General features: G+C 41.4%; 3 protein-coding genes across 3 annotated transcripts; 2 read left to right on the plus strand and 1 right to left on the minus strand.

The window, feature by feature from the left end:
* Positions 1 to 3455: 3455 nt before the first annotated feature.
* Positions 3456 to 14637, minus strand: LOC139442231 (T-complex protein 1 subunit delta-like). Its single transcript, XM_071223011.1, has 14 exons — positions 14436 to 14637; positions 13364 to 13416; positions 12203 to 12292; positions 11556 to 11664; positions 10214 to 10356; positions 9356 to 9477; positions 8042 to 8174; positions 7709 to 7848; positions 7184 to 7280; positions 6913 to 7020; positions 6351 to 6481; positions 5541 to 5775; positions 4225 to 4338; positions 3456 to 3750 (listed from the first exon to the last, which is right to left on the minus strand). The coding sequence occupies exons 1-14, from the start codon at positions 14536 to 14538 to the stop codon at positions 3733 to 3735; spliced, it is 1596 nt and encodes a 531-aa protein (XP_071079112.1). The 5' UTR covers positions 14539 to 14637; the 3' UTR covers positions 3456 to 3732.
* Positions 14638 to 14847: 210 nt separating this feature from the next.
* Positions 14848 to 30378, plus strand: LOC139444075 (denticleless protein homolog). The gene is made up of 15 exons (XM_071224984.1): positions 14848 to 14929; positions 15244 to 15344; positions 16010 to 16046; positions 16756 to 16851; positions 17426 to 17608; positions 18103 to 18168; positions 18900 to 18991; positions 20075 to 20148; positions 21527 to 21630; positions 22365 to 22469; positions 24492 to 24604; positions 25396 to 25485; positions 28044 to 28158; positions 29020 to 29843; positions 30245 to 30378. The coding sequence occupies exons 1-15, from the start codon at positions 14896 to 14898 to the stop codon at positions 30314 to 30316; spliced, it is 2106 nt and encodes a 701-aa protein (XP_071081085.1). The 5' UTR covers positions 14848 to 14895; the 3' UTR covers positions 30317 to 30378.
* Positions 30379 to 44772: 14394 nt separating this feature from the next.
* Positions 44773 to 50900, plus strand: LOC139443769 (BPTI/Kunitz domain-containing protein-like). The gene is made up of 4 exons (XM_071224687.1): positions 44773 to 44859; positions 46375 to 46538; positions 47515 to 47689; positions 50682 to 50900. The coding sequence occupies exons 1-4, from the start codon at positions 44799 to 44801 to the stop codon at positions 50849 to 50851; spliced, it is 570 nt and encodes a 189-aa protein (XP_071080788.1). The 5' UTR covers positions 44773 to 44798; the 3' UTR covers positions 50852 to 50900.
* The last annotated feature ends 2374 nt before the right edge of the window (positions 50901 to 53274 follow it).

A 53274-nucleotide genomic window follows, 5' to 3' on the forward strand; every position in this document is an offset into this window, starting at 1 on the left:
TGTCGACGTGTCAGCTTAACGTGGGGGGAAAGCCCGATGTTATTCAGGTCTCGGACGTTTGCGACTTTGGTGAAACCCAAGAGCACGGTGCTGACAAACCTAGAAAATAATTTTGGCGAAAGGGGATTCGAACACAGTCCTAGGTTTCTCGTGTCCCCCAATGGACGCGACTCTGTACAGTGAATTGCGGCGCTCAAGACGGCTGGGCTACCAGTGTCCCACTTCGCGTTTCAGTATATATACTCAACAACAAAAGTTCTTGTGACACCAACATTTAAGTGTATTTTTCAAACAAGTAAAATTTGGTTTTCAGTATTGTAGTACATGTATGGAAACAAGTCACAAAGACGCAACTGCTACAGAAAAGCATGCATTCCATGCAAAAGTTTACTTTTATGCAAGCCCCATGCATTTCACTACCCAAGAATGGGTATAAAACACGTGCGTTAACGGGATTCCATATGCATTGTTTAGCATCGTGCTGACAACAACCACTCAGAAAAACAACAAAATTACGCAATTATTCAACATTACGAAATGCCACGCCTTTCCTAAAATGAGCGTCTGCGAGCCATTGGTTTGCTAGAAGCAGGATCGAGTCAACGTGATGTTGGAAGACAATTAAACATTTTAGCAGGAAACCACCGTCAAGCACGTCTACAGTGGTGCAGACAGTGTCTACGCTGGACGGCCATGCAGTGGGGACAAGTTCTATTCACTGACGAGTCTCGTTTTCACCTCAGCCACAGCGATGGACGGATTCGAGTGTACCGACGTCGAGGTGAACGTTACGTCAATCATTGTGTAATGGAGGAAGATCGTTTCGGGGGCGGCAGCTTTATGGTATGGGATGGGATTACAGCAAGACAGACGACCCGTTTGATAGTGGTTGAGGGAAATCTCAATGGACAGCGCTACAGCGGCGAGATAATCGGCCCTGTTGTTATACCGTTTTTGCCGTCATGGCCCTGCATTACCTTTCAACATGACAACGCCCGGCCTCATATTGCTCGACTTATTCAGGATTCTCTTCAACAAAACAACGTGAATGTTATCCCCTGGCCGGCCCGCTCCCCTGATCTCACACCAATCGAGCACATGTGGGATGAGATGGATCGGCGCCTTCGACGTCAACCACGTGTTCCACAGTCACTCCAGGAACTTCGAAACATGCTCCAGCAGATATGGACAGATATCCCACTGGACTTTGTGCGACGCCTGGTCCAGTCCATGAGACGAATATGTGTTGCCTGCATCGCAACCAGAGGTGGACACACACGCTATTGATTTGTAAATTGACATTTTTGCATGTTCATGTTTTTTTTTATGAAATCACGCATTTTCTGAAGTCAGTATGACAAATTAAATCATTTGAACACTTACAGGAGACTGTTACGGAGTTTATAAATATATCTTCTTGATGCATTCATTCTCATTTTTCGGTTATTTTATATATTATGTCTGCTGAACAAAGGGGCACGGATGTCCCAGTCGTCTCGGGCGCCGTGATTCTGCCTGTCGATTCTTTCCCGTATTGTAACCACGTGATCCAAACTCAATGATGTTTACCGCTTGGAAATTGACATTTTTTTGAAAGCGCACTTTGCAATATTATCATTGCTTTAAGCAATACTCCTTATAGGCGGAAAAGAATATACTTTATAAGTATTAGCACGCATGCATCCTCATTTAATAATCATCACGGTATTTCGTAATTCTATTTCAAGTGGCGAAGGCTATAACTGTGAACCCACATTTATGACCGTCATATACAAACACATATTTGTGGTTGGAGACCTCGTCTCATGTGGCAATTCATACTATATTGACTGCATTTCTTAGCACTGGCGTTAAACAACAATCAAATCAATGAAACTCGTTGTGAAACAGACACATGCGCATCATCTTTCTACTTCGTTGCGATAGAATTAGCCCTTGTCGTCTCACACATATACAGGGGCTTCAGTGTAGCCTCGTGGTTGGTGCGAACTCATCAAATTGCAGTCCAGCGCTGAACAACAAACAGGTTGAGTATTTAAAAGATCGGTCTTGATGACCCCTAGCTAATATTGCATTGCAGGGAGACACCTCATTCAAACAGTCGCAGTACTCCACTGGTGTTCACCTTATTGCCCATTACAGTGTTCGATTCCTTTATTTGTTGTTTAACATTGCAGTCAGCGATATCCCAACATTATGACGAGTGTGTGGAACAGACAAACCAGCCACTTATATAATGAGCAACGTCCCATGACCTCTGGTACAATGACAGGCAATGAAACAAGTCTCCGAACCTTACCATCTCATCCATTCCGACCACTTACAAGCATAGGCTATAACATTTTCCCAAAGGCAAGAGAGTTAACTATGGAAACGGGATTTTTATGGTCAGTTAACTCTTTTGCTCCGGGAAGATGAGTGAGTATGGTTTTACGCCGCTTTTAGCAATATCCCAGCAATATCAGTGGGGGACACCAGAAATGGGCTTCACACATTGAACCCATGTCGGGAATCGAACCCGGGTCTTCGGTGTGACGAGCTAACGCTTTAACCACTAGGCTACCAGACCGCCCTCAGGAAGATGACGCTATTAGGACCGTTTCTAACTGAGAATCACCATAGATTCCCATTGGATAATGATGTACACAGATGTGTATTTGATTCATAGAGGAATTTCATTCAGGAATCATCACAGTTCCAAGAGGCCAGTGGGGACAATGGAGTGAGTGAATACTTTTTTCTCCTGCAGACCACTTTGTAAACTGGCCGTGGAGAATTTAACCAGTGTTGTCCACTCACCTAAACACTTACCATTGAAATATGTTTATCCCATTTGTTAATGTCAGTTAGCTTTCATCACGCCCTTGAAGCTAATACAGAGAGTAGCAGAGTGTGTGACCTTAAGGTAAATATTATACCAGGAATAAAACATGTATTGTGCTCCCATAACTATCTCTTTATATGCTGTCAATAAGTTTTAGACACATTATCATTCAGAGGAACACCCCATGAAAAAAATTGCCCGATTTATTAAATTATTGAGTTGAAGCCACAGTTCTTAACAGAATCACATCTCGCAAAACATATTGGGAACACTATGCAAGAGTTTTATTCAACAAGTAGGCATAATGAGCTTGTAGTTCCTGAGAGGCAACTTTCTTTGCTTTATTTTCGATGACCTACCAAAGTTCAGTATTAATCTGCGTACTAAAGAATTTCTGTAACCTCATATTTCAAGGAATAAGCTCCAGTAATCGTTATGTTCCAATGCGACCAAGTTTTATGTTTCATTCAGGCCAAGATGTTACTATTCACATAGATGTATGCAACATATAAGGGATACCAAATACACAAGTCCAGCTGACAAAATCCAATCATCTGTACCACACAGTAACTTGATACACCTGAAAACAAGCAGGATGACAATGGGAGAAACCAAAAACAAATCAACAGAATTGCTTATACTGAAACATTTATTCCAGCATGTGCTCTGCACACAATACAAAAAGAAATGAAAGGATATCACATTAAATAATGTTAATGTCGCCCCGTCCTCTTGCAAGGTTTGAGCCATGGTAGATTGTTCTTTCTGGGCTGAATAAGGTGAGCCATGACCAAAGCACCCAAATAGATAGTGTCCATCGTGACCAAGTCACAGAAGTTGGGCAACACATGCACACATGTGAGATAAAGCAGCACTAGATGATGACAGGAAGTCCACAGAAAGGAGTCTCACTTCTGACAGTTCACCTGAAGTATGGAAGAGAAATAATGAATTACTGGTACCAATCAACAGTGGTAACATTAACAGGAAAAACTGTAAGTGCTTATAAATAATCTTAACATATTAATAAATAATATTAATACAGTACAGTAAACTACTTTTATAACGAACACGCTTATAACGAACTGACAGATATAACGAACTTACTTTTTTGGTCCCGACTATTTGCTGTAGTTATGCTGTATATATGCTTATAACGAACTACGTTTATAACGAACTAAAGTTAGCAGTCCCTTTGAGTTCGTTATAACCGTACTTTACTGTATCTTGCTTTGTACATCACACAGCATGGATGAAGGGAGATAACTCATCTTATTTGACACTTCCAGATGGTGCTATCTTTCATGTATACTACCATCTGTTTTACATTACATCATCCTTCTTTGCCAATCAGTAATTCAGAAATCGTTACAATATTGAGAAAGTGATAGTTTACTTACAATATCGTCTATTTTCAATATACTTCTGACTGTTTCTGCTGCCAGGGAAATAGCACTGGTTGACACAAGAAGGGGCTGCACCACGTTTTCCTCCAGGATGTTGGTTATAGCTCCCTGAAGAACAAGCAATGGTGATGTCATGCATATGCTATCTTCATTCTTTAATAAGCTCACATAAAAAACAAATACCACCCTGAATGCAAGCAAAACATAATATATAACGTTCTGAGCCACTTTACCCCAACTCAAGGCCTTTTTTCAGTCATTCACCTAAAACATTCATGACGTGTTGAGTCATCTTACACCAATTTATGACTCTGACGTCAGAAGTCAAAATGTCCAAGTGTAACAAAGAAAAAAGGCCAGTTTGGACATACCTGATACTTTTTAAACCAATAAGTCAAAGTTTTCTGCAACATTAAAGTTTAACATTTCCAGTGGGCCAAAAATGGCCCTTATCCTACCTACTTCTTTTAATGTTACAGTAGAACACGGATACAACGAACTGTTAAAAAATCCCCAATTTATCTCCTACGTAATATCATATAAAGTTTAACGAATTCTCTACAGCGAACTAATGGATACAACAAACTGATATTAGATCACCGACAAGCCAATCTACTACTAATTAGTGATAGTGTCAGTGTCAAGTGTCACTGACAATTGGCTGTACGTAATCAGCGGTGAATCAACACAATCAGCGGTAAAGGATAAACCTTGTTAAACTTAAATAAATGTTATGAAATGTTATCAATTGAATGCTTTGAGGTGATCCCTGCGACTACAAGTCAATGCTGCAGTTATATTGTGATTTGTTTTATACAAGATGGCGGAAGTATCCGAGCGTAAATGTGTATAACGAACAACGGATATAACGAACTGAATTCTCTGGTCCCTTGTAGTTCGTTATACCCATGTTCTACTGTAATTGGATTTCATAACACTCATAAAAAGCTGATAAGCAAACCACCAAGGCTCACTTACACCAGTTATGTAAGTCCTCTCTTGTGTATTATTAAACATCAGTACTCCCTTTCCACACACAAAACATGAACAATAAGCAAGCAAAAATCACAAGACATATCGGGTGGCATATCAGAGTGTTTTTTCTCAGTCAAGATTCTTGATGGGGAATCCAACACAAAGTAACTCATCATTTTTGCCATACTTGCTCACAATGGGGAATGGGGGAAAAGAAATAACTGAAAATCTTTCCAAATATTGGCAGTAAAAGGCATGTGGTCTTTTGTAATGGTCAACAGGATTGTACTGCCTCTCAGGGCAACTACATGAATCACAAATGATTGCTTATGTACCTTTCTGACATTGATTCCCGCCGTCATCTCTCCCTGTGCATGTTTGTTTCGGAGTTCTGTCACTGTGGCGATGGGGTTGAGCCCGGCATTCTCTGCTAGTGTGAAGGGGACAATCTCTAGTGACTCAGCAAATGCTCGGTAACAGTACTGCTCCATGCCTGACAGAGTGTTGGCGTACTCCATCAGACGAAGAGCCAACTCTGTCTCGGGGGCACCACCGCCAGCAATCAGAGCCCTGGTACAACAGATCAGAGAATGTTACGGTACTTTTCTGTGACATTGTTTTTCTGTACGTGTCAGCAAAATGGTCACCATTTAGTCTGCACTGAGAACCAGTAATGTGTTGATGATTCTTGTTGTTGCTTAACACCTCACTCAATAGGACGGCAGCCTGAGAATGATCAGTCCTGGACCAAACAAACCAATGACTGATATTATGAACAACAAACCATGCTGTTGGGATCGTGTTTGTTTTTGTTTGTTTGTTGTTTAACATCGCACTCAGCAATATTCCAGCTATATGACGTGGTCTGTAAATAACTGAGTCTGGACCAGACAATCCAGTGATTGATAACATAAGCATCGATCCACGCAATTGAGATATGATGACATGCATCAACCAAGTCAGCGAGCCTGACCACCCAATCCTGTTAGTTGCCTCTTAAGACTGTTGAAATCTGATAACACAATCAACCAAATCACCAAGCCTTACCACCTGACCCATTACATTGCCTTTAGACCAGGATAAGTTGGTTTGAACACAGAATCCCTACAGAAATGTAGCAAGAAGAAGGTGATTAAGATACCTACCTCTTCTTGACAAGACACCTGATGACACATAGGGCGTCATGGAGGGACCGGTCAGCCTCCTCCAGCACCAATTTGTTGGATCCCCTCAGTAGGACACTGATGGTCTTGCCCTGGTTCACTATACCAGTGATCTGTGAACAGCAAGAAATTTCAGTAAGTAAACATTAACCATATCACCAGAACATAACATAACTTCATAACATCACCTGAACATAACATTCAGAGAAGTACTGAACCAGGGCTTGGTTTCACAAACATTGTAACTCCTATTAACTAACAGACTGTTGGCAGTCCTAGCTCTAAGATCGCTGTAACAGGGAACAGCCGCCTGACCCTACTTGACTAATGCTAAGATATACTGCATGTAAGTATATTCTTAAGCCTGGAAAACCTCTTCTCCCTACGCAGACTTGTACCCTATCGAGGCTTCTGTCTCTACTGCAAAACCCAGTGAAATGATTACAGACTGACTGAAACCTAATAGTGAAACAATGTTCCATTTGAAGAGAGACAAAAGACACTATTTCCCAGTTTTGTTTTGTCTGATGATGAAATGGCCCACCTTGACAACTTTATCGCTGCCTGTTGAGACCTCCTCCGCCAACTCGGCACTACCGAGGTTCTCTGCAGTGAAGTGGTCCAGGCTGGCTATGGGTCGGCAGTTGAGTGTCTGGAAGTACAACCACATGATCACTATTCATTGACCGTGGACAATATAACACACAGGTTAGTTATTAAAACAATAAAAATATCTCTTCATTTTACACTAATTGGTATGGACAGGTTTTTTTCTGCCAAGGGCATGTGGAGACAACGTTTTGCAGAAAACAAACCTTGCTGACAAACTCTACTTCCTCTCTCTCAATGTCCTTGACCACCATGATTTTCATTTTTGCCAGGAAATGAAGGGCAAGGTCACTCACAGCATCCCTGTGGGAAAAACATTTTGTGTCATCATTACCCAGTAAGATGTACCTGCAATATTTGGTGAAGCCTTACTTTGGTTACACTAACATTTGTCGTGTTGGTACAAGCAAGTAACCTGCATTACTTGGAAAGCTAATGCAGGAAGCCATGAGCTACGAGCAATACAAATTTAAAGAATTTAAAGAGTTAGGTCTAACAACAGCTAAATGTTTTTGGGGAAAGCCAAAAGTGGTGCAGGTCTCGGATGTTTACCACTTTGATAAAACCCATGAGAATGCACATGGTACCGACAAACCTAAAACAAAATCACATATGGCAAAACATTGATGCTTTAACCCAAACACCTGATGCCGTAACCCCAAACGCCTGACGCATGAACCCCAAATGCCTGACGCATGAACCCCAAACACCTGGCTACCCCTAATACATACCTGAGAATAGACTTCTGTATAAGCAGGAGGTTACAGCCGGCTTTCTTGACCTGCTTGACAATGTTGAGGATGTAGTTCCTCTCCTCCTTCAACACTCGGTCCATCTGGCTGTAGTCTGACACAATCACCTGGTTCTCCATCTGATAACAACACCAGTGTCATAATACAGGGCTGTAAGCATCTGAAAATGTCCCTGAAGCTTATTATTCTCAAATTGAAACTCTTAGTGAAATATAACACAAATTTAGAATTACAAATATATATATAATTGAGAAGGACTAGAGATAAGTCATGGCTCACAGAATCTTACATCTGTTTTACATTACTACTTACATCTGTTTTAGGTGGGGAAATGCAGAACTGGATCAGACCAATCTTGGCTTTCTCTATTTTGGTAGGTCCACCACCAGAGGCCTTCTGTGTGAATACAAGGCCGTTGATGAGCTCAGCGTCTTCCACTGTGCCCCTGTCAGGAAGAACAAGACATATACACAGGCCCAACAACTACAGAAACTCCATGTAGCATGGCTAGACAATGCATAACATCACTTCACTGGTAAAAGAATCTGGATGTCTGGATGACCAGTCTGAAATACATTATAACATCATGATTAATGTCACTTGTCATGCCATGATATGAAAATTAGTGATGTGATGACACTTGCTTGTCATGTCATAGGACATCACAGCTCACACTTATACTGAGTGTCTGGAGGCAGACTGCAAGCTAGGCTTAAAGTACAGTGAGTGAGTGAGTGAGTGAGTGAGTGAGTGAGTGAGTGAGAGTGTATGGTTTTACGCCGCTTTTAGCAATATTCCAGCAATATCACGGCGGGGGCATGATGAGCGAATTAACCAGTAGGCTACCTGACCGCCCCTCTTAAAGTACAGACAAAGTGTATTTCACACAAGAAAAAGTAAAACTGACCCATGTAAATCATGTAAAAAGAGCGGCATTCATAGTGAGGAAGGTTTTGTTTGTTGTTCATGCTGCACTCCAACCATATGACAGCAAATGATAAACAACCAGACAACCCAGTTGTTATTATGAACAACGAACCATGCCATTGGGGTAGAGTCATCTTCCTGAGGCTAGCGTCAACTGCCTATAAAAAGTCCAGTTTCCACCTTTGCCAAAAATAGTCTGGAATTTCTGACCTCGATCATAGTTATGTCCCTTCTATGTCCCTCTTATTCCCCAATCAGATTCCACCTATCATATAACATGCATTTGCTTCAAACAAATGATGGCGCCCAGTCAAGCTGATCTGCTCGATAATCAATGTCTATAGTGTAATAAAACGGATCTTACTTCACATCATGTGAGCTCCTTGATTAAAAACATGAAAATCCTGCAATCGACAGAAATATGCATGGCAGTTTGGGAACCAGATAATTCCATAATTCCAGCCTAGTTCGGAAAGGGCGGAAACGGGACTTTCATAGTTAACTCCCTTTAAAGGGGAGGTGGTGTACGACGCAAATAAGCAAGTGACCAACTGGACCAACTGGACCATTATGTTGCACAGATTGCTGGGGGCCAAATCTAACCCGGTATCCGCACAGGGTTTGAGGAAGGCAACTAAAGGTTAAAGTTATTTATATAGAATATTTATGAGATCATCTAAACACTTTGTAGTAACTAACCCGAGTTTCTTGATGATCCTGATGTCCTTCAGATCAACATTATCTGCTGTGGCGGGGTCAATGACATTTAGAACAGTATCAACAGCGATTGGTGACAGGATGTTGGAATATTGCGATACAACCTGAAAAGTTTTGATCACATTTTGATCAACACATCTCAAACAATTTGTTTCAATATTCATATTCATTAGTTAGCCTCACTGCAGTACTATGGAAGGGGTGTCAAACATTAATTTCAATGTAGGTATATAAACCTGGTCTGCACCATGACAAGGCAGCAATTATTAAATGAGCTGGCCATCGTTGCATATCTCAAAGATCTAGAATAATATATTTCACAGTTCATAAATCTTTTTGCTGAACCTTATAACACGATTACCAATCGCCAAAGGCACAAACAAAACTCAAGTAAGGTGTTTGTTTTTCTCCACCTATATCATAGCAGCCTGCAATTAGGGAAGACTTGGCCAGCCAAACCAGTGGTAGATAGAAGGAGCAACATACCACACCTTTGCGAGGACAAGACATGCCAGCTACTGAGTCAGAAGTACACCAGTGGCCCTAAGGGGTTTCAGTGAGTGAGTACTGTTTTACGCCGCTTTTAGCAATATTCCAGCAATATCACGGCAGGGGACACCAGAAATGGGCTTCACACATTGTACCCATGTCGGGAATCGAACCCGGGTTTTCGGCGTGATGAGCTAACGCTTTAACCACTAGGCTTCCCGACCGCCCCCCAAGGGGTTTCAAGTAAAGGTCAATGAAAAGGTCAAGTTATAGCAACTATTAATAGGTGATTTGTGTCAGGCTAGGCCTAATGGAACTATTCCTAAGGCTGTGACATGTGTTGTTGGTTACCTTGGAGTTGAGCGCGGTAGAGGCACTCTTGAGAAGTGACTCCCTGTCTGACAGCTCAAGGGGCGTCACCATGCCCTCAAGGATTTCTACAGCTTTTCCTGCAGCTCCTTGAAACGCTTCAGAGATTGTTGTCGGGTGAATACCTGAATAAATAATATTAAATATAACACTGGACATTGAACATTGTACATTGTACCATAGTTTGTATGCATTGTACCATAGTTTGTATGCAATGTAACATGCTGTCCTACAGTTTGTATGCATTGTACAATGCTGTGCCAGTTTGTATGTATAGTCGCATGCTGTATCAGTTTGTATGCATTGTACAATGCTGTACCAGTTTGTATGCACTGTACCATGCTGTACCAGTTTGTATGCACTGTACAATGCTGTGCCACAGATTGCATGCATTGTACCATGCTGTACCAGTCTGTATGCATTGTCGCATGCTGTACCAGTTTGTATGCATTGTACCATGCTGTACCAGTTTGTATGCATTGTACCATGCTGTACCAGTTTGTATGCACTGTACAATGCTGTGCCACAGATTGCATGCATTGTACCATGCTGTACCAGTCTGTATGCATTGTCGCATGCTGTACCAGTTTGTATGCATTGTACCATGCTGTACCAGTTTGTATGCATTGTACCATGCTGTACCAGTTTGTATGCACTGTACAATGCTGTGCCACAGATTGCATGCATTCTACCATGCTGTACCAGTCTGTATGCATTGTCGCATGCTGTACCAGTTTGTATGCTCTGTACAATGCTGTACCAGTTTCTATGGATTGTACCATGCTGTACCAGTTTGTATGGATTGTACCATGCTGTACCAATTTGTATGCACTGTACCATGCTGTACCAGTTTATATGCATTGCACCATGCTGTACCAGTTTGTATGCACTGTACCATGCTGTACCAGTTTGTATGCACTGTACAATGCTGTACTAGTCTGTATGTACTTTTGCCAGGATGTTTACAATAAATGGCCTCTGTTGAATTAGCAATGAACAATTCTTGTTGGGCATGTTTAAGATGATGTGAGGTCAATGAGTTCAAATTTGCATTTCCAGACAATTTTCTTCATGGCATACTGATTTATCTCTCCAAAAATGAACTAATTGGTTTGTTAAATTTAAATGCCATTGAGCGATAACAATATTGCTGCACTAGACATATGTAGTGGTGAGTCAAATATGTCCGGGAAAAATTAATACGATCTAAAGCAAACTGTGCACTCAAAATTTCTTTATGAGGTAACAAACTAGTAATAGTTCATATCAATGGTCTTAATACTTCCAGCTACAAATTTGAGGTTATATATTCACTTATACCGACCTTTCTCAAGCAGCTTTGAGCAGGCATCCAACATGCTCCCTGCCAAGACGACAACCGAGGTAGTACCATCTCCAGCCTCAATATCCTGGGCCTTGGACAGATCAACCAGCTGCAACAGAAGTAGAGTGTCATTGTCTACATTAACGTCACCTCAACTGCCTTTTCATACTATTACAATGTTAGTAATTGGCACTAGTCCTATAGTCCTTGCCAAACCGCCCAATAGTTAAAATATCATAAGGACTAGTAGAAATTTGCTATGTTTAAGGGCTTTGCTATATGTTTGCTATTTGTTATCATCATAAGGAGTAGTGGCCTAAAACTGTTAGTTTCTATCGCTGCTAGTACTGTCATATCAGCTTCTCTTGAAAAATACTACCCAACTAGTATGTGTTTTAGTACACTTCAATAATGGTACAGCTTTTTACTTTTGAAACTGATAAAAAACTGACCATATTGTTACATTTCAATCAACATTAAACTGCATGACAATTGCCTTTGACACCAGGATTTCAGAACCTTTGCACATGACAAAATGTTATGAAACAGACTAGGTTTTGCTTTTCTTGAGCAGTAGTCGGCTGTATTGTATACTTTGGACTGATTCTGACCTGCAATCCCCACTGAGTTGGACAAAATGTACTCACCATCTTAGCTGCTGGGTGAAGGACTTGCATCTCCTTCAGAATAGTAGCCCCATCGTTGGTAATGGTCACATCCCCATTGGAAGCCTGGATCTGTAACGGAAACTTCACACTCATTGCGTCCTCACAATGGCAAGTATCAAGATACCATAGTTAGCACCCTGCTTTAATAAACACTCCTTAAGTAACTTCTAGACCAATCTGTGAGCAGTCTTTATAAGCGCCCCCTACTAAGACAGTTCACATTTGCTTGTGTGTATATTGCAAGTACAGCAGCGCAGAAGGGGCATAAAATTGTCTTGTAACTATTATCAAAAAAAATATGTTGGTATGATAATTCCATCAATATTTGAACAAAGTTTGTTCAACTGGTGTATGGTTTTCAAAAGCGTCCCCGTTTGTCAATTTTCGAAGAACCTGTGGTGCTTATTACAGCAAATACGGTATGTATAAAATAACAAGTTAATCTTTCCTGCAATTGAAATAACGGCTGTCAAGGTGACATGATTAAATAAAAACAATTGTGGTGTTTTTATTGCTTAATCAATGTTGAAAACTGTGGATTAATTGTCAAATAAGTAAACTGATGTACTATTTTGAATTGGAACCAGTGCTCCAGGTAGATGGTGTATTAGCATATTGTACAGATGAAAACTGGTCAAATACGTATGGACGGCAAATTACAACCTCATTAAATATGTGGGCAAACATTAATTATTACTGTTACTGTTCTCAAAAATGTTCTTCAAAACATTGTAAAAATTCTGTTTACCATATCAGGCATTGCCTTCTTGTTTAGCATGTTACACATCATTTCATGCCAGCAGCAAATGGATTTCACCTCAACCTGCATTACTCACGGCTAAAAACGCACTCAAATTCTCTTGTCTTGATTATGTTTATGTCAGTTAAGCACCAAAATGCGTATGAACAACACAAAGTCTTTGAATGGTGGCAGCACAATATAATACCAGTACCTGTCTATTCTAGAAACGAGTAGTTTGGTACTTATTGGTTTGAAAAAGTATGTCTGGTAAAAAAAGGTACTTGTCAGGTCTGATAATGCTAAGTACTGTACACACATGTCTGAAAAATTATCTGTAGCACTCTCAAACTGACTGTACAAAAAACAATATCCTTCAAAATCAATAGAGAATAAATCACCATTTTGTCCATGCCCCTGGGGCCCAAACTCGTTCTGATGGCATCTGCTACAGCTGAAACAAGAGATTGGCTAACTTTACAAAAAATATATCACAAGTACATAGTCACTAACACAACAGCATTATGATTTGGGCCAATGATATACAAAAGCTGATCCTGGTACAACTTACTGGTTGAGTTAAATTCTGTTGAGTAAGATGCAGCACCTTACCCTATTGGGCCACCTGTGCCCACATGATTACAATAAATATGAAGCATAACAGTAATGAATGCATGATATGTATTATAACTGCAACGGAAAACTAAAAATTATCTTGAACTAAGGTTTTCATGTTATATTAATTATGGTGTGGACAATGAAAGGAGGGTGGGGTGTATAAAACTATACGGATATTGAAGAATTATATCATTATTGAGATAATTGATATAAAGATTGCAATACATCATGATGAACATTGCAAAATACAAATATGATGTCTCTGAAAAGATACCGAAAGACTGTACTGTAGCAAATCGATGTGTGAAAGCCAGATATAGTAGCTATTTTGTGCCACGAGCACACTATTACCTCATATTGGTTCGAACATAGTAATACAAAGCGATAAGTTAAATAGTTTTGATTATTCCAGGCCTCACTGAAGGTCAGATATGGTGTAACTCCAATAAAACTTGCAATATTATAAGCTGTGTGCATGGTGAATTATTGCTAAATATCAATCCTAATCGAGTCCACTAAATCCTTATTTGTGCACAGATATAGCAAGAAAACGGTAGATATTGGATAACATGGTGACAATGATGCCAGGAATGCACTTGCAGTAAACTTGTTCCTACTTGATCTAGAATATTCTTAGAAGAAATTGGACATGTAGGAGTGATTGTTTACCATGGTTACCATTGTGAGAATGGGCGAGTTTGTACACACGTGTACTAATGGACAAAAGATAGGTGAAGACGGGGTTCAGTTAATATGTCATTCTGTCTTAGTAGCGTACATCCAACAAATGTTTCATAAACACATCGTGTCCAAAATGTCATGTTTACATTTTGTTTTCAGGTCGGTAGATATTACCTTTAGCCGCTATAAAGTTGCTTAGTCTGATTTGTGTCGGCTTATCTTTGTCCTTGTATTCAGATCGGCTTGGCCCCTGAGCTTTGTGTCCTTTTGCTGGCATTTTGGAAGAAGACTGAGTGGTGGATGGTAGCGGATTATACAGGCATGAGTTTCTCACGCCGGCAGACACTTCTAGAAAGATCCAATATGGCGGCGCCCATGGACTCAATTCTCGAAGAAACGCAATCGACTAACTCACAACCATTTATATAATGTGATCAATTTTACATCATATATTTTCATATCTTTAAGATTAATTATGAAAAGATCTTGAATTTAAAAACTTTATTGCTATTTGCGTATGAAAACGAGGCTTGACGTCAGAGTGCGCGGATCTTGAGTTGTCGCGGGAGTTAGTGTAGAGCATTTTAGCAAACTTTTATACTCTAATATTAAGAGTGATTAAACCCTTGCAAAAATGTTGTTCAGAAGTATATATGATAGATGCGAAGGTACGTATGGGTAAATAAATGCAATTCTCAAATCATTCATGTTTTCTTAAGACATTGTTTCAATGATGATGAGGTAACCAAAAGAAGCCCTTTCCAATCAAAACATTATGTTTCAGGGCAAAATATGTAACTGAAAAAAGTATATCAAAGTATTGACAAGGTCACCGGTTTGCAAGATGGAATTAAAGTACAGCATGCTTGACTATTTGGGACATAATATTTAATGTATATAATAATGGATAAAGATTGTTACTACTAATATCTTCTACTAGTCCTAGGCCTAGATGCTGAATGAATTTTCTTTTCTATCCCAGGACGCCGGAAAGTACGAACCCAAAGTGTGATATCTCCATTGCTTGATCAGTTCGAGTCTCTCACCAGTGATGATTATTTATTGGCTTCAGAAGATGATGGGGTATTAAGTGTTAACAAATATTAACATGTTGACAATGATATACTTGATAATAACATCTCAAATGCATTTTATGAATACCTTTGATCCGTTGTTTGGCATTTGCTTCGTATTGTAAAGTAGTTGTTTTAAATTATTGTTGTGAGCAAGAGTAATTCAGTGCTAAGGGATTGGAGCAATTATGGTGGTGACACCACTTCTCAAATGAAGCTATGGTGGCACACACAAATTATATTTGCAGACTTTGTCCTTCAGAATATGTAATAATGTTTGTCAATATGATATTGGAAACATTTAATCCAAATCATGTGTGGCATTCAAATATCAATCATAACAAAGTCAAAGACGTATACTGGATTTGACTTAGATATTAACAATTTGCTCTCAGGCCCGAGTTGTATGGAAATATAAGTCTGCCAGAGAATAACCACCCTTGATAATCTGTTGAAACATATACCTTTGGGCGTAAAAGGCAAAATAGTGTTTAAAACTATATGAATTTATGAATGATCATCCTTGAAACATACAATCATGACAGCATTTCATTCTGCATTTGACCACACCTCAAATGATATTGAGACATGGCAATGAAATTTCTTCAGAATAGAGTTTAACAATTCTATAAACATATAGTGAACTTCGCTAACTGGAAACCTACTACCTTGCAGGTGTCTGTTCCACCTCTTGCTTGCAGCTTCTGTCCAGGTGAGGAACTATAAACGCTGTCACCCATTTGTTTATTCAATTTTTGGTTACTTCAGACTCCTTGTACTTTTCATGTCAATGAAGTTTAACATTATTACCATTTTCAAATTGACTAAGATTAATAAAAAAAAGTTAAATGAAGTAATATTAAGAAATAAGATCAAGATATGAATTTTCTAAAACCTGCAAAAATGTTCCAGCTAATAATTCTTATTGGGACTGATATGGTTTCTTAAACACTTTGGGGCGGTCGGGTAGCCTAGTGGTTAAAGCGTTCGCTCGTCACGCTGAAGACCCGGGTTCGATTCCCGACATGGGTACAATATGTGAAGCCCATTTCTGGTGTCCCCCGCCGTGATATTGCTGGAATATTGCTAATATTGCCATACTCACTCACTCACTCTTAACCACATGATGTTGCTCATGATGACAGTCACTAGTTTGTCTGGTCCAGACTTGATTATTTATATGCTGCCTACGTATTGTTGGAAATTGGTGTTATGGAACAGCCCAAAATCTAGACTATACTACATAAAAGAAGTTAAACATTTTAGAGAACACCCAATTTTTTCAAATGACTATGGTTAATCTGTCATTCCATGACAAGTGAACTCGGATTATTTGAAAAAAATGCCGTTCTTTATTATATATACCATGTATATGAAACAAAATAAATGAATAAATGGAAATCTGAAATATTGTTTTCCAGTTGCATCCTCCAGTCATATCCTGAGCCTGGTAGATGAGAATGGTTACCTGGTGCTGTACAATACTTTGCGTACTGGGACAGAGGCCATTCTAACAGGTGAGGAAACCGGGTCTGGAAAACCTACTGCATCTCACCAGGAGCACACCAGTATGTGGTCAGTGGGTGTAGTGAGGGCTAGAACTAAGATACATTGCTCTAGAGTTCATATGTAGTATTTACTTGATTTAATTGTTAAGGTTGAAAGGTGTGGATTATTCAGTGTAACTTAAATGCAGTGTATGAAATTTAGTAGGGTCTGGGGCTCCTTGAAGTTTGAATATATATTTATGTCTGAATTGCGTTTTGAGAAAAATTTCCTCAAAGCATAAATATACATCCAGTTCACACAAATTCATGGTTTGGATGCAAAGAATATACGTCATCCCAAGGGATGTACAAAAGGAGTAGAACATGAACTGTATTCACTACTTTTATCAGCAATTTGACAAGTTCCAGTCCAATTATTGCTACCATTTACTTAATAATGTCAAGCTGTAAATTCTTAGCTGTGACATCTCATTATGTACTGGGACCTTTAACCTAAAAATTGGGTCCTCTGGACCTGAAGTTTTCCACGAAAATGTTAAAACCATGAAGCATTGTGATCAGTAGTTATTGTGCATCCTCCCAGAGTGGCAGGCCCACAACAACGCCATCTTTGATCTGGCCTGGATGGAGTCGGAAGAGAAGATTGTGACGGCGTCTGGTGACCAGACAGCCGTGTTGTGGGACCCGCACACCAGTACCAAGATGGAGGTGTTCAAAGGCCACACCAGCAGCATCCGATCTGTCGCCTTTAGGAAGTTTGACGATGGTATAAATGCAGCCTTCTGCTTGTTACAAACAGCACTTGATGTAATCCTTGGAAATCTAATGTTTATGGACTACTGGCATTTATGTTTTAAATTATTCATTCTGATTTTTCTGTCCATTCTTTATTAGGCTTAAAAAAATGAAGGGCACATGCCCATGATAATTCTTTATTTGTACACTCCTATTTCATGAAACGTCAGATGTTCAGGGAGATCATTAAGTCTTTCGGGGCGGTCGGATAGCCTAGTGGTTAAATCGTTCGCTCATCATGCCGAAGACTCGGGTTCGATTCTCGACATGGGTGCATTGTGTGAAGCCCGTTTCTGGTGTCCCCTGCTATGATGTATTGCTGGAATATTGATAAAAGCTGTGTAAAACCATACTCACTCACTCATTAGTTCTTTCATTACTTCCTGCCCATCACTGCTATCTTTTTATCTATGGTTATGTTTCCTTTGTCTAAATTTTAATAGTCTTTTTTCCTTTTTTTTCTAGCTGTTTTAGCAACTGGGTCTCGAGATGGCCATGTCATGCTCTATGACAAGCGCTGTGCACACAAAGGTAACACATCTGTCTGCAGCTGTCATCACAGTTGTTCGTGCATTAACTGTTTTGTCACTGATGCATTAAGTGTGTATAAAACTGTATGATTAAATATAATTATCTTCCCGTTCTACTTGGTAAATATTTTTGCATTTTAGAAAAACTAATGGATAGTGCCAGTGTGACTGATTGAATAATCCGAGAATGGATTGGAACATTTAAATGGATTATCAACATTCACTGATGTCTTAATGATCAAGAAGAACATGTTCATAAAATTGGATGTAAAGATATTATAGGTATATATTCTATCACCCGAACTAGCGTTCACAGGATATATCTTTTATTACTGTTTACAAACTGAAAAGGTCAGTAATTTTGGATGATAAATAGAATCTCACCTGAGTCTCATTTGATATCACATATACCAACACTCTTCAATAAACTAACAGGACAGGTGTGGAGGTTTTATGTATTGTGTCATGTCACAACATTATTGGGTGGTGGGGTAGCCTAGTGGTTAAAGCTCTCGCTCGTCACGCTGAAGACCCGGGTTCAATTCCCCACATGGGTATAATGTATGAAGCCCATATCTGGTATCCCCAGCTGTGATATTGCTGGAATATTGCTAAAAGCGTCATAAAACCATACTTACTCACCCACTCACAACCTATAATCAGGATGTCTATTCTCGCGACAAATTGTATCATTACAGCCATAGTTGTATGTGTATTATGTGTTGTCTGCAGAAGGCTTCATCCCTCCGATGAATGTGATCCGCAACGCCCACTCAGTCCAGGGTCTGAAGAGTAAGAAGCGCACCAAGCTAGGGCTGGTCATGGTGAGTGGACTGACTCCAGGCTACACAACAGTCATGTCTTTGACTTGGAAGTATTCTTTTAGTATTTTGCTAGTTAACATTTATTAGTATCTTTTGGTACTTTCAGTTTTCTCTAACTAAGAAGATGATATCTGTTGTTATCCTTCTTTAATTTAATTGTCAGTTTTCCACAACTGGTCTGGCAGTAGACATGATCAATGCCAATCAATACCAATATCAGGTTATTATCCCCGGCCACCAAGTTCGTTTGTCTGTCCGTCCATCTGTTTCTAAAAGGGGACAAGTTTTCTCAAAAATTGTCTAAGTTAGAGAAATGAAATTGATATTACTGGTCATGATCTTAAATGAGTTAAAAAAATAGTATCGTAAATTAATTTTAGAATTATGGCCCTTGCTCCATGCTTTTTCATACTGCATGAAGTGTGGGGACAAGTTGTCTCAGAAAATTCTGAAATTAGCTCATCCGAGAGATACTTATCAAGAAGGAGTTCGAGAATTGGTGCCGTAAATTATTTTTTCTTGGGAGGGGGCCTTTTGTGTGTATTAATTTCAGATGTAATCATTTTTTCTGATGAAATAAAGCAACCCTAGTGCCTATCTCTTCTTAAGGTTTTATAAGCCTTCTTTTTTATAGTTTATATTCACTGCTATATGAATAAACAAATATTCTAATGTGCTCCGTGACCGGGGATAGTGATAATGCTGTTTTCTTGTTGTCTTGCAATATATTCTTTACAGACTTATTGACTACTGGTATGTGTCATTGCTTATAGAGCTGAGGTAGGCTGGATTCTTAGTTTTCTACCCAGTGGGGAACCAGGTGAGATTAGTTTCCACATTTACTTGTCACAAGAGGACTAATTTGGTTTTAGTGGTCAGGCTCAGTGACTTGATTGATTGAACACTAGTGGCATGGGATGTTGCTCTCAATATCAACCACTGGTTTGTCAGGCCCTGAATTACCTACAGGCAGATATAGCTGGCATGTGGACTGTGGTGTAAGGCAACAAACAGCAAATGTTATGTTCTAAACTAGCAGCTACTTCCACCCAAATCAATAATATTTGGACATATTTTTTCCAGGACAGCCAACAGAGTGTCACAGTTGTAGCATTCCAGTCTGACATGTTGCTCATCTCCTCTGGCGCTGTGGATGGGTATGTACTGCTACACTATAGGGCGCAGGAGCGCTTGGTAGGCAGTAGGGAGCATGCGGTAGGGAGCACTGGGTAGGCGGTAGGGAGCGTGGGGTAGGCAGAAGGGAGCAAGGTGTAGGCAGAAGGGAGCAAGGTGTAGGCAGAAGGGAGCATGGGGTAGGCGATAGGGAGCATGGGGTAGGTGGGAGGGAGCAAGGTGTAGGCAGAAGGGAGCACGGGGTAGGCAGAAGGGAGCAAGGTGTAGGCAGAAGGGAGCAGGGGATAGGCGGTAGGGAGCATGGGGTAGGTGGGAGGGAGCACAGGGTAAGCGGTAGGGAGCAAGATGTAGGCAGAAGGGAGCATGGGGTAGGCAGAAGGGAGCATGGGGTGAGCGGTAGGGAGCATGGGGTAGGCAGAAGGGAGCATGGGGTAGGTGGAAGGGAGCATGGGGTAGGTGGTAGGGAGCATGGGGTGAGCAGAAGGGAGCATGGGGTAGGTGGTAGGGAGCATGGGGTAGGCAGAAGGGAGCACGGGGTGGGTTGTAGGGAGCATGAGGTGGGTGGTAGGGAGCATGGGGGAGGCAGAAGGGAGCATGGGGTAGGCAGAAGGGAGCATGGGGTAGGCAGAAGGGAGCACGGGGTGGGTTGTAGGGAGCATGGGGTAGGCAGAAGGGAGCATGGGGTAGGTGGTAGGGAGCATGGGGTAGGCAGAAGGGAGCATGGGGTGGGTGGTAGGGACCATTGGGTGGGTGGTAGGGAGCATGGGGTGGGCAGAAGGGAGCACGGGGTGGGTTGTAGGGAGCACGGGGTAGGCAGAAGGGAGCATGGGGTAGGTGGTAGGGAGCATGGGGTAGGCAGAAGGGAGCATGGGGTGGGTGGTAGGGACCATTGGGTGGGTGGTAGGGAGCATGAGGTGGGCAGAAGGGAGCATGGGGTGGGTGGTAGGGAGCATGGGGTAGGCAGAAGGGAGCATGGGGTGGGTGGTAGGGAGCATGGGGTAGGCAGAAGGGAGCATGGGGTAGGCAGAAGGGAGCACGGGTTAGGCAGAAGGGAGCATGGGTGGGCAGAAGGGAGCATGGGGTAGGCAGAAGGGAGCATGGGGTAGGCAGAAGGGAGCATGGGGTGGGTGGTAGGGAGCATGGGGTGGGTGGTAGGGAGCATGGGGTAGGTGGTAGGGAGCATGGGGTAGGCAGAAGGGAGCACAGGGTACATATTCACATTCACATATTTTTAAACTTCTCCCATCTCACGCTGTGCATTTCTCTTTCTTCTTTTGATCTTGGTGTGGAAATGTCCTAATGTTTTTTTGAAGCTGGAAACTTTGTTTATTATTATTATTGAGTCATCATTCTACAGACCAGTATTTGAATGTTGTCATTATAGTTTGATTTACCTTTCAGATGTATAAAGATTTGGGATTTACGAAAGAACTACTCTTCACTCAACTCGGACCCTGTGGCTCGCTACAGCTTCCCTTATGGAGGACCTCGGGCAAGTAAACATGGTATGCCCATTAGTGCGTCATATGCTGTTATTATGTTTTTCGGATATGGGATTTCAATTTTTATCCATAGACATATTTAGCTCCTGATCTGAAGGTTCATGTGTCATCTCGAACTCAATTATTCACAGGCTGATGTTGTATACTTTGACCATTGATGACTCTTACTTAAAGATTCACTCACTCATTTAGAAATGTTGACAGTATTGTGGTCAGCCATACATAAAAAATGTTAAAGTAACTGCCTCAGCCTATATGACATTATGCCAATTTGTACTCTATGAACACTGAGTTATTAATAAAGTTATCAATCTCTAATGTCTATAGGATCCATGTGATTGTTTACTAAATACACAGTTGCATAATTGTCAATGTGTCTTGGGGATTCAAGGTTGGTAATGATACCCCAGCAACCTTTTCTTGTCATATGAGGTGACTTTGGATTGGGTGGTCTTCTTCGGTGGTATAGCATGGAATGTTGCTCATTCTATCAATCACTGGTTTGTCTGGTCCAGACTCTACAGTCCCTCTTATAGCTTGAATATTACTGATGCAATGTTTATCAACAAACAAATAAGTTTGATGGTAGCATTGTATGATTTAGCTGATTGTGTCTGGTCCTCCCTTCGTGACATCAATCAGTGCTGAACCTGTGACTGTTCAAACAAGTTGTGGCTTGACACAACATTCATTGATTCACTGTTGTATAAATACTGTATGACATGTTCATTTGACAGGTTATTCCAGCCTGACAGTCGACTCGTACGGTGCTAATTTGTTTGCCAGCTGTACCGACGACATCATCTACCAGTACGACCTTGTCACATACAACAAACAGCCAGGTAAGTGGGCGCTTGTGTTAGGTAGTAATACTCAGAGATGTGGTTCCAATACGCCTCTGCGGCTTGGGTGAATTTTGGTGAGTTGTTTTTCTGTACTCTAGGAACACAATTCAGGATGTTTCCACTACCTTTTGGAAATGAGATGACATATGCAATAAGTATGAGTCTAAGAATATGTGATATTTTTACTATAAAACAATACATTTTTGAACAAAATAATGATTTTTTTCCCCAATTTGCCTGCCAAGGGCACTTACTTTGGTATCCAAAGATAAATCCCTGGTACTTTGTGCCATGATACAAGTATCATACAGAGGACATGTATCAGTACAAAATGATACAACACGCAGGGCATACAGTATATGTTTATAAGTTTAAGATGGACATGTGAAACGGTATGAAAAGAATTGTAAAGGACTAATTTCTAACAGTGTGTTAGAAGACAGTGTTGTTTCTGTTGACTCTCTGGGCCATAAATCTAACATATCACAATAAAGTGTATTACTACAACCGTATTCTTGTCCAGGGGAGCCAATAGTGCTATCAAGGGCCGTACAGGCTTGAAAAGGCCTTGAATTTTAAGGTCTCTTGAAAAGCCTTGATTATTAATGTCTACCTTGAAAAGCTTTGAATTTGTACAAAATGACATAAACTTGTCAAAAGTATTACACACCAAACTAATAGTTATGTACCAAGGATGTTTTAGTGTGATTCATCACAGTGATAGAATTGACACTTTGCCACACACCCTGATGAGTTGATAACAGACTTAATTTATCTTATTTGTTGGTTGTGAAAATCAATCTTGTTTGAATATTTGTGATGTTCATAGTGCTTTTTAGGTCTTACAACTAATATATAGTATGGTCATATGACTAATATACAGTATGCTGGATGTAATCTTTTTTGACAAACTAAGGCTGATAACCCACCTGAATTATAGCAGAATGAACCATGGCTGTGTAAGGTCTTGTGAATGCAGGATGCTTGTCATTGATTCATTGATGCTGCTTACTGCTTATTTCTGGTGTCCCCCGCCGTGATATTGCTGGAATATTGCTAAAAGCGGAGTAAAATCAAACTCACTCACTATTAAATAAGACTTGATGCAGGATTCTTCAAGTTGAGAAAGTTTTGTTCTGTACTATTTCTTGAATAGCCAGTAAGGCCTAGGAAAATGATGTAGTTGAATCTACACCTGAGACACGAGTTCAATTCTGATGCTGTTCGACCGCCTCCGTGGTCTAATGGTAGAGCGTCCGCCCTGAGAGCGGAAGGTCCGGGGTTTGATCCCCGACTGCGTCATGCCAAAAGACGTTAAAAGGTACTTGTTGTTACCCTGTCTGGCGCTCAGTATTAAGGGGCTAAAACAAGGACTGGTCGGCTCGAAGTCAGTATACTGTGTCTGAGTGGGGTATTCATGTTAAACTGAGGCATGGTATCTCATTGTGCTAGCACTATAAATCGACATCAGTCCGGACCAGTACAAGCAGCCACACTCACACACATACACATGCATTCATGTCGCTATATAAGTGCGATAATCTTGGACGCGACGTTAAACCCCATTTCACCTCACCCCTGATGTTGTTCCCTGTTCTGATATGTGGCCTAATGCAACCGAAAGCAGCGTGGCCCGAACTCAATCACTCGTTCCAGTTAGGTCAAGAAATGGATTCTTTTCATTGTATGTTTTGTGTAGGTGTTGAAGAAAGAAGGGAATTTTTCTCAAGCAGTATTTTCTAAATGTAGATTCACTGGATATAAAAGAAATAACATCTTTAAGTGTGGCTAGAGTTACCTGCCCTTGCTGTTGACTAAATTCTCCCGAAGTCATGGAATGTTGATGACAAAATGTATTTGGAAACAAGGACTGATCTGGCAAAATTCTCTTTTCCTGGATTGATTGACATTGATAGCCTGAGGGCTTGTTTACAGGACCGATATGTATTTGTTATTGTGAAAATTAATTTTGTTATGTATTGAATCTTGAAGCCTGTTTCATCAATTGACTGTCTTCAGTGAACACCTTCCGAGGCCATCAGAACCACACGTTCTACGTCAAGTCTTCCATCAGTCCCGACAACGACTTCCTCCTGAGTGGTTCCAGTGACTCCATGGCCTATGTGTGGGAGGTGAGCTATCCTCCGTATTGATTACTAATTAGGACTCTAATGAATACTAATCATTTGTGGAAGGTCAGGGCATCTTGATACATGTTGGACTCACGATATGAGTATCTCATCATAAGGTCAGGTTTTGTTGCAAGATGAAAACTAACCATGTCCTACTTGTCTTGCTACAGTTTACTTTTCTCATTTTAGAGACTTAGAACACTTTTTTATGTCTCTCTTCATAGGGTTCATTTCCGGGCCATAACTTGAAGGCCAATGCATTGCTGCATTTGCTATTTTAAAACTTTTCTATATTTTATTTTGTTCTGTTTCCATGGAAACAATTTGGACTTAACCTTGAACAAATCTAGGCTTTGTCTCCGAGCGATAACTCTCAAACTAATAAATGTTTTTGCATGCAACTATACATGTGCAATGAACTCATGCTAAACTATTGCCTTTTCCTATTTTCAAATTTTTACATTTTGTGTGTGTTTTCATTGAAACAATTTGGTATAAGTCTCAAACAAGTTGCATTTGTTTCACACCGCTAATGAATATTTCTGCATGAAACCAGTATCTTTCCAGGCTATTATTTGCAATCACATTTTCAGTAACAACTTGAACTAATGTATCGAGTTCGGAGAGCAGAAGGTCGGTGGTTTTATTCCCAGGCGCATCATAACTAAAGATGTAAAAAGAGTATACTTGTTGTTAACCTGCCCGGGGATGAAACAAGGACTTTTTGGCTCAGAGTTTTTTGTGTTTTATGAACTTGACCATTCTCTACATGTGTCTGTGTGTTTCTGTAGATTGACAAGCCCAACAAGTCGCCAGTTGTGTTAAAGGGCCATCGGGCGGAGGTCACGAGTGTCTCATGGAGCAAGCATGACTTCACAAAGGTAAACAAAGGGATTGGGAGGTAGCACTCTGGTTAGTAGGGCGGGGACGGGTAACGAGTAGGACCCGGGTACCCACAGGACGACCCGGACCTGTGGTTAGTCAAGTAAAATATATTGTTTAATGACAAAATTTATTTAGAACTTTATGTTTAAACTACAAGTCACGAATGCTCGCAGTTCTTTCTGAAATAACTTTTATATGTTTGAATTAAAATAAAACTTCAGTCAACTTCAGTGCATGCATGACCAGATTGTTTTATACGTGTATCTAAATACATTTTGCCAGGGCTACGGTCAAACGTTTCCAAATTGGATGGTTTGTACCTATCTCTTGAGATCTACAGCGGTAACCTGGGTAGGTTTGGGTAATAGGGGAGTGGGTACCCGGGTAGTAAATTTGGACTCGTCCCTGTCCTACTGGTTAGTGTGTAATGCAGACAATCAGGGTTTGATTCCGAACAATACATTTGACACACATTCATCCTGGTTTTACCCATTGTATGATGGCTGATCACATTATCATTAGTTACATATTGAATAAATGATTTGTACTGATAGGGAGCATGGGTGTTTGAGGAAGCTGCAGTACCTGTTGCTCACAGCAATTTCACAGCTATACAGTTTATCATGACATGGCAGCTTGTGTGTAACTAACCTTGACTAGGTACACTAGTGATAGTAGCATCTGTTTGAAACTCAGTCTCGACAGAATCATATCTTCGTGCTCTTGAACATTACACAAAGATCTGAGGACATTGAATTACAGATCATGTCAGCACGACCTTTCATCCAGCCAATCAGAGTGTTTCTTCATTATCGTGAAAGGGAAAGTCACAATGTGTTTTCCAATCATTAGTGATGTCGTGATTCTCCAGTACACAGTTGCATTGTTGGCAGAAACCCGATACACTTGAATTGGTATCGATTCACATTTACCCTATATCGATTGTCCATGTTGATCTCGCATCAATATCAATAACCAAGAACACACTTTTTTTTATTCGTCAACTTTCTTGGTCTTTCGGGCACAAAATTTTCTCATACAGAATTGTTGACTTGACTCATGTGCCATGTCCGTAGGTATTTGTCAGTTGGTCTTCTTTACCTTCATAAGTGAGTCAATGGACTCTATTCTCAGTCTAATGACTGGGTTTAACTCACAAAATGTTGTATATGTAGTATTGAGATCGTTTATCCTTTATCGTTTATCGTTTCATGACTTACGTGTCAGATATGTATTGTACTGTGTGACACCTGTATTGTATCGTGTGACACCTGTTTTGTACTGTGTGACACCTGTTTTGTGACATCCCTACTACTCATGCAACCTCAAAAAGGTAAATACGTTTACGGGCTGTATGATTGAACCTGAAAGCTGTCTTTCTCCCACTGCAGTGGCTAAACATTTGCCATGGAAGAGACTTTCATAGCTGTGGGAAGTACTGCCATACAGTCTCAGCCATCTGTTAGCAGGGCTTTATCTAAACCTGCTCAGTGGCCAATATTCTGTCTGCGGCAAATGTCAGTAAAAAGTCCAAAATTGGAATTACAAATTTCCCAATTCTTGTAATAGAGCAATAACTAATCTTGTGACTTTGTAGAAGTGACTGGTATTGTGCACTGAACAACTTGAGCAAAATAATAATTATTTTTCCCAAACTGTCTACCATGCAAGAAAAATGCTTTTTGCCTGTTAAATAAAGGATAGAATATTTATCATAACGTCCGGGAACCAGACACTGTCAAGCCAATCCCGAGTAGTCTGAAGGCGACCATGCAGGAGTATCTGACATCTTGCAATGTCGACTTCAGACCATATGAGACGAAAGTTCAGCTCATGGCATATTGAGCTTATCTGGGCTGACTGTAAAGGGTTCATGGGAATACGTAATGCAACATTCAAACTCACACGTCAAAAGGTTGAACAACGCAGCCTTTGTTAGGATTACACCAGAGCTATGTCAAAAGGCTGAAGATCACATTTTGAAATAGAATGTCAGTTCCGCCAACCTGCATGACAGTGTAGATATCAACCTTGTTGCACTAGTTAACAAACCTTGGGATATTGTTACCAATTCAGAAACATCATCAGCTGCGTCAGATGCCGGCTAAAGAAATTATCTGTAGAACAACACATCCTTCTTGATTTAAAAAAGCAAACCTTCCAGTATTCATCCCGTTTCATAGCTTTTAACTATTCTCACAGTTTTCCAAGCAAATATTATGTAGTAATCTTAATTGCTACCCCGCCAACACATATCTCAATAAAGTACAAAAACAGCAATATTTTGAGACCTGTGAGAATGCACAGGCGGGTGTGAGGTCATCACCCGGGACAAAGTGTTGGGTCATTACCTCTGGCTATAGGCTTTTTCAGACATGCATGACGACACACGAATATTTTAAAATAGTTTTTTCTTGCATTTCCGACAGTACTTTAGTTTGGAACAAGTGGCTGTCCTTGTTGATATTGTAAACTGTTCACAATGCTGTGGTTTCTTTTTCAATATCTGAACTTCTGCGTTTATCTAACACCTTGCTGTGTTGTTGTGTTGAAGCTGGCCACCTTGTCTGACGACAACTCCATGAAGTTGTGGAGGGTGTTGCGGAGAGTCAAGCCGCCATTGTTTGGGGAGGTGGCCGGAACGGCGGAGAGGACCCACAGAGAAATCGGTGATTATATTGGCATTCCATGTCTTCTTGTTATATGGTTGTTCCTCAAGTTAGGATTAAACAGAGTAGCCCAGTGAATAGTAGTAAGAATACATCAATATAGCAACCACCGTACATATGATTTGCGAGCCTGTTCTTGGTGTCATGTGCAGCAGAAATATTCAATATATCTTCAATACTCAATATGTCACAGGGGCGGTCGGGTAGCCTAGTGGTTAAAGCGTTCGCTCGACACGCCGAAGACCCGGGTTCGATTCCCGACATGGGTACAATGTGTGAAACCCATTTCTGGTGTCCCCCGCCGTGATATTGCTGGAATATTGCTAAAAGCGGCGTAAAATCAAACTCACTCACTCAGTATGTCACATGGGCTCGGATTTGTCTCATTAAAGTCATGAATTAACTTCACTAACATGCCTCTCGTGAAGATCCGGGGTAGAATAGGTTTTCAGCATCCCATGCTTCCTGTAACAGGCGACTTTGCTTGTTGTAAGAGGCTATTAACGGGATTGGGTGGTCAGACTCGCTGACTTGGGTGATGCATGTCATTGTATCCCAATTGCATAGATTGATGCTCATGATTTCAGTCACTGGATTGTCTGGTCCAGACTCGATTTCCAGACTGCCATCATATAGCTGGAATAATGCTGAGTGTGGCGTTAACAAACAAACAAACACTAACATGCCATAATTGTCTTGATCAATACTCATGTGGTGTCAATGTATATATACACATGGTGAACATTGGTAAAATATAACAGATATAAGATACTGTTTTAGGACAGCCTGAAGTTGAAATAAATATCATAAATAACTCATTATAATTTAACAGTCTCTCAGTATTTACAGTTTCCATTACAGGGACTTCAACTGTACCCACAGCTAAAGAGACTCCAAAGAAGCCAACTTGTCCTGTCAAGGAGTACTCTCCCCTTAGTCAGCCTCGTTCGTCACCAGGGGGAAAGTCTCCCAGTTTAGGAAAGTCGCCATCCATAAAAGACTGGTTTAAAAAACAATCTTTTAAAGAAAATAAGCCTGAAGGTCCCGTGTTCAGCCAGCAAGTACATTTACAATCTCCGCAGAAACAAACCTTTCACCCATCTCCTCGGAAAGCATCCAGGTTGAAATTGGATGAGGATGAGGAGGATACAGGCTACTTCAATGGCAGCAGTACTGTCCCGTTCAAGGCATATGTGGAGAAAGAGAACAGTTGTTCAGCTAAGAAAACATCGAAAAGGAAACTAGACATAGGTGAGACAAATGAACAGTGTAAACGGCGCCATATTGAACAAAGCAGTCCTGCCAAGAGTGATATGGTTCTGCGTGATTTGGAGGCAGAATTAAACAATTCTGAAAAAGCAAGTTCATGTGATATAAGATCTGAAGGACTTAAAAATTCTATTATTGACAAGTGTGCAAATAGTGAGAAAGGAGAAGTGTTTTCACCAACGCGTAATCTCCCCAACCTTGTAGTGGATGAAGCTGAGAACCGCCAAGAACGATTGTCAGTGGTAATGGCAAGTCCAAGTCAGGACAAGAAGTGCATTGACTGGCTTACTCAGATCCGACTTGGTAAACACGGACATGGAAGGGGTATATTTCCGAGTCCGGCCAAGTCTGTTACATCAGAGGATGATATGTGTGGACGAAGTGACTGCTCTTCTCCTGGCAGATCTATAATAAGGGTAGGTAACCCTCTATGGGGCATGTGATTGTCTCCATTTGTTGCTCAGCCCTTACTAGGGTAGGTAACCCACTTTGTGGGCACATGATTGTCTCCCTTTGTTGCTCGGCCCTTACAAGGGTAGGTAAGCCACATTTGAGGGCACATTGATAAATCAGTATTTGAAATGTTAGTAATGTAAAATTTAGGGAATTTAGATCAAAACACTATTAAAATAAATTTCAGGACATATTTTTGAACACAGTACATCAATATTCTAAATTATAGCAATATTTGATCAGGCCAAAACAATGCGAGGCAAGTGTGACCTGACACCACTAGTCTTACTCCCTTCGGTGTATTTGTATTTGCTGGTATGATGGCAATTTATGTAAGTTGACTGTGTTCTCTCCTTGTTTGTAGACACCAGTGAAGGGGATGAAGTCTATTTTGAACTACTTCCAGAAGTCGGCAGAGAAGAAGCCAAGGAAATAATGTCCTATCCTTTAAAAATGAAACTGAAACTTAATATTGTTCTAAATACTAACACTTAATCTTGTCCCAAATACTATCTTATTTCATGGTGCTGCTTGTTGGATCAGTGGTCCATTGTCCATTTACAGTCTTGTGAAGATAGTTTTTATATATGGTATACGATTCTGCTATAGGGCAAGTTTGAATTTCTACAGATTGAATACCTCAGTGGAATGGTTTTACAAATACCCTGGTCCACTAGAAGCATTAACCAGTTGTTTATGAACTGAGTGGACCGACTGGGAAAACTGTCAATGCAGTCTCCTAACTGTTTGTCTTATGAGAATGAAAGGAAACATTTTGTAATAATTTAAGACTGATGATTTGGAATTGGGAAGCAAATCTGGTATTTGTCTAGACCTGCTGAGAGGCTGAAATTTAGCCCCAAATCCTCACCAAATGTCAAAAATCCTCAAATTGGAATTATGTTCTCATATTATAACAAATGTTATGGCTTGCAGAGGTAACAAATTTCACTAGAAGTGGTAAATACATCACTTCGGGCTTTCCTCCCACATTGACCTGACATGCTGTGATATAACCGGAATACTGTTCAAAGCAGCGTTTCACTAAACTCTCTCACCCACCCACTGATAACAAAACTAACAAAGAGAAATAGGCCTTTACAAATGTTTATTGTCTTGTGTTACATTATTGCAATGAATGCAATGTGTACATACCGTATTCAACTTAATAAGCACCCAGGGTGCTCTCAAAATTAGAAATAGGTATTATTATTATTAGGTTATAATTTTTGTGAGAAAAAAAACCAGTTCAAAGATCGTAAATATTCTGGTTTATGCTGACAGCTTGAAATGATACAAAAGAAAAGTCTGTGCGTATTATACACGACAGATATATTTTCCAGAATTTAATTGCCCATAATTAAGGGTGCATATAACACACGAGTGTGTATTATACATGAATAAAAAAGTCTTGTGTACATTGATCAATCAGAAGGGGTGCTAAATGGGGATTGTTCACTAGCCAATATATTAGCAAATATTGCTGTGGGCGCTTTTTAGAGCGGGGCGCTTATTACGTCGAATACGGTACATCTGAACACAACTCCATATGGTCCATTTGATATGTGATAGATCATTTTGAACCCTGAATTGATACTCGTAATTATGTTGATATAGAACATTGATAGAATGATGTGATTGAAACAAATCAATTTTTTTTTATTAACTTGAGGGGAATATCATGATTTTGAAGTGATACTTAATTAGCCTATGTTATTGGCTTCAGTTAATCATAGTTCAAGACTATACCGTTTTGTTGTTTGATAAGATGAATGCTAATTAACGAGGTTATAAAGATTATGATCAGAAATATGTAGCATGATTCAAACCGAGCTTTATTTGCCATGTTGAGTGGTAAGTGTTTGAGGTAGCAAAATATTCCTTGATTTATTTTCATATTTGATCTCCAATAATTTGTGATATATATGTTTCTTGATCATGTTGATAATGGTGTAGTGTAATGTAAGGCTTGTGGAAGTGGGTGAAGCTGGACTAGGAGTATGTGTAGAGAATTGTATGAGCTCCTTACTCCTATCAGTATCAAGCGAGCTTGTTGAACGTCGTCCTCATTGTGAAGCATCATAAAATTATGAAATTGATGTTGATGGGAGGTAAAATGCTCTTCAGATGTTTTTATAGGTAATGAAGTACGGACATTTGTCTTAGTTTGATTTGATTATTTTGGGGAAAACGGTGGAATGGTATGGGCATTTTTGTGTTGTGCACCAGTGTGACGGGTAATGCACACATCGTCAGTGATTGTTCTTATTTTGTTATTTGTTGTCTTTCATACAGTCATCATGAGTGAGATTTGTAAATAAAACCCTGTTGAAGTAAGATGGTGTTTTGTCCTGTTTACAACATGTACGAGATATTGCATGTTTAACACCAGGGTAATGATTGATAGTGACTACCAATTGTTCAGTGCTGTAGCCTGGTTAAGAATTGGGGGACCGCCTCCGTGGTCTGTGGTAGAGCGTCCGCCCGGAGAGTGGAAGGTCCGGGGTTCGATCCCTGGCCACGTCATACCAAAAGACGTTAAAAGATGGTACTTGTTGTTACCCTGTCTGGCGCTCAGCATTAAAGGTCTAAAACAAGGACTGGTTCGGCTCGGAGTCTGTATACTCTGTCTGAGTGGGATATTCATGTTTATCTGCGGCATGTGTCTCAGTGTGCTAGCACTATAAATCGGCATCAGTCTGGACTAGTACAATCAGCCACACAAACGCACGTACATGCACGTCGCTATATAAGTGCAATAATCTTGGAAGCGACGTTAAACCCCACTTCACCTCACCTTAAGTCTTTGTTTTATTCACACACATTGGACATTGGCACTCAAAATAAACACAAGTGCATAAACATTGGCACATATCCCTCAGTAATGTTGGACTAAAAACAGTATTTTATACAACACTAATGTCAGACAATCTTGACTATGTTTTTTATATCCGGTCTTTTAAAATGAATGTGGCTTCATAAGTTTCATATCACTTCTTGGTTTCTTAGAACAAAAATGTCATCGGCTATGGCTATTATTCCAAAGTATGTGTACAATAATGGAAAAAATTTAGCATCAATTGCTTCTATCACATGTGTTTATTGGTTAGCAGGGGAAGGAGTGGCAACCGTGAAATATGAGCCACTTGCATCATTGTGTCATTCCGTTGGCACACTTTCCGAAAAAGTAATGTCTCAGTTACCACTGGCTGAAGCACAATGTTTTCTTACTATGCACGAGTTGATCTGACTCCACAACTGATCATAAATAGATCTGAAGCCATCTATACATTGATGCTCTCAGGGCGATATTGGATGTCTAGTGGTTGAAGTGTTTGCTCATCACGCCAAGGCCTTTGGATCAACTCCTGATAGGAGTACAATGTACATTCCATAGAGTTAGAGCTGATGCCAAGGCCTTTGGATCAACTCCTGATAGGAGTACAATGTACATTCCATGGAGTTATAGCTGATGCCAAGGCCTTTGGATCAACTCCTGATAGGAGTACAATGTACATTCCACAGTTATAGCTGATGCCAAGGCCTTTGGATCAACTCCTGATAGGAGTACAATGTACATTCCACAGTTATAGCTGATGCCAAGGCCTTTGGATCAACTCCTGATAGGAGTACAATGTACATTCCATGGAGTTAGAGCTGATGCCAAGGCCTTTGGATCAACTCCAAATGTGAGAAAACAACACCATACATTCCGTGGAGTTATAGCCGGAATATTGCAAAGAACAATTTAACCCAATGCCCGTTACTGCTCGCTTACACAGATCTGATGAGATTACTATAGACAATAGGGCTGATGTTCCTCTCTTGTAAAGGGGCCAGGTGTGTTGTACAAGGACTCCGTGGACAAAACTTGTGTGTGGGATGCCAGGTCGGACCAGTTCAAACCAGTCAAGTCACACACCAGTACAGATCAGTGTTACAACCATGTACAGATATTCACGCGGATGACTTGATATATATGCATCGCCATGCTCAAGGCATCGATCGTTACCCATGCTTTTGTAGTCGCTGATTTGCCTAGCCGTGACTGTTTACAGGCTGATGTTATCAGTTAACATACATTGTTACATGCAAACATGATATATTGTTCCTTTGGAGGAAGAGTGGTCGGGTAGCCTAGTGGTTAAAGCGTTCGCTCGTCACGCCGAAGACCGGAGCTCGATTCCCATATGGGTACAATGTGTGAAGCCCATTTCTGGTGTCCCCTGCCGTGATATTGATGGAATATTTCTAAAAGCGATGTAAAACCACTCACTCACTCAATCCTTTGGAGGACTTTGACAGTTTGATCACACAAGTCAATGTTTACATGTCAGGGAGAGAAAAGTACCGTAATACTATTTTTGACATGTACAATGATTATCCGGTGCGCTTTTGAGATTTTACGAGCGCTTCCAATGGATGTTGCTTACATGCTTTTGTATGACAAAGCAATGCAAATTCAAATTACAAATAGGACTACGATTGATGGGGATGTTTAACTGGCGGGAGTTCGTGTTGTTGATGCGGGTTGGAATCAGAAGCATTTAATTAATCAGAAGCTCCCACTTTGTGCTCATAAGAGCGCTGAAATAACATGTTGCCTGCTTAAACCTGTATATTATTTACTATACGCCTGGAAATTAATTAAGCACCCCCTGACGGACAGTGATATACCCGTTAATAAACATTCAAGTTTCATGATACCCATTCACAGAATGACTGTCGATCTCGACAATAACTGACTGCCGTCCAAACACGCAGACATATGACACCCTCTACTTTCCGGAAAAGTACTTTGATATTGATATAAGTATAAAGGATACATAAAGTGACAATTATCCGACTGTTTAGTCAACACATGTAACCATGGCACGCAGGAGGCTGTCAGAGGCACTGCGTTATTGGCATGCATGACACAGGTATGTCATACAGAGCCATTAGACGTCGACTTGGCTATGGCCATACTGTCATCAGCAAACTCGAAAGAAAACGCCGACAGACACTTGACGTAATGGACCGTCCACAACCAGGGTCACCCTGGATGACAACTGTACGGGAGGACAGGGTTCCAGCAAGTATTGGGACCCTTTGCTACCAGTAAAGCTCTGAAAGAACAATGACTTCCCAACACCTGTCCCAAACCGGCTAAAATCATTTATGTTGAAGTAACGAAGAGACATCAGACGTCCCTTGTTAACTGCTCTTCATCAGAGACTTCGATTGTCTTGGTGAATGGCGCGACGTCATTGGATTCTGAGGACGTACCGATGGATCCATTAATGAAAACAGATTCTTTCTGCACGTCACAGATGGTTGAATGCGGGCTTGAAGACACAGAAACATATATATACCCCTAGGACCACCGTAAAAACAATGGTGGAGGCTCCGTCATGGTGTGGGGAGCATTATCTCATGACTGTAAACTGGGCATGGTAACAGTACGAAGCAATCTCAACAGCGATCGTTACATCCGGGACATCCTAAATCCTGTTGTTGTGTCACATTTTGACGTTCATGCCACTCGACCCGTGTTATGGACCACAACGCAAGGCACAACCGTTTTTGTTCTGTGACTGCATTTCTTCAAGAATACGCTATTGACGCTTTGCCTTGGCCCGCTAGGAGTCCAGATTTGAATCCATTGGGACATTCTTGGACGTCAGTTGCAGGCAGTGGATCCACGCGTGACGAATGTGGCAGCTTAAGAGGCTGAATTGCATCGGGAGTGACAGCAGTTACCTCTTGATCGTATGAGAGGAGGAGAGGGTAGAATCTGTCATCCAGGCAAAAGGTGGGCTTCACTAGCTACAGATTTTCAGGATTGTGATTATCTGTTAGATAACAATGAACGTTTTTTGACAGTCATGGTTGTTTATACCTGATCATGGGACTTCCCAGATCCATAGGTCCCGTGGTTATCAATTTGGCTCAATTACAGTCCTATCGCAACCGTGTTATTAAGGCAATTAAAATATTGTACATTTGCATGATTCTCTGTGTTTTCATTAGTCAAGAGTTTCATTTTACACAAGACATTTATTTCTCCACCACCGTTCGGGCTTGACGTAAATGATACCTTGTTGGACAGGTATGTTCGCAAAACCAGGGGGTGCTTACTTAATTTCTAGGTGTATATTTACCCTCGAGGGTAACCTTACCCCATGGGGCTAATATACTCACGAGGGTAAATTTTGTCACGTAAGGCATTTACTCCACGGTATAAACCCACCACCTGGTTTGCAGTTTGCCCCATGCCATGAGGTGAAGCAATTCTGTTACCCCTAGTGTAAAACATCCCCTTTCATAGTCAATGGACTATCTCCATTATATGGCCTGGGTTACATTATTTCATTAATAGCATCTCACCCTGAGATACTGAATCGTGTGCCGATCCGCTGTCGTTAGCCCGTCCTTGTAATTCACTTACCGCCACCGTGGCCTAGTGGTAGAGCGTCCGCCCGGAGAGCCGAGGGTCTGTGTTCGGTTCCCGGCCGCGTCATACCAAAAGACATTAAAAGATTGTATTTGTTGTAACCCTGTCGGGTGCTCGGCATTAAGGGGCTAAAATAAGGACTGGCCGGCTCGCCAAAAGACGTAAAAAACTTATGCTTGTCGTTAACCTTCCTGGCTCCCGGCATTAAGGGGATGAAACAAGAACTGGTCGGCTCGGAGTCAGTATACTGTGTCTGAGTGGGGTATTCATGTTTAAACTGCAGCATGGTATCTCATGGGCTTGTACCATAAAATCGGCATTAGTCAGGACTAGTACAAGCAGCCACACACGCACACGTGCATGCACGTCGCTGTATAAGTGCAATAATCAGTACAATAACCTTGGACGCGACGTTAAACCCCATTTCACCTCACCTCACCTTGTAATTCACATGCTTGATCGACAAGAACATCAGCTTCCTTCAACATGCTCAACTCGTTTTCATCTTGTTAGATGTCCACAGCTATTTTGTCCGTACATCTGTATGTATACATTTGTATATCTTCTCCTTCCCTTGAGGGGGCACGCGTGGCCCAGTCGTCTAAGGCGCCGCGATTCGCTGTGCAGAGTTGCGTCCCTTGGGCACGCCAGAAACCTATGATTGTGGGTTCGAATCCCGGTTCGCCCCGATTATGTTTCTAGGTTTGTCAGCACCATACCCGTGCCCGTGGGTTTCACCGAAGTGGTAAACGTCTGAGACCTGTATCACTTCGGGCTTCCCACATCAAGCTGACTCGCCGTGATATAGCTGGAAAACTGTTAAAATCGGCGATAAGCCCAACTCACTCACTCACTCCTTCCCTTGAAACAACCAAACCTGCTGTCAGTCACCAATAGCATACCACTGAGCGTGTAACTAACCTGTCTTCTCATGAGTGTTCACTCTGAACGTGTTGATTTCACCAAATTGGTAACCTACAGCACTTTCAGTTTTCCGCCAACCTCTAGCTGACATTCCATGATCGAACTGAAATACTGCTCAAAGTACCGTTAAACCCATCATACCCGTGAAGACCCGGGTAAAATAGGTCTTAAGAAACCCATGATTGCCGTAATAGGCGACTACGTGTCGTAAGATTGGCTGACTTGGTTCATGCATGTCATCGTATCCCAACTGCGTAGATCGATGCCTACTATGTCAATCACTGGATTATTTACAGACTGCCGTCATGTAACTGGAATATTATTGAGTGCGGCGTTAAACAATTTACAAACAAATCAATCGAACCCATCTTAAACTCACTCAGTAATGTAGGCATATCAAAACCCTAGCATCATGTGCACGACTGGAGTATGAATGAGTATTCCGAATGTTAAGCAAGCATTGTAATGTGTGTCGCATGTATCACCAAAGCAGATTTTGGCAACTTCCATTTGTTTGAGTTTACTTCTTTGATACCTTTAACGGTACGGGGGCACCCAATCGTCAAAGGGTTGCGTCCCTTGGGCACGCCGGAAACCTATAATTGTTCGAATCCCGGTTCGTCCGGATTATGTTTCTAGGTTTGTCAGCACCTTACCCGTGTCCGTGGGTTTCACAAAAATAGTTGTAAACGTCTGAGACCTGCATCACTTAGCCCTTTCCTCCCACATTAATCTGACATGCTGTGATGTAACTGGAATACTGTTTAAAGCAGTGTTAAACCCAACTCACACCCATTTTAACAGTACGATGCCAGTTGTATACAAGCAGTATACTGGGACTCTGTTCAATGCTGCCTAAATCCCGTGATTCTTTATGTGGCTGTGGGTCAAGTTCCTGACACTCTCGAGTTCTCTCCTTTGAAGTTATCTCCTTCATCACACATGTGTTAGACGCTCACATCCCAGCAGCATCTAGTCTGGTCTCTTCTTCCCTATCAGCTGCGCTCTCAAAGTAGTGACATCGCACTCGAATAACAGTTTCCAGTAACGTGTGTCTTGGTTATATTCTGAAACGACATTCATCTGTGCCCATGGTGAAATAGAATAGGCCTGGATTAAATACACCACCAACTTCATAAATCGTGTAAACGCAATATCACGTGTGCCCTTTGCCTCTGGGAAATACCGCAGGTGCAAACACGGCGCATGTTAGTTAGTTTGGTTGGTTGGTTTATTGTTTAATGCTGCACTCATCATTATTCCAGCTGTATGACGGCGGTCTGTAAATAATCGAGTCTGGACCAGACAATCCAATGATTGACATCACGAGCATCGATTCATGCAATTGGGATACGATGACATGCATCAACCAAGTCAGCGAGCCTGACCACCCGATCCCGTTAGTCGCCTCTTACGACAAACATAGTCGCCTTTTACGGCAAGCATGGGTTCGTGAAGGCCTGTTCTACCCCGGATCTTCACGGGTCTCACCGTGCATGTGCACGCAGCTTTAGATCCAACTGTATGGAGGATAGGACTCTTGGATGAGGCAGACCCTTGTATTGGTGTGAGTGAGATGGGTTCTATTTTGGTATAACTAGACACGATGAATTTCCAACTGTGGCCTGGCCTGGTAATCTAGAACAAGTTACTCGGGTTGCCATTTCTCGCCGTCGGTATAAACAGGTAACAACTGGCTGTTGAGCACGTCCTTCTAAGGGAAATAAGGCTTAAACGGGACACGAGAATACTTCAATACGTTTATTATAATTGCAGCATTGTTTACTAAAAAGGCCACAAAACAATTTTTTCCACGTCAGTTGACTTTGTTTTTTGTCAAGGACTTTTGTCAAGATTACATTATGCAGATGTATATAGTCGTATTTATTTGACTATCGTATCACGAGTAGAAGTAAAGACGCTTCCTTTTCTTGAGACTGCAATCGAACGTTTGGTGCATGGCGGATTTCGCGTTTATGTCCAAAATATTCACCAAAGAATTGTATATATAACACCAAAGGAGCCACTTGGCCTCTGAAAATCAGATATATGGATTCCGTAGTCGTAGAGTTCAACAGCAGATGGAAAAACTGTTCATATTCATTTGAATATTGTATTGAACCGGGAATGGCAGTAGACTGCATTTAGACTTGAAAACTTTGAAAGCGACACTTGTTTTGCTCAAAATGTAGCCAAGGCTTGTTCAGGTTTCATTACAAACGGCACTCGAATCATATCCATCACAGTCAGTCAACAAACTGTTGACGTTTCATTCCATTTAATGGTATACGGTAACTACAACCAAGCCTAAACATCAAATCGAGGCTCATTCCCAGTAACCTATGCTTGTAATAGTTGACTAAAATAGGTCGGGTGGTCAAACTCGGTGACTTACTTGACTACGAGCCCCGATGGCGCGTGGCGTTCAGAATATCACCGACTAGTTTGTCAGTCCAGCACTCGATCATGTACCAGCCGCCGTGATACACCTGGAATATTGCTGACTGTGGCGTTAAACAACAATAAACATGTGTGCGCTGCAGAATCTGCTGCAGAATCTGAAACTGCTATCTGCTATCACCTATCGTAAAATATAAATGCTGTTATTCATTTTTGGATATTCTTGTTACCAATTTATTATGACATTTGCTTCCAGAAGACCGCTTCTGTTGTCTAGTGGATAGAGCGTCTGTCTGTCATACCAAAAGACGTTAAAAGATTGTCCTGGTTCTTACCCCCCAGCGTGCACGTAACTATATACGTGTCATGATCTTGAACGCGACGTTAAAATTTCCGAGCTTCGTGGCTCTGTATAATATTTTTTTAACAGTTTTATTTTTTCTAGTTTGCCATTTGCCAATGGATTATGGTCCCTGCGATGGGTCGTTTCCCCGTACCTCTATGACGTCAGTTCCGGCAAGTGCTCCAAGTTTTATTATGGGGGTTGTGCCGGAAATGCCAACAACTTTAAAATATTGCAAGATTGTGTAGCAACCTGCAGTCAAGTTAAAACAGTGTAACATGTCTCATTCATTGGAATGTCGTCATTGTTACAAAGTAAATATTGTTCAAATAAACAAGTTTATGGATATGTGTCTTTTGTGTTTAATAATAAGGTACTAAATACCTTCTAATAATACACTTCGACACCAAAGGGGCACCAGGCCCTCGCTAAATGACAGTCATAGCGAGTTTCAATCAAAACACTCTTTGTTAATTTAACTGAATTCTTATGGTGTGGAACGATCTTAGAGTTAATAAACTTGGTTCAAGCTTATCCTATACAGAGACAGTGCTATAGTTTCACACGTTGCACTTAAGGTCAGAGAAAGTCACACTACCATCTCGTCTCCGAGTAATTAAGGTTACAAGTGAGCAGGACCAATAGTTCAGTTGTCAACAACAATGACGGCACCTGGGCTGTGGCTCTCAACATCAGACTGTTGACATCTAACGGGACTGCTACGGGAATTGCATCTGCGCAAGTTTGCTCTCTCCGAAATTTCTACCTTCTGGATCAGTTCGATAAATCTGAAGATGTTTGGATGCTTGTGCTGGAGGGACTTGCCGATCCTGGAGTGGAAACCTTCTAGGTTGTTGTTTGTACGGGGCCCTTGTGTCGCATGGTGATTCCACAGTCGAGGTGGGAACCGGGCATCGTCATCTACCCATGTCGTAACTATGTAGTCGTTCATGGCATCATATTGTCCTGTTCTTAGCATACGTGTAGCCGTCTGGGAGAACTTGTGGGGCACCTTTCTGGGACAGGACATACTCAACTTTCCGGCCATAGCTTAATTGGACGAGGTTGAAGCTCATGTTCAAATATTTGTATATGTTATACCATACACAAGAGAACGAAGTATTAGTGATTGAGAACATTTGGTATATTCTTACACATATCCCCCAACTTGTTTAAAGGTACTGTTTGAGTAAGATTTGTGATGTACTGGGAGCAGATTAAAGAAAGGAGGAGTTTTTTAAAGACAATGTTGTTGTTGTCCACTACTACTCATTGTCTCAACATATTGATAATCCCTCATAGCAGGGGAGTGGACCAGTCCATTCATTAATTAGGTGTGACCAGCATGGCTCAATTAATTAGTGAGCTAATTTTAACTGCTTTTTGGGAGGTCTGCATTTTGGAGGTCTACGTTATGGGAGGGAACCCTAGACTTGAACAGTCTCCAGCTATTGTTATTAATGTAATTAATGTCTGAAATTGTTCTCAGAATGTTATAAATCTTTCTAGAGGATTTTCACTAGTTTGTATTTATTTATTTATTTATTTATTTATTTATTTATTTATTTATTTTGGAAACGGGTATTGTCTTCGATCTACGGGAGTGCCTGTCGACGGTTGCGTGAGGGCAGGGGCATAGCATAGCTATTCATTGTTACGGATGGCTGATCCCGAGGTTAAACAGAACAATTTAGAAAGCCTTCGGAAATATCAACATTTCCAGGATTTCTGTTTAACTATTTAAAAGAATTTTACCAGACGAATCTTTGATCCAAGCAACAAAAATATGCCTGTCAATGCTAGCAGTGTGGTCTCGATGTATGCTTTTTTCAGATATTGATGTATTTTAACGGCTATAATAGTTGTGTTTCTAACCCTGCGTTTGCAGTGTTTCGGCGACTCTTTCAGCCTAGTAACGTTTTAATTAAATTTGTTAGGTCAAATGCAATTTTCAACAGTATACTTCTTTGCCCCGAAGTTTAGTCTAAATGACATTATCATTAGTAGAAAGTGCAGTAATACTTATTTCGAAACACGTGTTAAAACAGAGAAACATGGAATATAACTTTGTGTATTAAACTTGAGACTATTAATTTCCTCAGATGGGATTGCAAGAACCAACTAATAGAAGCAGATACTTGACTTTACTCTGCTATCAGCTACCAGGAGTTGTGTTCTCAGACCTTCCACCCACCTACTCGTTATCTAGGCTTAATTACTTCAACTGTTTCTATACAGGTAGGTAAGTTAAGCATTAGGTGCAAATGAGGATTTGATTTGTTTTCGTTAATTTCGTTGTGTCATTTGACAATACATTCATAACTGTAACACAATGCTTTAGTTAGCTAGATTGTTTGATGTTTACTGCCAGACAGCAGTATTCCAGTTTTATGTATGGTCAGCCTGTGAATAATTGAATTCCGACCGGAATCCTGTGATTGATACCATGAAGAACGTCACACGACTTCGGGGGTACGATGAAACGCAATCAACCAAGTCACCGACCTCGAACGCAAGGGCGCTGGGGACCTATTCTCGCCTACATTCCCCGCGGGAAGCTGGATTTATAAATGGGTCACTTCAAACTTAAAGATTAGTTGAAAGATCTGTTTGAGGTATGGCAAACACGGGCGCGGATACAGCTATTCTGAAGGCAAGTGGATGCACTTAACACGCAACATGCCAGAATAATGTAAATAATTCTCGAAATATGGTGGTCATGATACTTAAAACGATTCAGTTACGTGTCTATTATATGTGAGCATATGCGAATATCGTTTGATTACCAATACCAAGCCAATTGCACGTAAGGAAAATTACATACACATGGGCATTGGTCAAGCACTATCAACTTTATTCGGATATGTGCTGCATATAAAAGGACTGGTGTCATTCTTTGTTGGAAACAGGACAAAAGAGTAGTAAACTGACAAACAGAAGGTCTGGCACTACCACCACACCAATAATGAAGCTGGCACTAGCCGTCGGTACAGATGTATTGGCTTTATGGAAGAAGTCCAACAATACTCAGTTCAACAACGCTGAAAGGTATCAGCATCCCACACCACGAGTAATGAGTGTCACATTATGCAGGGAAACCAGATTTGTGTCAGCCAAGGAATCACCACTGACTCTGTAATCAGTGTCTGGAGTATCCACCCCTCTCACGGATGACTTTCGCACATGTGTATTTATCATATACTCAACAACAAAAGTTTCCGTCACACCAATATTTTAGTGTAGTTTTCAAACAAGTAAAGTTTGGTTAAATATTGTAGTACATGTATGGAATCAAGTCACAAAAACGCAGCTGCTACAGAAAAGCATGTATTCCATGCAAAAGTTGACTTTTATGCAAGCCCAATGCATTTCACTACCCAAGAATGGGTATAAAAGCACATGCGTTAACGAGATTCTATATGCAGTGTTTAGCATCGTGCTGACAACAACCAGTCAGAAAAACAACAAAATTACGCAATTATTCAACTTTACGAAATGCCACGCCTGTCCGAAAATGAGCGTCTGCGAGCCATTGATATACTTGAAGTAGGATCGAGTCAACGTGGTGTTGCAAGACAATTTAACGTCCACAGAAACACCATTTGGTGTTTATGGCAAACGTTGGCAACAGACGAATGCAGTCAGAGACCATCCTCGGAGTGGCAGGCCACGCGTAACCAATAATCGCCAAGACAACTGGATTCGAACGACACACCTACGAAATCGATTCCAGCCAGCAACAGTGACTGCAATAAGCATCCCTGGCCTTAGACGAATATCTTCACAAACCGTACGTCGTCGCCTCAGATGTGCAGGGATTGTCGCCAGAAGACACGCCAGACGTCCCATTTTGACAGGAAACCACCGTCAACCACCGTCTTCAGTGATGAAGACAGCGTCTACGCTGGACGGCCATGCAGTGGGGACAGGTTCTATTCACTGACGAGTCTCGTTTTCACCCCAGCCACAGCGATGGACGAATTCGAGTGTACCGACGTCGAGGTGAACGTTACGTCAATCATTGTGTCATTGAAGAAGATCGTTTCGGGGGCGGCAGCGTTATGGTATGGGGTGGGATTACAGCAAGACAGAGGACCCGTTTGATAGTGATAGAGGGAAATCTCAATGGACAGCGCTACCGCGACGAGATCATCGGCCCTGTTGTTATACCGTTTTTGCGTCGTCATGGCCCAGGCATTACGTTTCAACATGACAATGCCTGGCCTCTAATTGCTCGACTTGTTCAGGATTCTCTTCAACAAAACAACGTGAATGTCATCCCCTGGTCGGCTCGCTCCCCTGATCTCTCACCAATCGAGCACATGTGGGATGAGATGGATTGGTGCCTTCGACGTCAACTATGTGTTCCACAGACACTCCAGGAACTTTGAAACATGCTCCAGCAGATATAGACAGATATCCCACAGGACTTTGGTCCTTTCAATGAGACGAAGATGTGTTGCTTGCATCGCAACCAGAGGTGGACACACACGCTATTGATTTGTAAATTGACATTTTTGCATGTTCATGTTTTTTTTATTTATGAAATCACGCATTTTCTGAAGTTAGCATGGCAAATTAAACCATTTGAACACTTACAAGAGTCTTTTATCTGTAGCAAACCGAAATTGTTTCAGATTTGGTGAAAAACATAGCTTTGCATTAAATCTTATTCAATGTCACAGGAACTTTTGTTGTTCAGTATAGATCTTGTCACAAAAAGACCGATCTTTCATAACATACCCAGTGTCATTTCTCCTGTTCAACACCACAGTACTAAGACACTTTCAATCTCACTTTTCAGGATCACCCGTAATGCTTCACGCAGTGCTTCTTCTCGTGTGTGTGGGCGGAGCTCTCTCAGCAGGCAGCAGTGGTATGTGTCGCGTCTCCTGGTGTGTGTGTGTGTGTGTGTGTGTGTGTGGTGGTGGTGGTGGGGGTGGGGGGCGTTTGGGGAAAGGGGGGAGGCGGAGCTCTCTCAGCAGGCAGCACTGGTATGTGTCGCGTCTCCTGGTGTGTGTGTGTGTGGGGGGAGGGGTCGGAGCTCTCTCAACAGGCAGCAGTGGTATGTGTCGCGTCTCCCGGTGTGTGTGTGTGTGTGTGTGTGTGGGGGGGGGGGGGGGGGGGGGGTCGGAGCTCTCTCAGCAGGCAGCAGTGTTATGTGTCGCGTCTCCTGGTGTGTGTGTGTGTGTGTGTGTGTGGGGGGGGGGGGGGGGGGGGGGGGGGGGTCGGAGCTCTCTCAGCAGGCAGCACTGGTATGTGTCGCGTCTCCTGGTGTGTGTGTGTGTGGGGGGAGGGGTCGGAGCTCTCTCAGCAGGCAGCAGTAGTATGTGTCGCGTCTTCTGGTGTTTGTGTGTGTGGGGAGGGGGGGGGGGGGGGCGGAGCTCTCTCAGCAGGCAGCAGTGGTATGTGGCGCTTCTTCTGGTCTGTGTGTGTGTGTGTGTGTGCGGAGCTCTCTCAGCAGGTGTGTGTGTGTGTGTGCGGGGCTCTCTCAGCAGGCAGCAGTGGTATGTGGCGCTTCTTCTGGTGTGTGTGTGTGTGTGTGTGTGTCGCTCTCAGCAGGCAACAGTAGTATGTGTCGCGTCTTCTGGTGTGTGTGTGTGTGTGTGTGGAGGGGGGGGGGGGGGGCTTTTAGGAGCTTTAAATCAAACCATGCTCTAACGTTGTACGTTGCTTTATACGGCATCATGCTCCAAGTCGTGGGGTGCTTTAAAGTATACCACGCTTCAAGTTGTATGACGTTTTTAACTGCTCCATGCTCTTCGTTGTGTGGTGCTTTAAACTGCACGTTGCTCATGGTGCTTCAAATTGTAGTCTGAATTGAGTTATACTTTTAACTACATCATGCTCTAAGTTGTATAGTGCTCTAAATCGCGCCAGTAAAATCTCTAAACATTAGGTCCTAATTGATCATTCTTACGAATGCGCGTGCGTATTGACAAAGTTGTTTTGCAGCGATTCACTCACATGCATGCATTGTTTGATAGTCATTACTTAGAAGATGACAAACGACAAAATATTGCTTGACAACGGTGTAAGGATCTATACCGAAACGTCTCCTTTACAGTAATTAAAGAAGTTGTTATCCCTAAATCGTGTCTACTTTGTCACATTCAAGCATTCAGACCCATGTTTCTGTACATTTTTACATGAACTATATGACCACAAGGCTGCATACACCAGCGCCTCTCATCACATGAAATAGTTCAAAGACGATAAAAGCCCAACAACTAAACTTACCCCAGTTTCTGGATTAACGAACTCTTCACTCTTTTTAACTTCTTTAACAAGTCAAATGATTGAAAGCCATGAAATAACAACGTATTCCAACAAAACATATTTCTGAGACGAGGTTGCCAAATTACAAATACATCCACCATTCTTGTTACAGCTTCCTGCCATCTACCTAAGGTTGTCGGTCCATGTGAAGCCCTCATCCTGCGCTACTTCTACAACACCAGCACTGGGCAGTGTCAGAACTTCTACTATGGCGGTTGCCGGGCTAACGCTAACAACTTTCAAACTCTAGCCGATTGCGTTGCTTTGTGTCAAGCGGTGTAAACTGGGAATGCTCATGACATATTTTGGAATAATAAATGTTGACGTTGAATTTTACGATCTATGATTTTCAGCTTTGTAAAAGTTGGAAAATGTAGACACCAAAGACTTGAGCTGTTGGAATATTGCTCAATACAAAGGGAAAGTTGACTACTGGAAAGTTGAAGTCATCCCTCTTGTCATACAGTCTAATGATGCATAGATCAAAATTGATGTTCGTGAATTCTTGAGTTAAACGTCTTATGGGATGACTGTGCCCATCCCAGCAGAAAGTCCGATTCATATAGAAACAGATCAGCAGCAAGGGGAGCACAATTGGTGCCCATGGGGATGCCTACTTCTTGCTTAAATGTCTTACCCCCGGATTTAACATAGAATGTATCTATGCGGAAGTCTAGCATTTTACGTATTTCATTCTCAGCGAACTTCAGATGGCAACTGCTTTCATTTTTGACAAATTGTCCTAAACCTCCGAAGATATATATGTAACTGCATCTATGGTCACTACGTTTTGTTACTAATGCCCCATGGACCAGGGATGAAGTTTTCCCTTAAGTTTGTCGCGTGGGATTGGACCCGTGAAGATCCGGGGTAGAATAGGTCTCCAGCAACCCGTGCTTGTCGGAAAACGCAACTAACGGAATCGGATGATCAGACTCACTGACTTGGTTTATGCATGTCATCGATCCCAATTGCGTGGATCGATGCTCAAGATATTAATCACTGAATTGTCTTGTCCAGACTTGCTTATTTACACACCGCCGTCATATAGCTGGAATATTGCTGAGTGCGATATTAACTGCCAAATTAACTGCTTGGTTAGCCAATTAAATGCCATGGAATCACCAGCAATTTATTTATTCATACTTGAAGCGTCACGAATCCTGCACATAACAAACCAGGTATTCTATGAACCGGAAGCACTCATGGTTCCCATGAGACAGGGTACAATTGCCCTTTTATCTCAGAACAGAGCATGGCTAATTATACTGTGGAAACAGACCGAGTGTTTGACCTAGGTAACTTGGATAAGATTGCCTGTTGTTCCGCCATAAGTATCTATCGTCTGCTACCTGCCGCCATGTTTGTGTGTGTACTTGTTCTTGGTCTTCTGGTCGTCCCAACCCTGCAACAAAGCCAGTCAGCCGGTAGGTGGTGCTGGGTCAGTGAACGATTTGTTTGTTGTTTAATGCCGCACTCGGCAATATTTCAGCCATATGGCGGCGGTATGTAAATCATCGAGTCTGGACCAGGCAGTTCAGTTATTGACATCATGAACATCGATCCACGCAGTTGTGATCTGATGTCATACAATCAGTCGTCACCGAGCCTGATCACCCGAACCCTTTAGCCGCAACTTACTACAACCATAGTTTGCTGGTGACCTATATTCTTACAAGGGTGTGAAGGAGTGGAGGTGTTTAACGTCGTTAAGATCAGTACTGCAATTAGATCACGGCGTTTCGGGTTAATGTGGCAGGAAAGTAAAAGATGACGCAAGACGGAAACCTTTAACACGCTTGTCCCGTAATAACACGAGTTGGTCACGACTGCACGCGTATGGTGACGGCAAATCAAGAATCATAATTGGATACGAACCAACTATATGAGGTTCCGGGCAATGAAAAGGGACGCAACTTTACACACGTGGTGCGGGGAATGAATATACACTATTAGATATTCTGTAACCTTGTGGTATTAGACGCTTAAATGAAGAGTGCTGTCGGACAATGAGTCGTAGTCTTTCGTACTAGCTACAAAAGGGACGTTAAATAGCGCATATCAGCAGCTTATTATAACAAATTGTGAAATGAAAGTACTGAGTTATTCATGGAGAGTTAAGCCAAGTCACAGAACGTCCGATCAGTGAAGCATTGACATCCACGTTAGTATATGCACCAGGTAAAATACAGGAACAATGTCTTCATGTCTTCCTGCAATATAAGCACAAAAGGAAATAATGAAATGACAAATGATGTTCTAGTTCGTACTTTCTCTTTCTTTCATTATTTCATCACATATATGTGCACAAGGGTGAACCAGTGACCCAGACACAATTCGCTGTGTAGAGTTGCCTCCCTTAAACGTGCAAGGATATAGTAGTTGAAGGAGGGAACGGTGCCTACAGCATCCTACATTAGGTTTTCAAAAGGACCCCCCCCCCCCCCCCCCTAGATCCGTCTATTATAGTATGTTATTATGCTATTATACTCATATATATTGGGACTGGTCTCACGAATTTGTTGGGTTGTAGTGTTTTAGAATTACTCTAATACCTATCTACCCACATCCAAACATCGTAATCACGCTCACCCATACACATTTTTAGTAACAGTATTATACATATAAACCCACTTTTACACTTACATCAATTATACACTTAGTCTAACACTCACGGTAACTGTCGATTTATTCGCTAACACAAACACGGACTTCAAGCAGTTTTGGAACTTGATCATGGAGACAGAATACCTGTTGCCTTATCTTGTGTGTGACCTGGAGTCATGTCTGATATATCGTACACATATATAGTGTAGGAACGTCCGTCGCCATGGCATCACACGGATCACGTGATCCCGACTTCAAACTAGGCCAATAGAGTTCTTTCTTTGTTTGCATTGTTGCCATTAAAAGCGGAAGAAGATATTTGTCGAGTGAAATATCATGTTCTATCGTCGAATGACGGGGGCTAAAGGAGATATTTATTATACACTTTTTGTGTAGTTTAAATTGTAAATCAAATTATTTCATAAATGTAAAACTTTGAAACGTAAATTCTCCCTACATAGCACGCAGGAACGTTTCACCACGCTTTGTAATTACGACTTTAAAAGTAGCTCCGTGTTTCCAAAATCTAAAAAAATCTAAACAAACGTAATACAAAAATATTTAGGGTCACGGAAATTCGTTATCATACATTTTGATATAATTATATACAAAATCAGCTTCAACAAAAAGGGTTCTTGAAATCTACGGGATAGCTGATGGAAGCGAATGAATACACGCTGTTCAAGTTACAAATATGGCGCTTTGCGACACTAACAGTCTCAATGGACTAGTTAAATGAGAAATTCACAGCTTATAACGAAACATTTTCAAGAGAATAACAAAAGGGCAAGAAGTGACATTCCATAAATGACCATCTGTCATTATTTTGCCTTGCCCATGTGGAACGAAAGTAAAATGGAAGTAAAAAAGTTGTGTACGGGCTAGCCATTTACGATAAAGGGAGACAATTTGCAGAGAGGTAACTCTTGTAGGACAATAGTTCCGTCCAAGTGTTATGTTGACTGCAGTGAAATATCAAGTGTTATTTCTCAATAATATATTATTTTCTCAACTTCAGAAAACTCAGCCTTTCACAATGAAGTATATATTAAGACAATATATGAATCTGATTCCGTTTATCAGTTGAGCTTCCTTAATCGTTTTAGAGATACTAACGGCTGATACCTGTGCCCATATGGGAAGTCGAACACGGGCAAAACCATCCCTAAATGGACTGTCCAACACTTTTACCTTTATCGCGGCTTGGTCCGTGAACCACGATAACGCAGCGATTAACCATTTCTGTTAAGGATATGGCTAGAACAATCCTTCAGTATATATGCTTATGAGTATATATATAAGACTGACGTTCTATACCACACTATCCGTGGACATCACTGTGGCATATAGACCCGCGCAGAACCGGGGTAGAATAGGTCTTCATCAACCCATGCTTGCCATAAAAAGCGACTATACTTGTCGTAAGAGGCAATTAACGGGATCGGGTGGTCAGGTTCGCTTACTTGTTTTATGCATGTCATGGTATCCCAATTGCGTGGATCGATGCTCATGATGTCAATCTCTGGATTATCTGATTCAGACTATATTATTTTCTGACCGCCGTCATAAAGCTGGAATATTGTTGAGTGCGGCGTTAAACAACAACAAAAACACACACACAAAATTAACAAAAAACCCACACAATGACATGTCCCAGTGTAGACGTAGGCGGAACCAGAAGAGCAGTGGTTGATGCACGTGTGCATCATTTGCGAAATGTTTGCTTTTACTCATCATGTTGTGTGTTAGTTGCACTCTTCCCTTTTCAAAACGTGTCAACTTGTGTGTACAGCTGAGTTGTTCCTCTTCCAGCTGTGTGCCAGCTGGCCAAGGACGTGGGGCCATGCGACGGGCTCGTGATGCGGTACTACTACAACGCCAGCTCAAAGCAGTGTGAGAACTTCTACTATGGCGGTTGCCAGGGCAACTCGAATAACTTCAAGACACTGATGGAATGTGTTGTCAAGTGTCAGCCCGTGTGAAAGTGAAATTCTGAATTGTGTGTCTCAAATAAATTCTCTAGTATCACAATTGTATAATCAACTTCTTGTCATTGTACTGCCCGCATTATGTAAACATTACCATATATGGCACACACACCTGGCATGTTGCAAACCTGTCAGTCAAGCGCGTGTCAGGTTGAGACAGGCATATAATCACCTACATGTATAACAAAACTTCACTTCAAATCCTCCATGTTTGTTTCCAAGTTGAATACATGTTGTATGTAGAAAAGTTGGTATACCGCATGTGTGCATGTTATAAATGATCAATTGAATTGATTTCTTCTCACTCTTTTAAATTTTTTTTTTTAATTTAAATTGTCCGTATATAGAAAATATACAAAAACCTAGATCATGAGATATTAACATTCAAAATATCTCAACCTTTCAGTCCTTGTAAATTGAAAATATTCGTCTTTAGTAACCTCCCGTTGATGAAGGGGCGATGGGGTAGTCTAGTGGTTAAAGTGTTCGGTCGTCACGCCGAAGGCCTGGGTTCGATTCCCACATGGGTCCACAATGTAAAGCAAACTCCTGGTGTCCCCCGCCGTGAAATTCCTGGAATATTGCTAAAAGCGGCGTAAAATGTAAAATCAAATTCACTCACTCACCTTGATGGATAGTTCCAAAGAACAAGCAACCAATTTCTTAGACGACTGCATAGGTATACAGTATCGGGGCCCGACAAATATCTTCCAGTTATGATAGACTCTTTGATATTTTTCTCATTAGTGTAGGTGTGCAATCCACCACTATCCTGGACTGACATGCAATAGACACGATGGTAAATAGTAAAGACGTATAATGCGACTAAGGCCCACCTTGTTGAAGCAGTTTTAGCTAACAACTGCTAATCGCCAGGTAACGTGACCTATTTGGGATGACGGTATAGGTCACGTCGGTATAAACTGGCTTGCTGAATTTGTTTAAATCTGCACTTCAATTCGGCCTTACGTCGGGCGTTTAAACAGCATGATACAATGGGCATTCGAGCTAAAAGCGGTAATGGTACTGTGTAAGGTTCATATCCGTTTCGACATAAAGGAGTTCGATACACTAATGTTTTCTACGACTGTGGGAAAACCTCGGCTTAGAGGGAGTTAATTTAATTTGTAATGCCCTATAATAATTGCTGGGTACCTTCGGGTTAACATGAAACTGTTAGACCCCTTTATGTTTACTGAGCAACTTCGACATATAGGAATTAATGTAACTGTGCAATGCCCTATACTAGCTGCCGGAGTGTTAAATAAGCATTGTGTAGCACGTGAATCAGGGTAAAACTGGTGTTTTATATCTTGATAATTGTGGGAAACATTGATTGTAGTTGTGACGCGGAATACTGGAACTAAAAGGTAGCTGGCAGACCGACGGCCGTTGTAGATGTGAGTGAGTGAGTTGGGTTTAACGCCGCTTTTAACAGTATTCCAGTTATATCACGGCGTGTCAGCTTAATGTGGGAGGAAAGCCCGAAGTGATGCAGGTCTCAGACGTTTACCACTTCGGTGAAACCTACGAGCACGGGTATGGTGCTGACAAACCTAGAAACATAATCGGGGCGGTAGATTAGAGATAGCCTCAAAGGCTATTTGAACGGGTGTTAGAAAGGTTACATCCTTGAATATTATTGTGGTCAAAGACATTATTCCTGACGTGTCGATATTGATGCGGGACCGACACTTTAGGAAACAGGTATTTGTGTGTGTCTGCTTGAACTAGTCGGACTAATGCAGTTATTATAGTGCTAGTCCACTGAGATAACGTGCCGAAGTTAAACATGGACACCCTCCTTAAACACAGTGTCACGTGAGTCGACCATTCCTTGTTTTGTTCCCCTATTGAGGAACTCCAGGCAGGGTAAAATGCAGTTATTATAGTGCTAGTCCACTGAGATAACGTGCCGAAGTTAAACATGGACACCCTCCTTAAACACAGTGTCACGTGAGTCGACCATTCCTTGTTTTGTTCCCCTATTGAGGAACTCCAGGCAGGGTAAAACAAGTATCATCGTTTAACGCCATTTGATCGAACCACCGACCTTCCGTTCTCCGCTTTATCTTCTAGACTACTGAGGCGGTCTCGACGAGTGATAAGAAAAAGAATAAGACCTGTAAAAGCTTCGGCATAAAAGGAGTATAACTGATATAATATTTAATAACTTCGACATAAAAGGGATGTACCTGTAGTACTTGTAATTACTTCGATATAGATGGAGTAACTGTTATACTTTGTAATTACTTCGACATAAAGGAATTTGTAGAACTGTAAGAAAACTTCGTCATAAAAGGAATTGTATAACTAATATTGTGTAATAAATTTAAATGGAGAAGTAAACTTCGACATATAAGGATAAGAATAACTGGTACGTAACTTCATTATACAAGGAGAAGTGTTACTGTCTA

Source organism: Haliotis cracherodii, unplaced genomic scaffold, assembly GCF_022045235.1.
Source record: "Haliotis cracherodii isolate W230 unplaced genomic scaffold, xgHalCrac1.p SCAF_5, whole genome shotgun sequence".
In the NCBI taxonomy this organism is placed as follows: Eukaryota; Metazoa; Mollusca; class Gastropoda; order Lepetellida; family Haliotidae; genus Haliotis; species Haliotis cracherodii.

What these genes read in the sequence shown, in the direction of transcription:
- LOC139443769 (XM_071224687.1), top strand. Translation starts at nt 44,799, where the DNA reads ATGCTTCACGCAGTGCTTCTTCTCGTGTGTGTGGGCGGAGCTCTCTCA. An exon ending in GCGTTGCTTTGTGTCAAGCG is followed by an intron (nt 46,539 to 47,514) that starts GTGTAAACTGGG and finishes ATCTCAGAACAG; the next exon opens with AGCATGGCTAATTATACTGT. An exon ending in GCAACAAAGCCAGTCAGCCG is followed by an intron (nt 47,690 to 50,681) that starts GTAGGTGGTGCT and finishes TTCCTCTTCCAG; the next exon opens with CTGTGTGCCAGCTGGCCAAG.
- LOC139444075 (XM_071224984.1), top strand. Translation starts at nt 14,896, where the DNA reads ATGTTGTTCAGAAGTATATATGATAGATGCGAAG. An exon ending in TCCTCTGGCGCTGTGGATGG is followed by an intron (nt 20,149 to 21,526) that starts GTATGTACTGCT and finishes TTTACCTTTCAG; the next exon opens with ATGTATAAAGATTTGGGATT. An exon ending in GCAAGCATGACTTCACAAAG is followed by an intron (nt 25,486 to 28,043) that starts GTAAACAAAGGG and finishes GTTGTGTTGAAG; the next exon opens with CTGGCCACCTTGTCTGACGA.
- LOC139442231 (XM_071223011.1), bottom strand. Translation starts at nt 14,538, where the DNA reads ATGCCAGCAAAAGGACACAAAGCTCAGGGGCCAAGCCGATCTGAATAC. An exon ending in AGGATCATCAAGAAACTCGG is followed by an intron (nt 8,175 to 9,355) that starts GTTAGTTACTAC and finishes TCTTCCTGACAG; the next exon opens with GGGCACAGTGGAAGACGCTG. An exon ending in ATACAGAAGTCTATTCTCAG is followed by an intron (nt 7,281 to 7,708) that starts GTATGTATTAGG and finishes TTTTTCCCACAG; the next exon opens with GGATGCTGTGAGTGACCTTG.